Here is a 72,089-nt window from a genome sequence, read left to right as displayed (position 1 = left end):
TAAGTGGGTTAAATTCCTGGAGGTGTTATATATTTAAATCATAGATTTTTCACGGTTGGATTATGTTGATTATGTGATTCAATTTAATTAATTTGAGTCGTTAACTTGTTATTCTATATAGAACATTTTACTTCATAACGGGAGCACAAAAAAGGCAGGAATCAGTCGATTTCAGGCAAGCTTATAACCCTCTCCTCGTGTTCTTTAACTCTCGTAAAAGTCTCTATGGTTTCTAGTATTTTATTCCCTCCCTCCCCGTGACTCGGTTCCATGCATTAATAATAATAATCCGCATGGTAACCACCCTATGACTTATATTTTATTAATGAGTTAATGGAATGAGCTAAGCAACGACATCTTGGTGTCTTTCATTTCGACCATCACGGAGCTTCGTATCGCTCTGCTTTCCTTGGAAATGATGCCAAACCCGTTGGGGTTAGGTTCTTAGAAAATGAATGTGGTCAAGATTATGGGGTTATGTTAATAATTTAATATGAATGTGGAGATGGTTTCCTGGGTATCAGAAGAGATGAGAACGTGAATGACATAATGGTGTCTATGTTGTCATAAATAAAGTGTGTAATGATGGGTTTAAATGACTAAATCTACTGTGTGTCTTAAGGGTATGGGATACAAAGCCACTGACTGTCGACCGTAGGTCATGGCAGTTGATGGTTAGATGTATGGGCGCCAGTCATCGACTGTTACGATAAGCGCTAGACGGGCCAGAAGAGCTGGTACTACCAGATTTCTGCCTTGGCTTATGCATATCATGATGTGTGTGTTGCATAGGGCTTGGGTTGCATTCACTTGGGGACATGCTTTGTGTGTGATGGGATGTGTGAGCATTTGCAAGATCCGATTGGTCTAAGAGCCAATTAGGGTCCTTTAGGTGAGCTGATGCATTTAGAGCATATCGCATGTGTGAATTCTTATGTGGGCGTAGCATGGCCTGATGCTTGGTTTATGGGGGCCTTGTCATTACGTTTATGCTACAAAAGCCATTGCATTTCCTATTTGTTGTACTACATGGCGAGAATGTGCGGTTTTAAGTAATGAGTATGGGTGGCGGCGTGGCCCACAGTAAGACCTTGGGAGTGAGACTCACGATAGCGTGGCCCACGGTAAGACCCTAAGGTGAGACCCACGGCAACAGATTATGTTGATAGTGACAGAAATGGACGTGTAAGGGAAATGGTATGATAGCCTACAAGAGGCTGATTTCAGGTTTGTATGTGGGACTTGGGTGCCAATGTTGTTAGAACGGGTAGGAGCTATGGCACACACCAAGAGGGGGGTGAATTGGTTATTTTAAAAAACTTGATTTAAAACTTTGAAATCCTTTTCATTGAAAATAAAAATTCAATGCAAGTTAGGATATTAAAATGCTAGCAATGATAAACAAATCAAAAAACATAAGAGAGAACACAAAGATTTATAGTGGTTCGGCTTAACCCAAGCCTAATCCACTACCTTAGCTCCTCACTAATGATTTTTCAAACCATCCACTATTAACCCCCTACTCAACCCGAGTAGGTCCTCTAGTCCGAGACTAGGAATTACAACCTCCCACTCAAATGGGCCCTCTACCTACACAAGCTAGGCAAATAACAACGATACAAATCAAATAACAACGATACAAATGAAAGAGATAAGCTAAGAGTTAACACTCTTAGTTACAAGTTCTCTCACAATGAAAACAAGGCTTAATAATAAATTTACAATGATAGAACAACAAAGCCTTGGAGAGAAAATACAACAGTGAAGGCGCAAATATTATAAGTTCGAGTAAAAATGATTTGAACTCTTTAAATCAACTCGTTCCCATCCATTAGCCTTCTCTTGATCATCCATGACTTGTATTTATAAGCTTCCCAAGAGATTGAAGAGAAATGTAGCCGTTTGTGACCGTTGGGATTGAAAAACTAGCCGTTTGAAGCTTTCTGTAAAAGATATAGTCGACAGAAGAAAATGCATAGTTGACTATTTTTACAAGTAAAACAAGACATAGTCGACAGACAAAAAAGCATAGTCGACTATCTTCTAACACAAATTTTTCATAGTCGACAGATGCAAAAATATGAAAAGGATTTTGAATTTTATGAACAAAAATAGTCGACATATGAAAAGTCATAGTCGACTATCCTTACATGATAGTCGACAGATGCAAAAATAGTCGACAGAAGTCTTAAATAGTCGACAGATCAAATCAGCATAGTCGACTATTCTTATGCATAGTCGACTATCCTTAAAACATAGTCGATTATATTTAGGCATAGTCAACAGCATTAAATCACATAGTCGACTATCCATTTTGAAAAAATGAAAACTAAACAAATCCTCATTTCGAATCTTTTGAAAGAAAGTTGAGATTATTAAAAACATATTTATTTTGAATCTAAATACACTCAACCACACTTCAACATTTCTCCTATATAAATTTTCATAACTTTGCTCAAGGAGATTTAAAGATTGTTTTTCTCATAACTTATCCATAAATATTTACTCATAAAGATTTAGAGATTGATTTTCATATAGTCATTATCAAAACTATTTTATTACCAAGAGTAAAATATCAATCTCCCCCTTTTTGATGATGACAAAAACAAATATGAAAATCAATTCATTCTCCCTCTTTTTGTCAAAATCAAAAAGATGAAAACTCCTCTTTTTTGAAACACACTGAGGCTCCCCCTTAAGATGACATTATTAATATCAAACATAATTTTTGAGCACATGTCATATATATATATATATATATCTAAAAAACCTTTTTCATGAGATGCCAAAAAAAAATTTCATACCATATTGCATACTCATGATCATATCAGAGCCAATCTATATCTTTCAAAATAATCACTCATATTTAAACAATAAAAGCATTAGATCAAATCCATAGCCATTCATCATATAAGAGGCATATACATTAAATGATTAATATAGGAGTGAAATAAATTATTTCAAGTAAATAGAAAGACTCTCTTTGAAAAACTCCCCTTAAACTCACACGGGAGGTCTTAGCCATAGAAACATTTTTCATAAAAAATAGTAATTGACTCAATTCAATAATTTTCACAAAAATATCAATAGCCATAAATTTGAGGAATGAACCACATGAACTTACTTTCCATATATTCAAAAAAATAAGTGGTCATCCAAGAATATAAATCTAAACAAATTATGGCATATTTTATGCAAGAGACATTAAAGATAGGCTTTAAGATCATACGTTCAATTTTTGATAATCATAGCCATACTTGTAATCACAAAACAGTAGCAAAATATTCCATTTTTAATTTACAGTACCCAAAAGTATGACATTCAATATATTTAATGCTTTTATAAGAGATCAAGCCATAGGTACCATATCCTAAACTTAGGATTATAACATAGGATCATTACATATAAATGTATAGAAGAGGCAAGATGATCCTTTAATTTTTAAAGACACATCATGAATTAGAATAATTTCTTACTCAAGCAATACACAAGAGTAAATACCAATTAGCTCAATAAGCATACATTATGATTCATATCACATAATCGGTAACACTAATCAAGTTATGTTTAAGGCCATTTACCACAAACACATTTTTCAGCACATATCAACAAATGTTATTCTCCCCCTTAATCAATGCATATATCAAAACACTATAACTCTCCCTTAATTTTAGAAATCAATATAAGTTTTCAACAAAATCATAAAGTCACACTTATAACTCAAGATCATCAAAACTTATAAACAGAGAGTTTAGGGAAAGAAATATACCACCAAGATTTTAATTAATAAAATCTTTCTTATACTTGGTTGGCAATACATCATTTGGGGTTGAATTTCTTTTTCATCCCCTTTTTCTCTTCATGCTTGATACATCCATACAAATTTTACTTTGAGTCCCATTTGGATGACAAGCAACCTGCAAAAGTAACTATCCACAAGCCTTTGGTGCCCAAACCACTTTGGGTTCACCATTGTTAGCATAGAGCTCCTCCTTAGGAACCCAAATTTGTTTGAACTTATGTAGATTATTTCTTTCAAAGCCTTTGCTTCTAAAATGATACCAATAGCTAGGATGTGAAGCAGAGAATTTTTTTTCCTTTTTATGATGATTGTTTGCTTCTTATCCTTATGCACATTTCTCTTAAAATAAGAGTTTTTAGGTATCAAAACATGTTTGGATCCTTGAGGATTAAAATCAGAAACATTGGATACCTTAGTTCCCTTAGGAATCCATTTCAAATTAGGACCACTGGATGATTTCCTTTTAAAAGAATAACAAAATACGATGTGGCCTTTCTTGCAATAGTAAAAACATTTAATATCATGAGAGGTGTGTGAAGATGAGCTTTTGACATTAGCTCTTTGACTATTAAAATTTTGAACACCTAGTTCATGATCACATGAATTTGTAATATCCTCTTTGAAAATGAATTTCTCATTTAATGCACTGTTTGAGGATTTCATTTCAAATTCTTCCAAAACTTTTTCTTTTAAAAATTCTTTATTAGAAGCAATCAAATATTCATTCTTTAATCTTAAAACTTCCAATTCATTCGATAGAAAGTCTAATTGCTTTTGAAGAGTTTTATTTTTCAAACACAACTTTTCAAAATTTACATATAAATCATTAAAAGCATTCAATAACACTTCCTTTGAAACAGTATTGTGATTATCATTTTTAGAATTCAAAGAACTAAACTCATGGACATTTTCAATATCAACACTGTCATCAAAATCATAAGTAGAAGTAGAGGTTACCTCCTCTTCTTCTTGAGATATGAAGCACGAGATGGGATTTGAGCTTTCTTCTTCCTCTCTTTGTTGATGATTCAAGTGATTTTCAACCTGTAAATTTTCATCAACATGCTCACAACATTTCTTAGAAAGATATAATGAATCAAGAGTGTTTAGAATATCTTTAGCATTGGAGCATTTAGAAACTTTAACATAAATATCATCACTTAGGGCATGCTGTAAAATATGCATAGCTCTAATATTTAAAGAAAAATTCATTTTATCACGATCATCTCATTCCATCTTTAGTTTTAAAACAAAACCCTTTTCCACAATATACCACAGATAACAATCAATGGATGTCATGAATACACAAATTCTTTTTCTTCAAAAATCATAATAAGAGCCATCAAAATACGGTGCCACATTTATAGGATAATCTTCCTTTAGAGCCATGGATCTCTCCTCAGGTTGTTAGACCTTGAATTAAGGAGTTAGGCTCTGATACCAATTGTTAGAACGGGTAGGAGCTATGGCACACACCAAGAGGGGGGTGAATTGGTTATTTTAAAAAACTTGATTTAAAACTTTGAAATCCTTTTGATTGAAAATAAAAATTCAATGCAAATGAGGATAATGAAATGCTAGCAATGATAAACAAATCAAAAAACATAAACAAGAGAGAACACAAAGATTTATAGTGGTTCGGCTTAACCCAAGTCTAATCCACTACCTTAGCTCCTCACTAAGGATTTTTCAAACCATCCATTATCAACCCCCTACTCAACCCGAGTAGGTCCTCCAATCCGAGACTAAGAATTACAACCTCCCACTCAAATGGGCCCTCTAGCTACACAAGCTAGGCAAATAACAACGATACAAATGAAAGAGATAAGCTAAGAGTTAACACTCTTAGTTACAAGTTCTCTCACAATGAAAACAAGGCTTAATAATAAATTTACAATGATAGAACAACAAAGCCTTGGAGAGAAAATACAACAGTGAAGGCGCAAATATTATAAGTTCGAGTAAAAATGATTTGAACTCTTTAGATCAACTCGTTCCCATCCATTAGCCTTTTCTTGATCATCCATGACTTGTATTTATAAGCTTCCCAAGAGATTGAAGAGAAATGTAGCCGTTTGTGATTGTTGGGATTGAAAAACTAGTCGTTAGAAGCTTTCTGTAAAAGATATAGTCGACAGAAGAAAATGCATAGTTGACTATTTTTACAAGTAAAACAAGCCATAGTCGACAGACAAAAAAGCATAGTCAACTATCTTTTAACACAAATTTTTCATAGTCGACAGACACAAAGACATAGTCGACAGATGCAAAAATATGAAGAGGATTTTGAATTTTATGAACAAAAATAGTCGACAGATGAAAAGTCATAGTAGACTATCCTTACATGATAGTTGACAGATGCAAAAATAGTCGACAGAAGCCTTAAATAGTCGAAAAATCAAATCAGCATAGTCGACTATCCTTATACATAGTCGACTATCCTTAAAACATAGTCGACTATATTTAGGCATAGTCAACAGCATTAAATCACATAGTCGACTATCCATTTTGAAAAAATGAAAACTAAACAAATCCTCATTTCGAATCTTTTGAAAACAAGTTGAGATTATTAAAAGCATATTTATTTTGAATCTAAATACACTCAACCACACTTCAACATTTCTCCTATATAAATTTTCATAACTTTGCTCAATGAGATTTAAAGATTGTTTTTCTCATAACTTATCCATAAATATTTACTCATAAAGATTTAGAGATTGATTTTCATATAATCATTATCAAAACTATTTTATTACCAAGAGTAAATTATCAAATGTGTGTTTGATGTGGACCCCAATGACCGTTTATGTGAAGTTTATTATATGTTTATGCATCTAAAAATAAGGCAGGTATTGGGCATGGCATGACATGACGTTGCATTGGCATGAATTGCATAGGGTGTTATGGGAAGAGTTTTATCTGTACCCTACATCCTTCTTTCATGAGCTTGCTGAGTCTCGCAACTCACGTTTGCTTTCCATCATTCCAGGTTAGGGTTTCGTTTGTGGTATCAAGTTCGCTCAACGGGGTTGAGTCCCGGTCGTTGAGTCAGGATAGCAAGTGTAGAGTCCTCCCGAGACTAGGTCCTGGGTGTCGTTGTGCTTGTGTTAAAGTAATGTTTTATTTGTTGAGATGAGTGTATTCTATGAAGCTAAATGGGCTCATGTTGTGAGTGATTATGTAAGGATGATTACTTAATGTTTTATGATAAAGATTTATGGTTTCTAAAAGGGTTGGGTGTGAGTCTTAGTTTGTATTATTGTTCGGTATCATTTAAGTAATGACCCTCTCACGAATCCTCTTTGTGCACGGGGAGGCGGGTCGTTACACATACATTCACGTATATGCATTAAATACCAAGCTGAGACTCTGATACTACTAAAGGGAATCACTAGTACGACAGTACAGGTAAAAATAAAATTTTTACCATCTATCAGATACATACAGCGGAATATAATATACACATCATACATAGCTTGTGTATTTAAGTAACACACATATTTAACAATTGAATACATAAATAAATGCATACCTACTGTTTGATGAAAGGATGAAATACATAACCAATTTCTGTATTGAGACAAAGTCCACCTCAAGATGTGGCGATCCTAGTCGGTCCACACCTAGTATGCAACAAGGTACCGTTCTGGTCACCTCTTCTTATGTTAGACACAGAGGATCTACGTATCATTAGTGCTTGTGTCTCAAAATTATATGTGTAACAATTACACGTATAATTTCTATGATTTTTTAGAAGAAGTAGAAAAAAAAAAAGAAGAAGAAAGCAGTATGGGGAGAGGGAGTCAAAAGAAAAGAGAGGGCATCTGCCTCTTTAAACAATTTCTCCAAATCCAATTCAAATTAGATTCTACCGCTACTCCCATCTCAACTATGTATGAAATAATTTAATATACTATACACTACGGACTATACATTATTACTATGCATTATGTATTATTATTATGCATTGTCCACTATACATTATGCCCTATTTTGTAATCCGTCGTCTGGGATCAATAATTGATTTCACAATATACACTGTGTATTATTACTATGCACTATGCATTATTAGCAAGGGGGGCCAAGGGTTAACTTTTGACCAACCATTTCCAAAGACATACTGGGCACACGATATCAGTACCAAATGCAATACTATATGGTGTGTGACTTTCTAGATTCACTACCTGCTAGCAATCAAATAACACCAAAACTTTTTTTGATATCGGTCAACCCTTTAACCCATTGGAACTTATCCAAATCCTGACAACGTCTTGAGAGTTCTTGAATAACACCTAGTAGCGATTTAGGACAGTATATGTGGCAATGAAGTCTCACTTCAAGTGAACCTATTACACTTGACGATTATCGTGTACTATAATCCTTCCATCACCTAATATCCCGACTGAGTGAGAGCCATGGAGTGACAAACTCAGTAACTATGTCTCAGACCCCATTAACGTGACTAGATGACACCTCAGGAAATACCTTTCCTAACTTTCAATCTACCTTGGACAAGGACTGTCCCATCACATTAATAGTAGATCATATAGGACGTTCACTCCATCAAATATTAACAAGGGTGATAGATCTTATTCCTAACACATGTCTTCATATACCAGCAATATAGAACCATATAGATGAGCGTTTTCACCTCTCAATTGGATGGTTTGACTCATTAGCAAATCCTACACACCAATACACAAAATAATTATGTCGATTCAAGTCTAAAGAACAACACACCATCACAACTAATGACACCACCATTATCCACCAAGCCATGTGCTCAGTTATCGGTATCACATTTGGCTGATCGTTCCCCAACGACCACCCACAGGTTAACTAACAATATCTCATGTCATATGACACATGACACACCATCCTCCCATTAGTATCCCCATACCAAACAAGGTAATAACCACTGTGCTAGTCCATACTCAATTAATTAGAGTACCAATCTAAAGATCAAATGACTAGGAATAGTTTAAAAAGTTCTATTGCCAGATAATCCTATCACACAGTCTCAACACCCTGAGAATAAGATTCTCACACAAAAGATCTAGGGACTTATTCATATAAATGATTAGAGAAAATATGAATGAAGAAAATCTTTCATTTTATAGATTTGTACAAAAATAAAATTAATGCATTAAAACAAACCTGATAGATGTCATCCAAATCTAGCATCAGGGCACACACTACTAACAATTTTGTTTCTTGTTAGTTTAATTTGAAGTTACTCATTTTTGTTGTATTCTTGTCTTCCAAGTTAATTGTTTATTATACTCTGATTTTGTTTTGATGTTTGACCACCATTAAAATATGTCTGTGATTTATATTACTTTTGAGAGATTCAATATGAAATTAGGACAAGGTAATAAACGACATAAGGTTCTAAATAGATAGAGATACTATTATGCCTTGTGAAATCATATTGGGATGATCATTGAGAGTGAATGGATGTTTATATATTCGTAGGTTGATTAGAGATAATTAATCTCATATATATGCATAGAATCGAATGACCATCGAGAGAGGCTTTCGGTTGACATACTGTAGCATTCGAAATTTTGGAAATAAATAATAATTATTAATTTCAACGTTTTAGAGTGATTGGTGACTTATGGAATACTTGTGAGTTAAAGAAATTTAAATGAGGATATTAAATTTATTGTATTTTTAAATAGGGAAGTGATCGAAAGTTTGTAGAATTCTTAGGACTTAGATTATTAAGTGATTAAGGTAAATAAAACATTATATTAATTAATATGTTTATATATAATATAAAATAATTAAATAATTAAATGAAGGAATGAAAGCAATTTGGAAGGGGGCACACGTAATTGTATGTGAGGTAATAGGTAATCTCAAGTTAATGTATTATATAACATAAAATATATATATATACTAATGTAATATGGTGTGTGTGTGTGTATGGGACACATGGCGCGCACTAGTGACATGCGCTGCCCTTCCTTCCTTCTCTTTTCCAGCTTCATTTTTTCTCCGTTTTCAATGAAAATTTGATCAGACAATTGGGATAGCTTTTGTTAACTTTTGTGGGGGCAAGTATGGCCAAGAATTAGCCAGATAATTGGGACGCTTTGAAGTTAAATAAATTAGACTTGATGGCTTAAATCATAACTTATTGGGGAACGTGAATTGCCTGGTTGCCAAAGAAATATCAAGGCTATAAATACGAGTAAATGGGGCATTTCGAGTAGCAGAATAGTTTTGGGAGAGAAGTTTCGGAGAAGAAGAAGACACGTAAGTGAAAAAATTTGGGAGAAAATTCAAGATTAAACGCTGTTTAATTGAGGTTTAATTAGCTAGGTGAGTAAAGAAAGATGTATTAATTATTTTGTATGGTCGAAATTAATTAAGTGGGGCTCAAGAACTCATTATCTACTTTAATTGTATTACTTCATAGCGGGAGTGCGTAAAAGTCAAGAATCAACCATTTTCAGGCAAGCTCCTAACTCTCTCCTCGTGTTCTTTAATTCCCGTGAAAGTCTTCGAGGTTTCTTGTATTTTATTCCCTCCCTCACCGTGACTCGGTTCCACGCATTAATAACGCTAATCCGCGTGGCAACCATTCCATAACTTGTATGTTAATAATGGGTCTATTGGTGATTAAATAAGTTAAGTAAATGATGTTTTGGTGTCATTCATTCCGTCCGTCACTAAGCTTCGTATCGCTTCGCTTTCCTTGGGAATGATGTTGTACTCATTGGGCTAGGTTCTTAGAAAAGTTGATTATGGTTTAATGGGGTTATATTAATAATTTATTATGTATGTTGAGATGGTTTTATGTGAATGAGAAGGAATGATAATGGTATCATAATGTTATGCAGTTATGTATATGAAGAGTTGTGGAGAAATATTGTGTAAAGTTAAACTGGGAAGATATAAAGTTAATAGTGTCTATGTGTGTCTTAAGGGTATGGGGTACAAAGCCACTGAGTGTCGACCGTTGGTCGTGGCAGTTGATGGCTGAATGTATGGGCGTCAGTCATCGGTTGTTACGATAAGCGCTAGACAGGCCAAAAAAGCTGGTACTGCCAGATTCCTACCTTGATTGTGTGCATATCATGATGTGTGTGTTACATAGGGACTAGGTTGCATTCACCTTAGGACATGCATTGTGTGTGATGGGATGTGTGGGCATCTGCATGACCCGGTTGGTCTAAGAGCTAACTTGGGTTCTTTAGGTGAGCCGGTGCATTTAGAGTATATCGCATGTGTGAATTCCTATGTGGGCGTAGCATGGCCTGATACTTGGTTTATAAGGGCCTTGTCATCACGTTTAAGCTACAAAAGCCATTGCATTTTCTATTTGTTACACTGCATGGTGAGAATGTGCGATTTTAAGTAATGAGTATGGGTGGCAGCGTGGCCCACGGTAAGACCTTGGGAGTGAGACCCAAGGTGGCGTGGCCCACAGTAAGACCTTAGAAATTAGCTCAGGGGAAGCCTGAGGGAAGACAGGAAAAGCCAAACGTTGAATGTCAGGAAAAGCCAAACGTTAAATGTCAGGAAAAGCCGACCATAGTCAAGAAAATGTGAGTCCTATTGAATGATGAAATGGTAGCCTATGTTAGGCTGCAACAAGTATGTGGGACTTGGGTGCCAATGTGTGTTTGATGTGGGCCCTAAGGACTGTCTATGTAAAGTTTATTATATGTTTATGCATCTAAAAATAAGACAGGTATTGGGCATGGCATGGCATGACATGACGTTGCATTGGCATGAATTGCATGGGGTGTTATGGGTAGAGTTTTATCTGTACCCTATAGCCTTTCTTTCTAAAGCTTGTTGAGTCTTGCGACTCACCTTTGTTTTCCATCATTCCAGGTAAGAGTATCCTGAGACCGCAGGTGCATTTAACTGAGTTGGGTCCAGATCGTTGAGTCATGATAGCAAGTGCAGAGCTCTCCCAAACCTAGGTCCTGGGTGTCATTGTGCTTATGTTAAGATTAATGTTTATGTTTTTGAGATTGATGTATGTTGTGTAAGCCAGGTGGGCCCAAGTGGTGAATGGTTATGTAAAAATGATTATGAGATGTTAAATGATAAAAAGATTATGATTTTAGTAAGAGTTGCAGTTGTGATATTGTTCGGTATCATTTAGGTAATAAGCCTCTCACGGATCCTCTATGCACGCGGAGACTTCGGGTGGCGGGCCATTACACATACAATCATTGATTTTCAACTCAGGGCAAGCAGTAGCAAATTTGAGTAATAAAGGATTAAGTCATATTAAGAATGATGGTGGATTCATGAACCCTAGTGCCATAGATTATTGAGTTTGAAATTTGAAGAATTGTTTTTGTGTGTCCATAGTTCGTTAATCAGTTCTAGTTAGTATAGAATCAACTGTTAATTATCCTATAATTGTGTGTGTCTTGTTGAAGTTAAGAGTGGTTAAAGTAGGAATCAATAGCTAATTCTCGTGGGTACGACACTTTACTCATCATTATATTACTTGTTACGATCCATCTACTTGCGGGATAGATTAAGCGGACAAAAGCAAGGGGCATAATTCAAGGTGAGAAAAGCAATGAAGGAACAAAAGGTTTTGTTGGCAAATTCGAGAAATATTTTTTATCACTCAAAGGTCAAAAGTTCGTAAAAGAATTGAGAATCCATATACTTGCCTCAGAAAAAGTATCATAGGTAGAATTTAATGTCTTAACATGTCATTCAATGATGCATGAATAAAGTAATTTTCATCTTGTCGTAGTTCTCTCTTGTGTATTATGTTTTCCAGGACAATGAATGCATTAAAAGGGGCCAAAACTCTAGTAAACAAAATAAAGCCTAGTATCGAAGTGAAGAATACGTGAGAATGATCTAAGGCTCATCAATCAAAGCCTAGTATCAAAGCATAGAAACGAGAACGATTCAAAGCTTATTAATCAAAGTCTAGTATTGAAGCATATAATACACGAGAATGATCTAAGGCTCATTAATCAAATCCTAGTATCAAAGCGTGGAATATGTGAGAATGATCTAGGGCTTATTATCTAAAAATCGAAGCGCAGAGGCGCGAGAACGATCCAAAAACTGAAGCGCTAAAGCATGAGAACAATCTAAAAATCGAAGCATGAAAGTGCAAGAACGGTTTAAAAAATCAAAACCAAAATTTAAGAATCGCCAAAATGATAAAAGGGCAACCTAGCATCAGGGGTGCAAAACTCATGAGATCAGATCGAAAACACTAAAGCACAAAAATGATCTAGGATAACCTAGAATCAAATGCAATAAATGTGCAAGAACGATCAAGTATAACCTAAAGTTGAAAAGTGCAAAATGAATGAGACTGGATTAAAATTGAAAATGCAAAAATACAAGTGTATCATCAACAAAGAACTATGGAGCGAGCATAATGACCATCCCACATTCATAAAAGATTGGGGATAGAGCTCGACACCCTTCCTAGCGAAAGCAAAGTGTAATATTCATGATTCAAAAGCTAAATTACAAAATTTTATATACTATGTGAGCTACTAACATGTTAAATAGAGAAACAAGCACAAACTTAGAATCAGAAGTGCATAAAGTGTGAGAATGACATAGAAAGCCGAAATGCGAAAGCATGAGAATGATCTAAGGTAAACCCAGCGTAAAAAAGTGCGAGGATACACAAACATGATTTAGGGACATTGTCCAAGGAAAAAATGAAGTCAAAAGTACTGACAGGTTACAAAAAAAAAAAAAAAAAGACTATTAAGATGTTTGGGGATCACTTGCATCGATGGACGAATGGCTTGCTCCAAACACACGCAAATAATAAGATGCCCACAAGCCCTCATGGAATTTAAACACAAACGAATGCCTCGTCAAAGCCAAAGAACTAGGGAGCGATGATGCAATCCTATCCAATGAGAGGTTCAATCAATAAACCAGTTCACTTAAAGGACTAGGGAGTGGCGATGCAATCTCCCTCGACTTAGAGTCTTATCAATAAACCAGTTCACTTAAAGGACTGGGGAGCAACTACACAATCTCAAAGTCCTATCCATAAACTAGTCCACTTAAAGGATTGGGGAGTGGTGATGCTATCTCCCTTAACATATAATTCTATAAATAAACTAGTCCATCCAAAGGACTGGAGAGTGATGAAGGAATCTTCCTAAATTCATGAACATCATCAATAAAATCCCACAAAACAAATAATCCACTCGAATGACTGGGGAACGACAAAGAAGTCTTTCGAACAACGTCCTTTGACAACACCAGTTTTCCCCAAAGAGTTGGGGAGATAATTTACATAAATGAGCATCGCAAGAAAAGTGAAGCAATCAAAGCGAAGAGATAGCAATGTCACCAAATGATAAAGTCAATACAAAAGGAAAGTCTTACAAAGAAGAAATCATTACACCAAAAGATAAAAATGTGCTTGTACAACACAACACAAAACAAAATCAAAGGGGAATAAGGACAACTCAAGGGATAATTATACCATTGAAAAGATCAACAATCGGGAATGGAGAAAGAGCCAAAGAAGTGGAGGAATGAGTTGGCCCGCTTTCTTACGACTCTTAATAACCTGTCATATTCCTTTAAATAAGAAATATTACTCAATGAAATACCTTATAGCGGATTAAAACGTCAAAGGAAATTAGAAACAACTCCAACAAAGAGCTATGGAAGCCAAGTCTCATCTCCAGGAGAGCAACGGATAAACTTCCAAAAAAATGGCAAAGACAGTGATAAATTAGGAAAAAGAAGGGCAACCCATAACATAATTTACTCTTCCATTCAAGAAACTCAAATGAAAGAATGGAGAGCAATTGTTGGGTCATAAGCGCCCAAAAAAGTCTAAAAGCTCAAAATAACATTTTGGGTTAAAAATGTGTAAATTTTCCCTTAATTGAGGAGATCTCACACAACACACAAACTTGATAATTCCAACATTTACAAATCTCCTCCAGGGTCCCATAAAAAGAATAGACATTTTTCTTTAGAAATCCTAATAAAACCTTAGTACGAAAGGGATAAATATTATCTATTAAAAATCTTAATTCTTATAAGATATTAAAACATTATGATAAATATCATCTATAAAAAATTCCAAACCAAGGAGATTTAGAATTGCCTCATTCTTCTCTATAAATAAGCAGGCATTCATTCAAAAAAAAAAAATATACGTCTATGATACTAGTGGAAACTCTGCTCTATAATTTTCAACATTTCAGTTTCTGACTTAAATATCAGACTATTCACCCGAAGACTTTCCTGCACCCTCTGATTATTTTCTCTTTTGCAATCTTAGAATAACATCAGGTCTTGAGACGAAGGTCTCAAGACAACATCAAGTCTTAGGACGAAAGTCTAGTGAAAAAGATCTCAAGGCGACGTTAGGTCTCGGGATGAAGACCTTAGGACAACATTAGGTTTTTGGACAAAGGTCTCAGGGCAACATTAAGTCTCAGGGCAACATTAGATCTCGAGACAAAGGTCTCAGGGCAACATCAGGTCTCAGGACAAATGTCTCATAACAATATTAGGTTTTGGACAAAGGTTTCAAGACAACATCAAGTTTTAAAATGAAGGTCTCAAGACGACGTCAAGTCTTAGAACAAATGTCTCAAGATGAAGGACTCAAGATGACATTACATCTCGAGATGAAGAAGGTCTCAGGTTGACGACAATTTTAAACGAACTCAAGAACTATCAAGTTTGGCCTCAACAAATTAAAATTTACAAAACGTCAACTCGAGAACTTGGCCTCAACGACTCTATCACTTATTATTAAACTATAAATCTTTTATTTCTCTTGATACTATATTATACAGTCCCAGTAATATATAAACATAATATAACTTATTGTACATTATTTGTTGTATATATGAGAGCGGTGAGTGGGGAAGGGGGACAGATTCTTGTAGTTGGAATGAGTGGCCGATATTGCTCACCTCATAATGTCCATTCTCGCGAGATATATATCCTTATCTCTAAATCAAACTGCCAACCAAGAAACCAAACCTATCTGTTATTTGATTGGTTATTTATTAATTGCGGCTTATTGTCCCATCTCTCTCTCTCTCTCTCTCTCTCTCTCTATGTATGTACGTATAATCATCCCATATAGCTTAGCTTCTACCTCTAGTAGCTTTCCCTATCATCAAATTGCAAAGAACCCCATAAATAGCCTCCTAAAGTTAGAAGCATGACAGCGTGACATTCTCTGGCACATTATTTGCTGATTCTGTTACAATTTATAATTATATTTTTTTAAATCCACGTCTCCAAGTGACTTATCAAATGGATCCTTGCGGCTTTGCCCACTAATCCTACATTATTTGTTCATAATTTTATATCCTTTCATTGTGCCTCAATGCATGACTTTGCTTAATCAAACTTTTTTCAACCTAAGTAACCTATTGATACATAGTGGTTGTTTGGTTAGTTACCTATTATATGGTTCCATTTAATATTTAAAAAAATCAACTTTAACTAGAAAGAGATTACGTACTATAAGATCTAATTATAAATATTATATTTTTTTTAATTAATGAACCATCACGAACACTCCTACTACTCGACCTCATAATTTCAGTAAGAGATATAAATTAGGGTACCTAGTAACTAATTCGACCCTTAGTCTTTCTCCGCAAACGTGAGAACAGTCTGGCGATTTTTCAATTTTTAAGATCGCTCTAACTGTTGAGTTTTTTTTTTTTTTATCAGAGTTTGAACACAGAATCTAAGAGCGCAAAAAGCAACACCTCAACGCATTTTTCCTTTGCCAATTAATCTATACCCTAAGGGCAATATATATAATATCTCATTTTTGACATTCTACTAAGTTAGAAAGAAAATCTTTTCGACCTTAACAAGAATAAAAGTTACACCAATTATACGGTAACGTGAACTATTGTGGGTTTTTATAGTTTTAATTTGAGAAAGAAGCAAGAAAAAAACTTGACACTCAAGGGAAGACAAAGACTACCCTAGTAGTTTGCATCTCCATGATTGAGGCATGAAAATGAATGGATGATCGCCCAATCTGCAAGTTTCTCTGTGAGTGTGAGGGAGGTTGGAGGGTAAAGCGTCCCCTTCACTTGACAAACCCCCCTTTATTATTTTAGGGATAGTTCCTTTTCAATGATAAATAAATAACTTGCAGAGTCGCTACCTGCAGTTGATTACTTTCTACTTCCAGTGTGTCCAGTAGTGCAGTATACGGCTCACTGTATTTGCTTCTCTATTAGTCTCTTCGTGATAATATATTTGTAGTGATATTTATGTATATTAATATATTATATTTTATATTTTATTAATATAAATATACTATATAAATATTATATATTTATAGGCTCCCTGCAAGAAAGGACAAAAAGATAGCTGTACTGAAACAATTTTCAAGCATGTTATTATATATCAGAAGATCACATCACAAATATAGGCCCCCTTTCTGGAGAAGACGACGTCGTTTTTTTTATCATTTTTAGATGGGCCCAGGCTGTTTTTGTCATTAGGGATGGCATTTTTCTTCTCAAGGCATGAGAAAAGGGGTGAATGTCGCCCTTCCAGACATTGAGGATGTTTTTTTATTTTAAAGAAATGTTAAAGTTGAAATGAAGAGAATAAAATTATATTAAAATAAAATTAAAATATTTTTAAATAAAAATATAAAATAATCAAAATAACATTAAAAGTATTCTAAATCTTTATCAAACTGTTTATTAAATTTTTTAAAATATATTAAAGAAGATACGTGTTATTTTTTTTATCTGTAAAGTTTAAGATAAATTTATTCAAAAGAAAAAAAATAAATATATCAAAAAAATCTCAAATAAGAAGTCACGTAATTTCTTTTTCAAAGATCATCAAATAAATTTAACTAATATAATAAAAAATATTTTTGTCTGAAATATTTTTTATATTTTACTTTTTTCGGTCTATATCTTGTTTAATAAACACTGTATAAAAAAAAATTTCAGGAGATTAAGACTTCATTTGTTTACAAAAAAGTATTTTTTTAAGAGAAAATAATTTTTTACAATGTATTTTCGGTTGTTTGGTTGTAACGTGAAAATTGAGGAGATTGAGCCTTTTCTATAACTTTTTTTTGGGTACCTTTTAAGCATAATATTTTTTTATTTCAATTTTTCAAGAAAAACGACTTTTGTTAAGCAATTTTGCTTTTAAGAAAAACAGTTTAAGCCATTATTTTGATTAAACAAAAATAAGAAATTATTATTTTTTTAAGAATAATATTAAGAGTCATGATTGATTACAGTCATATAACGTCTTTTCATTAGAGGAGAATAAAGAGATCATGTGTCATTATCTTCTCTACCTAATATCTCCTTCAATAAAATGCGACACATAATTGATGACATCGTAAGTCATCAATTATGATTCCTATTATTACTCTTTTTAAAATAAAAAAAAATCAAAAGGGTAACTTTTATTCAAACTTGTGATGATTAAAAGATTATTTAATTTTATAATTATATTCTCTCTATTCATAATTATGCCTTTTTCCATAATAATTATTTAAGATACAAGTATTTTTTTAATTTACATAATTATCGCATAATAGTAAAATATTAACCAAACACTTGTTAGTTGTCTTTAATACTAATGAATGCAACATTATGTTTAATTACTAAATACTATTTTTACAATATAACATAATAATAAAAAAACAACATAATTAATTTCATGGGACATTTAAGCTAATTTATGTTAGGGATTTTTTAAGAGCATTAAATACACTTATTTTTAAGATAATTTATACTCATTATATTTTATTTTTATGTCTAAACATTTTTAGTGGTTGGCTTTTATTGTAATAAATGCATTTTTTTTAACACCAAATAATAAAAAATGTTTAAACATAAAATGAGATATAATAAATACATGTTACCTAAAAATGAGTGGTGGTTGTGAAAGGTTTGCAAAGATTCGATAGATTTTTGTAGGAGAGGCAAAATCATTCAAATAATGCAAAAACTTAATCTCACAAGATCGGATTATATAATATCTAGAGGTGGTCCCATAAAATAACCTCGTTTTGGTAGGATAAAATTATGCTTGAATTAGTTTATTTCACCTCAATTGAGATCCTAAACATGATTAATGTATTTGATACTTAAATTAAGTTGTGATCTTGAATCAAAAAAAGATCATTGTAAATGTTTGATCATAACTTTCAAAAAAAATTAAAACTAATAGATTAAAATATCAAGCGAAGTTTGAAAAGCAAATGTAGATTCGAGAAGGAATTGAACCACTATAAATCTTTGAGTTTGCTTATCTCTTTACATTTCAAATCTTGTTTTATATTTGCTCATATTCAATTAGAATTAAGGAATTAATTTATATTTTGAGTCGTTCTACAGGGCCCGACGGGCCTACCGAGCGGCTCACGAAAAGGGGGTAAAAAGACGATTTTGCCCCCAGCCCACTTTACAAATTTGCAAAGCGGGCCACTGTCCTTTCCAGCTCTGTGCGTCTCCCCTGCCATGGCCGTCGTCTTGCCTCGTAGTTGCGTTTCGCTGCCATCGCTTCACCTCGTCTTTGTTGCCTCTTTGCCATCGCCGCCTTGTCTCGCCTCGCCTTATCGACTATCGACGAGGCGAGGCAATAGCAGTGAGGCACGGTAGCGGTTATGGCAGGGGAGACGCATAGAACAGAGGAGAAATCAGTGGGAGGAGAAGAGAGAGAGCAAGCGTGGGGTAAAATAGTCTTTTTGCCCCCTTTTGGTAATTCCGTTAGTAAACTGTCGGGCTTTCTAATATTTTTCTTATATGTTTATTCACACACATAATTTACACAATGAGTAAGAGTAATAAAATTATTATTTTTTTTTATGGTATAATGTAAAACGTGTATAGGAGTAGGTGTAGTAGAGTGTAATAGTCCGAGAATATAGCCTGCAAAGATTCACGGGGGCGGCGCAAAGAGAGCCGAAGCTCAACGGAAAAGCCTAACCGCACGGATTTTGAGCCCTGCAGTTGCGACCAGCCAAGAGAGAGAGAGAGAGAGAGAGAGCAATTTGGATTTCACTGCCTTTGTCGTTTCGTTTCGCTCGCACTACTTACCCCCCCCCTCTCCCTCTCTCTCCTAGCTGATTATTCTGTTTTCACTCTTGAGTGAGTCAAGGCCTGGCCTTCTTCCAAAGATAAGGATGCCCCATCCGTGATTCTTCTCTCTCTCTCTCTCTCTCTCTCTGTAACTGTGTATATCTATCCATTTACTTCCTATTTATATGCTGATCAACATATCTTATGTTTCTGTTTATTCCTCTCCAAACCATTGTTTCTTTCTTCAAATTCCCTTTCGGCTGCTTAATTCCACACTTCTTCATTGATTCCGTCTATAATAAGCATTGAAATGCCATTTTAGCTGAAAATTCAAGCTTCTGCTTGATTCTTCAGAGCGGATTTCAGCTTGACACGCACTGTCTCGCTTTATAGATCTACTGCGTATACGTACGTATATTACTGTACACGTGAACATTAATCTTTCGCTTGAATTCGTCTTCGGATAAGTTTGCTTCGTAAGAAACAATTCGTACCTTCTACGGGACTGTTTAGGTTTTACGCTCAATTGTCGCTTTCTCTGATTGATTGCTATAAGTTGGGGGGTGGGGCAGTGTTGCTTGTTCTTCAGTATAGATTTTTTTGTTGTATTTTCAGGCTAAAGAATGCGTGTTTTCAGGTCTGTTCCTCTTCTCAGGTGAATTCAAATTAAGGGGGTTCTCTCTGGTTCTTCATTTCTAACCTTGATTGAATATGGGGACTTGGCTGGTGCTTTCTGAGCTGCTTCTTCTTTTGTCTGTGTTTCTATCTGGAGTTGTATTCAGTAAGGAGTGTACTAACGTTCCAACTGCATTATCGTCACATACGGTTAGATATGAGCTCTCTATTTCAAATAATGAGACTTGGAAAAAGGAGATGTATTCACATTACCATTTGATTCACACGGATGACTCTGCATGGTCAAATTTGCTTCCCAGAAAGATTTTGAGGGAGGAAGAGGAATTCAATTGGATGTTGATGTATAGAAAAATGAAGAATTCGGGGGGTTTCAATGTCCAGGGGGATTTTCTCAAGGAAGTCTCCCTGCATGATGTGAGATTGGACCCGGAATCAAAGCATGGACAGGCTCAGCAGACCAACTTGGAATACCTGTTGTTGTTGGATGTGGATAGCTTGGTTTGGAGCTTTAGGAAGACAGCTGGCTTGGAGACCCCTGGCAAGCCATATGGAGGTTGGGAGGATCCAACTTGTGAGCTTCGAGGTCACTTTGTAGGTTGGTTTAGCTCATTAATTGCATCTATTTACTGGTTTGGTTTATGCTCATCTCTTTGGTCTACTGATTCTTGTTGTGTTTTTATCATGAGACCTATGGATTACAGAGATAATAACTCAGTTTTTATAATTCCTTGTGTGAATGAAATTTTATTCTTTTGTCATGGATGAACTTGGCATTCAACTTTTACTGCATCAATGCTTATGATTAAGAACACTGTTGTTAGAATCTTACGATTCACGATTCAAATCGTACGATTCGACTCGATTCATATAGAAATCGAGTCGAATCTATAGGGTGAATCTAAAATCCCTTAGAATCGTACGATTCACGATTCGAATCGTACGATTCGGCTCGATTCATATAGAAATCGAGTCGAATTTATAGGGTGAATCGAAAATCCCTTAAAATCATCTATGAATCGGACAAATCGACCGTGAATTGCATGAATAGCACGATTCATCCAATTTGTAAGAGTTCATCTGCATGTGCGCTTTAATCAAATATTTGTTCTATTTGGCTATCTTTGAAAACAAAGAAGATGATGAAAATTATGAAAATGATGAAGATGGTGATGCTCTTGAACTTGAAGATGAAGATTATTGATAACTAGTGAAGATTATGGACAATGGAGTTTATTAGTAACCTTATAATTGTAGTTTTTTTTTTTTTTTTTTTTCTAACTTGTTATTTTGAAAGTGGTTTGGTTTGGTGTAATTTGAATTTAAAGTCAACATGAATATACTTTTGCCTTTTGGTATAATTTTAAACTTAGCAAATATATTTAGAAGTTTATTTATCTATTTATATTTAAAAGAATTGATCATGGTGGGTACATTATTTATTTTCTATAGATATATATTATTTATAGTTGAAATTGAGAATGTGTACCGAATCTTACGATTCGATTCGATTCTCGATTCACGATTCATAAAATAAGAATTTCGATTCTCGATTCGAATCTCGATTTAACAACTATGATTAAGAATTGATGATCCCCTTTTGGCTGTGACAACTAGATAGTTTTTTGTGAATGCTCTCCTTGAGGAAGTTACTGTGCTATAGTTACATGTTCATTGACTGTAATATCTGATTTTTGTTTTGTGACCATGATAAGGTTGTCTAGTATTCATTATCAAGCAACCTTTGTGTTGAACATCAAGTAATCCTACATTTGGAAGGGATTCCTAAATCTGTGGCTGGAATGTATTGGAAATAGTTTTAAGAATAATTAATACTTCACAATATTATGTAATATTTATATTTATGATGGTATTGGAATTGAAATCGCCTTGTGACCTTTCACTACCAGAGATACCTTTTGTTATCTTAAGCCTATAAATAGTTCTTGTGGTCTATCATAGAAGCGAGTTCCTCTCTCGTATTTATACATAAATTCTGCTTCCCTTTCTTGGTATTTAAACTGAATACAGTAGTTCATCCAACCTCTTTTGGCCCTATGATTGAGGGTTTCTCTGTGAACCACTGAAACTATCTTGGTTTCATTTGCTCTTGCCAAATCATGTGCTATGGTGGAACAATGGCTTCGGGATAGTATAATGCAATCCTAAATGTCACAGGCTTGTTTTCACACTCAATATATGCTTCACATATTTATCATGCAATGTTTTTGAGTTCTGTGATTATTTTTAATTTACAATACTTTCAAAACATTATGTAATGTTTATATTCAATATGGTATTGTAATTGAAATAGGACTAATGTCCTTTCACTACCAGAGGTACCTTTTATTATCTTAAGCCTATAAATAGACTTCTTGTGCCCTATCATGAGGTGAGTTCCTCCCTTTTCTTTATACAAAAATTCTGCTTGTGTTTCTTGGCATTTAAAATGAAAACAGTAGTTCATCAAACCTCTTTTGACCCTGTCATTGAGGGTTTCTCTGTGAAGAACTGAATTGTATCATGGACTCATGCATTCTTGCCAAATCATGTGCTATGATGGATCAATGGCTTTGGGATCGTATAATGCACCCCTAAATGTCCCAGGGTTGTTTTTCATAATTGATCTACTTTTCACATATTGTTATTCAAGTTTTGCATTGAGTAGAAGATCTCGGGCATCTTAGTGAGAATATCCGGCAGTGGTAAATTAGGAATAAAAGGGCTAATTGCTTGTATTTAAGTGAGGGGTAGTTAGGGTATTGTCTCTGGTTATTTTCTCCCCTTGTAACTAATGCCTCTTATGTCTATAAATAAGAGGCAATAGGCGGTATGTTGGGTACTGAAAACTGATTGATCTCATTGAGGCTTGAGTGCTGAACTGTTAGAGAAAAATGTTAGAAATCTTTGTAATCTGCAGTGAGAGTTCTTGAGGGAATCAGTGAGTGTTGTGGGGTGTGCGAGAGTTATTGCTTGTACTGTTCTTCATCAAGATTTATAGTGGATTGCTCTCTCTGAAGGCTGGACGTAAGACTGGTGAAAACTGGTTCGAACCAGGATAAACTCTCGGCGTTCTTTGTGTGGTTTGATCTTTCTATCTCTGTTTTTGTCAATTCTTTTATTTACTGTTTCTGTTGCATGTTTAATCGGTGAGTTAGAGAGTGAACGAGTGAATTCTTTCTTGGATTATTGGGTGATTTGGTGGACCGTCAGTGCTCCCAATTATAACACATATTTATCATACAATGTTTTTTAAATTATGTTATTATTATTATTATTATTATTAAACCTGATGAATATCATTTATTAATAGAAAAGACGAATTTCTGTATTGTTTTTCAAACTGAACAATCCATTGGTTTCTTGGCATTCATGATGAAGTCTCCTTTTCTTAGCTTGCTTTTGCAGTTCACAGCAATTGTATTATTCCAATCCCTGATCTCTTTTCTGTAAACAGAATTTGGAGTTTCTATGTGAGTTTTAACCTCAACTTACCTTTTATGTATTAAAGGGCATTACTTGAGTGCCTCAGCACAAATGTGGGCTAGCACTCACAATGATACTCTCAAAAAGAAAATGACAGCAGTTGTTTCTGCTTTATCCGCCTGTCAAGACAAAATGGGTACAGGATATCTTTCTGCCTTCCCTTCTGAGCTATTTGACCGTTTTGAGGCTATAAAACCTGTTTGGGCACCATATTACACTATTCACAAGGTAAAGCTGATTTTGCATTTCTAGTAATATTAACTCATTTTTTCAGAGAATGTAAGTGACCTTAATCCTCTTTCCATTCCCAGATACTGGCAGGTCTATTGGACCAGCACTTATTAGCTGGTAATCCTCAAGCATTAAAGATGCAGAAATGGATGGTTGAATACTTTTATAACCGTGTGCAGAATGTGATAGCGAAATACAGTATTGAAAGGCACTGGCTTTCTTTAAATGAAGAGACTGGTGGCATGAATGATGTCCTTTATAGGTTGTTTGCAATAACGGTGAGTAAAACACATATATCTCCTGAGTTGTTCTTCTTGGCTCTTCACCATGTTAATGTGGTACGATCTTCTCTTTGGTCATACCAAGTATCAACTGAAATGACTGGGTTAAGAGGCATTTTGAAAATTCCACTTTTTGTGTTATTTCTAGGAATTTTATTTTAACCATAGAGGTCATATATTAGCTTCTTTTATAAAATTTGGGCAATCTGCCAAATAAATTTCAACAAACCTGCAATTCTGTAATAATAATAATAATAATAATAATAATAATAATAAACAAGAAAAAGATGACTATTCATTTTAACGTGTGTAATGTAAGAATGCCTTCAACGCCAGCATGGCATTTAGCAATCTATGTCATTTTTATCCAAAAATAGAAAGCTAAGTTTAATGAATAACAACACATATTAGGAGGATTGAGTAAATTTTAGATGGTAGAAGATTTTGCATTAATTTGCCTTTTGGGTTTTGGGAAGTTGGGCTTGGGGAGAGGTCTTATTAGTCCTTTTTTGGAGCTTATATGGTCGGTCAACAACTGCAAATTGTCTTATATGTTTAGATTTATTAATTTTATTTGGGTATTTATTTCTACCTATGTGCAGGGAGACCCGAAACATTTATTGTTGGCTCACCTTTTTGATAAACCCTGCTTCCTAGGATTGCTTGCAGTAAAGGTAACTATACTTTTTCCAATTTGCCAACTCTATGCTCGCTCTCTCTCTCTATTTTATTTCTCTGGTTTCCTTAGTCCCTTGCTAGAGGGTTGCGTTAGAGAGGGCATTCAGTGTAAAATTTTGCCACTTTGTTCTTTTGCATGGATTTATTTTGTCAACCTGACTTTTGAAAGTCAATTGATGTTATGAGTGCTGTGCCACCACCCTTAGGATAAGCTGTAGTAAATGATGATGATTATTTTTTCTTTGGTTTCCTTGCTAAAATGTCTATAGAAGAGTACATGTTTTCCTTTGGGGGACAAGATGTTATTCTGATTCTTGAACTATTCCTCCTGCACATAAAGGGATACTTTTGGATTCCAACTGCAACCATACTAGATGTTTGAACTCATGTTCTGTTATGGTGTAACTAGATGGGTTTTGTTCTGGTAATCTTGGATGGGATTGTGATAATATGCAGTCATCCCAAAGCTTGTCTGGTAAATTAGGAAATTTGTCTCTGTACAAATGTGCTTTGGTTTGCTGAAGACACAAAAAGTGGTGAACACAGGTCCGTAGGTCTGTCCTAAGATGCCAGTAGAACTTTTAAAGTATCTCTCTATTATCTTACTTAAAATTGGTCATGTGGAACAGTAGCTTAGCTTGTCATGCAAAAGTGATACTTTGTAATACAGAAATAAGCAACATAGAATATTGACTTTGCACCTTTGGTGTTAAGAGCATTGCAAATTCCAACTTTCTTGAAGAGGTGCTGCAACAAGACCACCTACCCTTAAGTGCTAAGATCTCACTTCTTGAACAATTCTGACGTGGAAAATTGATAGGGGCTTGAGGATATATGTAGTAACAATTTACCTTTACTTCAAGGAGTTATTTGACAGCCTTATCTCCAGCTGTATTTCAACAGTTTCAAGCTTCACTGAGCCTTTACCAAAGATTCTGTGACAATCATCATGATCCCTTAATCTATTTCTAGGAACTCAATTTATTGAGCTTTGATTCCAGTCTCCAGGTGACAACTACATCAATCAGTTTTATCTTGCCACTTCTATGTAAAGCTATATCTTTTGCTGAAATTCCTTGCAATTAAATCATACTCACAACTTATTGGTTACCTATTTTACATTTTGCCTTCTCTTGTCCTTTGCACTTTCAATTTGGATGGATTTCTTATTGGTATGTATACATTACTTGGTCTAAATCCTCACACTGCTTAGCCAACCAACTCACCCACAAGAAGTGTTAGCACACCCCCCAAGAAGTAAGCATGAAGCAAACATGAAAAGAAAGCACCCTCACTATTTTTGGAGATTGAAAATTGAACCATCGGATTGAAATTCCAAGGATCCAATTTGGGACTGTGGTAAATTGCTGCATAGGCTACATCTATGGAAAAGGGGCGAGGGCCTTAAAGACCTGGAGCCTGGGAAAGCACGACCCTTAGCAAGCTAGGACTAGTCGGCCACTGGCCTAAGGTCTCCCCAGCCCAGCATGGCCTGCTTCTGGTCATCTAGTCTGCTCTCTAGACACAATTAATAGTTTCTATGGGTTAGATAACTGCAATTAATTGAACCTATCTTCTACCTAAATGCACAAACAGGAAAAAGTAAGTATACATGGATTACCATTCTACTCTAGGAGGGATAATTATATGCAGAAAGCTCTCTCTCTCTCTCCCTCTCTGATTGGCTTGTCTTTTGGCACCACGACAACTGCTTCACTTTTTGAAGTATCTTATTGAACCTAGATGTTTTTCTGGGTAGTGAAAACTGAAATCACTATTTTATAGATCTTGAAGTCTGGTTTCTACCCATTATTTTAGTTATTTCCTTTTTTCTCTACTTCTGAACACCAACAGATTTCAGCTTGTTAATTACACTTCTTGCCTATCAGAGACAGGGAGAGAGTGGTACATGTTAACTAAAATTCTTGATAAGACTGATCTCTGCTTCAAAGCAAAAGTCTGGCAGGAACCATATTTTTTAACATACTTTGTACTTGAACGTTAATAGCAATAGAGTTTGATTGACTGTTTAAGAAGAACTTCACCCTCTTCATCAGCAGAATAGGGGTATCAAACTTATAGATAATCTTTTTCAATATACACTTTTAAGTAAATGTGTTTTGTTTTTTTCCTTTTTGTTACACATATTCCATTATGCTGTTATTTAACATATTTTAATGTTTATATTTCTCACTTGCCTTGTAGGCTGATGATATTTCTGGATTTCATGCCAATACTCATATTCCAGTTGTTATTGGATCTCAAATGCGATATGAAGTCACAGGTGATTCACTCTATAAGGTAAACAACAAATAGTATAATTATTTTTGTCATCTATTTTAACATAATCTGCACTGCAATATTTAGTCAATTTGATGCTTAATGGAGCTTTTAGCCAGTAGAATAGTTTTACCCCTTGTATAAAATCTTCTGGTTATTACATTTTCTAATTTTTTCAAGGCAACTAAAACAAATCTACTGTTATTTATTTTCTTAATTTTTCTGTCCGTCCTTAACTTTTCCCTTCTTTTTCCCTGTACTTATCTGAAATTGGATAAAACAAGAAATAAGAACATTTATTATTGAAGGTTACAGAAGGATACAAAAGGAGAAGGATGAGAAGCCTTCTCAAGCAAAAATGATAGAAATATGACTCTTCAGTCCTTGACAGAAGAAACAAGGTCTGGGAGGAATAGGATAATGGCTAAACTAGTCAGTATTTGGTAGCCTGTCCCTTGCTAAGTTGTATTTTGTACTAATTGGGATGCGGGAATCCAAGTAACATGCGCATCAGAGGAAAGAAATAAGATCCAAAATCAGTCTCATCATAGGAGTGCAAGAGCAAGGACCAAGCTTTAATTTTTCAACTCATCCCACCAGGAACAATCAAAATAATGCTAAAACCCTAAGGAAGTTATCTTCTAGGTGTTTGATGCAGGGGAAAATCCATGTCACCATGTTTTGACAGATGGCAAGAGTTGCGGTCCCAGTCATGCCCATGTCACCAGTTTGCATGGTGTCACAGTTAGCAGCAGTTGATCATTATCTCGCCAAATGGGAAAATTCAAATGCTTGTGATCTTGAGGGATTCAATCATTATCTCAGCATATTGGATCATCATCCAAATCTTAACTGATATGCTTCCAAATAATTTGGGATTACCATCAATCTAGCCAGATCAAGTGGATGGATTGTGTCAGATCATGAGATGATCAGCATCCAGAATCCTAGTTGATCACAAACCCCCTATGGTGTATCACGGCATCTTCGGATCTTCTTCTCCAACCTTTCAATCTATTGATCTCTCTGCCTATGAGCCCCTACGTTTTATGCTCCCACCATTAGACACACTTCTAAACCTTCCCCAACTTTCTAACTTGAACATCAGAGGATCTTGTCTCTACTCTCTTAAATCTATTGTTTTACTTTCATGATTTGTCTATGCCCATTTTAAAGATTGCAAGTTTTAATTGCTAGGCATTGGTCGTTTGACGCATTTCTTGTCTTTACTCTCTTAAGAGTCCTCTGTTTCACCTGAAACCAACATAGGGTTGTTACTCATACCTCACTAGGTCCCCTTTCAGGTACTGCAGTTTTTCTTGAAGTCTCTTCTGGTCAGTTGGCTGTTGAGTCAATGTTTTTGTTGTATGGGTCCTATTCCCATTTCTCGATCCAATTTCATCCTTGAGATTGTCTTGGAATCCACATTGTCCATAATTTTTCTTTTGGACATCCAAGTCTCAGGGTGTTCTCTGCAAGTGATTTGGTAGTTTCGCAACTCACTGGTCGCTTAGTGGTTGTTTAATTTTGGAAAACAGTCCTAATTTTCTGGAAAATTACTCCACATAAAATGGAAAGCTAGAAAACTTGTTCATGTACAAAATTTTTCCAAATGGAAAATGGAGATGAACTAAACTTGGAAAACTATTAAAATGAGTTTTCTAAGTTTTCCTTGTAAATTTGGAGATTTGGAAAATGCAGTTTTTCAAAAATTTTCCACAAATCATCTTCATCTCCTTTAAGACAAGTTACAAAAAAGAAATTAAAACATCTCTCTCTTTTTTTTTTTTTTTTTAACATATGTTCTAATTTCTACATTAGAAATTGGTCTGTATTTCTAACATTTGAACATGTTATTCAAATTTTCTATAAAAAATGAAAACTAGAGATCTTATAGAAAATTAGAGATAGAAAATTGGAAATCATATTCCACAACTAAACACCTTAACTTCCCGAAATAAAACCTTTTAGTCTTCTTAGATCACCTGTCATCCATTGAAACCATTTAGGATTTATTTTTAATCATCTTTAAACACTATGTAATATTAGGTTATTACATGTGGTGTTTATAGGTTCCTAGAGAAGTTCCAGGGAGGGCTTTAGAGAAAAAAAGGAGTTTGAATTGCTTATAGGTTACTAAAGACATGTATCATGGAGTAAAAACGTGTCAGAACATGTGGAGAAGATATTGAGACTTTTCCAATTACAATGGGATTACATCTAGATCTACAATAGGCCTTTTCCTGTTTGCCCTACTATATATATCCATGGAAAGGTGCCATAATGTATGTTATTTGAAGATGACATTGTATTGGTGGGTGAGACAAAAGAATGCGTGAATACTGAATTTGAGATATGGAGGAATACTTTAGAATCTAAAGGTTTTAAGTTAAGGTGAGTGAAAACTAAATAAAATGCAATGTAAGTTTAATAAAAATATAAGTGCTGGATTAGTTAGATATCTTGGATCGATCCTCCAAAAAGATGTGGAGATTAATGAGAATGTTACACATATAACTAAGGCTGGTTGGTTGCATCCACCATTCTTTGTGATAGGAAGATTCCATTAAAGTGGAAACAAAAATTTTATAAGACAATTTATGACCAACTTTGTTGTATGTCAAGGAATGTTGGGCAGTGAAGCACCAACATGTTCAAATATGGGAATAACAGAGATTATGATGTTAAGATGGATGTTCAACCATATAAGAAAAGGTAAAATTAGAAATGATGTTATAAATAATGAGGTTGGAGTGGCTCAGATTGATGATAAGATGCTTCAAGCATGATTAAGATTGTTTTGGTCATTTCTGTTGGTTTTTGACAGAAACAAAGAGAAAAACAACAAAGAGAGGGTCTTCAATTGCAAAAGTAATTTTTATTCAATCATAAACTTCAATTTATACAGCAAAAATGTAAACTGAAATGAGCATAAATTGAAGAATATTATGGCATAGCATCCAGTCTAAACAACTAGAAACTGAAATAACAAATTCCTGGAAACTAGGTCTTCACCATATTTTATTAACTGTTTTTTTTTAAATTTAAATTTAAATTTATTTGCAAGCTACCAGCAGACTTTCAGCCACATCAGCATCCTTATCAACGACATACTAGCAACTCCTGAGGTATTGCATTCAACACTCCTCCTTGGACCTAGAGCTGCAAATGCAAATTTTTAATTTTGGCATGTCTTAGATATAGGTATATGGGCATTTTATGGTTTATGGTTATGAGGCATAGGTATGGTTATGGGACATAGGCATTTTTTTTTTTGGGGGGGGGGAGGGGGCATAGGCATGAATATGATTTTGAGTAGAGTTAAAATAACTCCTCCTCCTCCGGTTGGCTATTCATTGCTACTTTGGCTTCATTTTGTTCTTGATTTTTGCATACCCTCTCCACTTGACCCAAATGATTATATTTATTGCATTTGACATCTGGTCTCCACCAACACTTGTTCTTTGGATGATTTGTCTTTTTACAATAAGGACAAGTAGGATGATTTCCCTCATTGTTCTTCATTAACTTTGCTTGAAAAGCCCCTTCAACAAATCCTTTTTCCCTCATAAGCCTTCTTTGTTCTTGTGCCTGTAAAGCATTTAGCAATTCTGCCAAATTAATACTTGACAAATCTTCCATAAAGTGGAGAATAAATTATCAAGGTTGGGCTGTTCGTATGGAAGCCTATCTTGAAGCAAGTGATCTTTGGGAAGCTGTTGAAAATGAATATGAGGTTCCTCCTTTGCTAGCCAATCCAACAATCGCACAAATGAAGAGTCACAAAGAAAAGAAGTAGAGAAAGTCAAAAGAAAAAGCAGACCTGTTTGCAGCTGTCTCCTTTACTATCTTCACCAGAATTATGACGCTGAAAACAGGTAAGGAAATATTGGATTTCTTGAAGCAAGAATATGAAGGTAATGAAAGGGTCAAATGTATGCAAGTGCTAAATCTGGTCCAAGAGTTTGAGATACAAAGGATGAAGGATTCAGAGACAATCAAGGATTATTTTGATAGACTTCTTAGCATTGCTAATAAAGTAAGGCTTCTTGGTACTGCATTTGATGATTCTCGAATTGTGCAAAAAATTCTTGTTACTATTCCAAAAAGGTTTGAAGCTACAATCTCATCTCTGGAAAACACTAAAGATTTGTCAAGTATTACTTTGGCATAATTGCTAAATGCTTTACAGGCACAAGAACAAAGGAGGCTTATGAGGCAAGAAGGATCTGTTGAAGGGGCTTTTCAAGCAAAGTCAATGAAGAACAATGAGGGAAATCATCCTACTTGTCCTCATTGTAAAAAGACAAATCATCCAAAGAACAAGTGTTGGTGGAGACAAGATGTCAAATACAATAAATATGGTCAATTGGGTCATGTGGAGAGGGTATGCAAAAATCAACAACAAAATGAAGCCAAAGCAGCAATGAATAGCCAACTAGAGGAGGAGTTATTTTAACTCTACTCAAAATTATATTCATGCCTATGCCCCCTTCCCCTCCCCCCCCCCCCCCCAAAAAAAAAAAAAAAAAAAATGCCTATGCCCCATAACCATACCTATGTCTCATAACCATAAACCATAAAATGCCCATATGCCTATATCTAAGACATGCTAAAATTAAAAATTTGCATTTGTAGCTCCAGAGCCAAGGAGAAGTGTTGAATACAATACCTCAGGAGCTGCTGGTATGTCATTGAAAAGGATGCTAATGTGGCTAAAAGTCTATTGGTAGCTTGCAAATAAATTTAAATTTAAATTTAAAAAAACAGCTAATAAAATATGGTGAAGACTTGGTTTCCAGGAATTTGTTATTTCAATTTCTAGCTGTTTTGACTAGATTTTATGCCATAATATTCTCCACTTCATGCTCATTTCAATTTACATTTTTGCTGTATAAATTGAAGTTTACGATTGAAGAAAAATTACAAAAACAAAGAGAAAAACAACAAAGCAACGAGAGGGTCTTCAATTGCAAAAGTAATTTTTATTCAATCGTAAACTTCAATTTATACAGCAAAAATATAAACTGAAATGAGCATAAAGTGGAGAATATTATGGTGTAACATCTAGTCAAAATAGCTAGAAACAGAAATAACAAATTCTTGGAAACCAGGTCTTTATCATATTTTATTAATTTTTTTTTAAAATTTAAATTTAAATTTATTTGCAAGTTACCAGTAGACTTTTAGCCACATCAACATCCTTATCAACGACATATCAGCAGTTCCTGAGATATTGCATTCAACACTCCTCCTTGGCTATGGAGCTGCAAATGCAAATTTTTAATTTTGGCATGTCTTAGATACAAGCATATGGGCATTTTATGGTTTATGGTAATGAGGTATAGGTATGGTTATGGGGCATAGGCATTTTTTTTTTTTTTGGGAGGGGGGGGGGGGGGCATAGGCATGAATATGATTTTGAGTAGAGTTAAAATAACTCCTCCTCCTCCGGTTGGCTATTCATTGCTGCTTTGGCTTCATTTTGTTGTTGATTTTTGCATACCTTCTCCACATGACCCAATTGACCACATTTACTGCATTTAACAACTGGTCTCCACCAACACTTGTTCTTTGGATGATTTGTCTTTTTACAATAAGGACAAGTAGGATGATTTTCCTCATTGTTCTTCATTGACTTTGTTTAAAAAGCCCCTTTAATAGATCCTTCTTGCCTCATAAGCCTCTTTTGTTTTTGTGCCTGTAAAGCATTTAGCAATTCTGCCAAAGTAATACTTGACAGATCTTTAGTGTTTTCCAGAGATGAGATTGTAGTTTCAAACTTTTTTGGAATAGTAACAAGAACTTTTTGCACAATTCGAGAATCATCAAATGTAGTACCAAGAAGCCTTACTTTATTAGTAATGCTGATAAGTCTATCAAAATAATCCTTGATTGTCTCTAAATCCTTCATCCTTTGTATCTCAAACTCTCGAACCAGATTGAGCACTTGCATACCTTTTACCCTTTCATTACCTTCATATTCTTGCTTCAGGAAATCCCAGATTTCCTTGCTTGTTTTCAGCATCATAATTCTGGTTAAGATAGTAAAGGAGACAACTGTAAATAGGCCTGCTTTTACTTTTGACTTTCTCTGCTTCTTTTCTTTGTGACTCTTCATTTGTGCGATTGTTGGATTGGTTGGCAAAAGAGGAACCTCATATTCATTTTCAACCGCTTCCCAAAGATCATTTGCTTCAAGATAGGCTTCCATACGAACAACCCAACTTTGATAATTTATTCCATCAAACACTGGTGGTGCAAGAGCAGTGAATGAAGATTCTGAATCCATTTAAAATGGTTTGTAGGGTTTTGTGTATTGTGTAGGATAGGTGAAAGCTGTTTTGGGTTATATTTTGGCTCACTCAATGTCACAGGTCCCTCAAGAAGAAGGGCTCTGATACCATTCTGTTGGTTTTTGACAGAAACAAAGAGAAAAACAGCAAAGCAACGAGAGGGTCTTCAATTGCAAAAGTAATTTTTATTCAATTGTAAACTTTAATTTATATAGCTAAAATGTAAACTGAAATGAGCATAAAGTGGAGAATATTATGGCATAACATCTAGTCAAAACAGTTAGAAACTGAAATAACAAATTCCTAGAAACCAGGTCTTCACCATATTTTATTAATTATTTTTTTTAAATTTAAATTTAAATTTAAATGTATTTGCAAACTACCAACAGACTTTCAGCCACATCAACATCCTTATCAACGACATACCAATGACTCTTGAGGTATTGCATTCAACAATGTGAGAAAAAGACCAATAGAGGCTTTTGATTGCCGATGTAATAAAATAAGTATCTAGCAAAAGATGTGAGGAAGACTAAGAAAAATTTGGTGTCACTTAGTATGATATTGGTTACAAGGGTCTGATAGAAAATAAGACATAAATAGAAATGAATGGTGAAGTAGAATTCGTGTAGTGGACCCCACATAGTGTGATAAAGTCTTGATATGTTGTTATTGTTACTTCTAATTTTTGAAACATCTAGGACAAAGTATTGACATGCTTGTTCTAATTTACTGGAAAAAAGCATGTTTTTTCTAAGCCATCCAAGGACATGGTGGGCATTTCAATAAAGTTGTTAGAATTTGTCGCAAGTAAAACGTATAGATACACCAAGTTTTTCTGAAAAAAATCAAAAGAAAATTTGGGATCTGTTACAACTTTGACAGAATAATTTCTCCTTTATCCTTCTTTTCTAAGTGATGTTTATATTATTATTATTATTATGGATTTAATGGTATATTTATCTTGGATTGGTATTACTTCCTTAATATTTTTGTATAATTTAATTATAATAGAGTGAATGGTACTGTCATATGAGCGGTGATAATTTTTTAATATTTTGAGCTTTTTTTTGGTTAAGAAAATAGCATCAGAATTTATGTTACAGGTACAGATGCCCCTACTTAACTTGAAAGTTCCCCAAAGGTAACAGTTTTTCCTCATGAAATGTGTTCCAACTAGGGAGTTAAAGAAATTAAATCTCATTGTAACTCCTTTGGCTAATGCATGACTGCATAAGATGTAGTTTTGTTGCTCAAGTTTTCAAATTTTGCTGAAAGGCTATCCTCATAGGAATATTAAAATATTGTTTTCTTTGTTCAGGAAATAGGGATTTTCTTCATGGATATTGTTAACTCATCTCACAGCTATGTAACTGGAGGTACATCAGTCAGTGAATTCTGGTACGAATTCGATTCCACTTCTAGCTTGTCTGTAAATAAGCTCTAATCCTCCCCTTACCTTAATCTTCCTTTTGTTGGCAACATGGGTATAAATAGTGAAAATTCTATATGCCAACCAAATTTCTTCCTTCCTTTAATGCTGAATTTTTCCTAAATTGTGTTGTTTTCCCATCTCAATCTAAGTGCAGGTCAGACCCAAAGCGACTAGCAAGCACTCTACAAACTGAGAATGAAGAATCATGTACAACATATAATATGCTAAAGGTCCACTCCATAGCTTATTTTGCTGCTCTGAATGTTATTTTATATGATGCAGCAAATGGGTGCAAATTTTTTCATCTAAATATGCAATAACTGAGAGGGCTGGTTGGAAGTTTCTTAGACATTGAGAATCGAGTTAATTCTTATTTCAATCCTAGTTCAGGAATATTGTGCATTTTTTTTGGGAATGGCAGGGCAGTGCCTTAGCCATTGACCTATGTGTAAAATTTCAACCTTGCTTTACCAGGCATCATTGATGTTTTTTATTATAGGTGTCTCGCCACTTGTTTAGATGGACCAAAGAGATGGAATATGCAGATTATTATGAGAGGGCCCTGACGAATGGTGTGCTGAGTATCCAAAGAGGAAGAGAGCCTGGAGTGATGATCTACATGCTCCCACTAGGCCGTGGACAATCCAAGGCCAGAAGCTACCATAAGTGGGGAACAAAATTTGATTCTTTTTGGTGCTGCTATGGTACAGGTCTGGGCTTGAATCCTCAATATTTGATTTTTTTTTTTTGGTTTTGATTGAGAAATCAAGGAAGGTGCTGTTAAGCATGTATATTCATCTGAAACGGATAATTTGATTTCTTGTTTGTCTGTATTTTTAATGGACAAAAATAGATTATGCTGCTCTACTCACTTTTCATGTTAACAGATGATTTCTTTCTTAGTTATGCTGTGGATTCTTTCATCCAGTCTTCCATTCCCTTTATATCTATTGCTAACTTTTACTTGGGGTTTCTTTTTCCTCCTCTGTTCAATTTTCCTGGCTAATTTAGGCATTGAGTCATTCTCGAAGTTGGGAGATTCAATATACTTTGAAGATGTGGGAAAGAATCCAGGGCTTTACATCATCCAATACATATCAAGTTCACTAAATTGGAAATCTGCACAGATATTACTAAATCAGAAAGTGGAGCCTGCCGTTGCATGGGACCCTCGCCTTCAAGTGACATTGACAGTGTCATTAACGGTGAATACTTTTGTCAACTATCTATTAATCAAGTGTAGGTTATTTTATTTTATGTGTGGTTTTTTGATGTTTTAAACCGTTGTTTATTAGAATATAATGAAAGAGCAAGTTTGGTTTGGCAATGCTCACACGGGGGCATTTCTTGCTCGCATAATATTGAAGTGTGAAAATAATGTGTTGCCTGAATATATTAAATCAAACTCTTAACACAACATACTGCCACCAAATTGGGGAGTATGTTAAATGAAACAGTCTTTATGGAAAGGAATTGAGGTGACTTGTGGCCAGGAAGTTTTAGTTATCTCTAGAAAGAAGATTTATATATCGTTGGAGTACAATATACTACTTCGAAATGAAGAAGTTGATAAGCTGATTCTAAGCTGAGAATAAATTGAAAACTCATACGTCCTTTTATATGTGTAAGCATGTCCTTCAGCACTTCCTTGCGTTACAGGCTTCTATCAAAATATAGAAAAAAATTGGTGTCGGGATGATGAACTTTATTTTTGTTTTATTTGTTGAGGCCCAGAACTAAGAGGAGAGTGAAAGCAAATATCAGAATACAGCCTCATAATGAAGTTATTTATGTTGTATATGCAGGATGGTCTGACATCTACCTTGTATTTGCGTATACCACTGTGGACACACTCAAATGGCGCAAAGGCAGCCTATAATGGTGAGGATCTGTCACTGCCAACTCCAGGTTTGAATTCTCTCTCTTCTTTTTGAATATTCCTCTACCTATTTAAATTTCCTCTTTGTCCTTTGTTATTCATCTATTTTCAGAGCAATTATGCCAACTATACCACTGCGATGAAGTCAATATTTAGTTGATAGTGGCCCAATTCCAATTCAACTTCACTAGTGATTTTCATTCATAACTTTTGGCCATATTTTCCTACTTCTGGGGCAGGTAGCTTCCTATCAGTCACAAGAAAATGGAGCCCTGGTGACACAATTACTCTTGAATTGCCAATAATCCTAAGGACTGAGGCTATCAAAGGTAATTGCTCAAAATATTATGATGGCCTATGGTTCTCCTAGACTACAGCATGTGTTAGATTAGATTTCACTTATACTTTCATATAAACAGTTGTACATGGCACTAATTGAAGATATCTTTTCACAAACTGCAGATGATCGCCCGGACTATTCTTCTCTTCAGGCAATTCTCTACGGCCCTTACCTGCTGGCTGGTCTGACCAGCGGAGACTGGGACATCAATACAGGGTCAGCTAGTTCTCTTTCAGACTGGATAACTCCGATTCCTGCCAATTACAATTCTCACGTCGTCTCAATTTCCCAAAAGCTTGGCAAATCAACATATGTCCTCACAAACTCAAACCGTTCAATTACAATGGAGAACTTTCCTGAACCTGGAACTGACTCTTCGGTGCATGCCACTTTTAGACTCATCTTAAAAGACACAGCATCTTCAGAATCTTTTGAACGAAAGGATCCCATCGGGAACTCTGTCATGCTTGAACCAATTGATTTGCCGGGTATGGTTGTGGTGCAACAAGGAAGAGAAGAAAGCCTTGCTGTGGTGGATTCTGCTGATGCCAAGGGCTCTGTTTTTCGTGTGGTTGCCGGGCTGGATGGGAGCGCTAGTTCAGTTTCGCTAGAGTCCGAAAGCTGGAAGGGTTGCTTCATATATGGTGGTTTGAACTACCAACCAGGATCAAGCATCAAGTTGAGCTGCAGGTCTGGATTTTCTGATGGAGCATTTGAACAAGCAACCAGCTTTACACTGGAAGATGGAATTGCTCACTATCATCCTATGAGCTTCATTGCAAAGGGGATGAAAAGACATTTTCTTCTTGCTCCATTGTTTAGCTTGAGGGATGAATCTTATACTGTATATTTCAACGTACAGTCTTGAAGACTTGGAAGTTGGGGAAGTGAAGAGTTAAGAGTTATGGAATAATGGAAGGGTAGTGGTCTTATATTTTTCTACATCTTATACAGACTTTATGGTTCTTGTTTTTCTTGCCATGAGATTAAAATTTTCTTTTTAAGTCCTGTTTAGATATATCGTTTAACATTTTTAATGTTATTGACTAGAAGCAATGATTTGAGAATGTTTTCAAAAAGCGTTGAGCGCATGCACCTAGGTCCGGGGGGGGGGGGGGGGGCTCCGCTAAAGAACCACTCTCTTGACGTCATCCTACTTAAGCTCAGAGAAGACACGTGGTAGATATGCCTCAACACACTGGCTAACCTGTTACTCAGCGAAGATCTTCTAGAATCCTCAGCATCAATCATCGCTTCGAGTTTCATGGTGATAAAGACTATCCCGAACTCTTCGGGAACGATTATCAATATCCATATTGGTAAGATCATAGCTCCGCAAGGTAGGGGATAGAGATCTTGGCGATTCGAAAGAGAATCCTTATCTTGGCAAAAGGATAAAAGGAAAGCAACAGGGACGGGTAAACTTTCTCTACTCTTTCTCTAAATTCTGAACTGTATGTTTTGAGCTTAAGATAACCCAGTGATCTGACTTGAGCGTCGGAGTGATTCCGGGGGAGCAAGTCCCCGACTTCATTGTTCGAGACAAGGGCAGGTGATCGGCCACCGCATCATCAATTGACACCCATCGTGAGGCCAAGGCATTTTTCTTTCTGTCTCTCTAGTACGCTTTATCTCGACATTCAGGATCTCACTCTATCCTAATGGCCACCAGAAGGCATCAATATCAGGTTGCTGGTGCAAACCCCACCCCGGAGCTGAGTCAGAACAATCCTTCGAGAGGACCCAGCAAGGGAGAGACCGTAGCCCAGATAATCCTCCTCTCCCTCCTGATCGGATCACACTTTTGGAGAATTAGGTCCAGCGCCTGACGGAGCTACTCATTGACTTCCTGGACCACCAGCACCAGCAAGCCCATCATTCTCAAGCGGGGGGGGGGGGGGGGGGAGCCAGGAGACCCCGCTGGAGGAAGGATCTTGCCCGCGCAAGGTAGACCCTCGAGGGCAGGGATAAGAGGATGGACATGGGGAGGCCGACGAGTCTTTCAGCATGTCGTATGCGCAGCAACGGCCTTGAAATCGAAGCCAAGAGAGTCTTGGGGGACGGTCGTGAACTAACCCCTCGACCTAGAGATTATGGCTGCAGTGCCACCCAAACATCTTTGCATTCCGACTATCAAGCCTTATGCAGGAACTATTGACCCGATGGATCACCTGGATCTTTTTACTTCCCACATGATGGTGCAGGATGCATCCGATGTGATGTGGTGCAGAGTCTTCTTGGCCACATTGGAAGGGAACGCGCGCACCTGGTATTCAAATCTGGCCCATCACTTAATAGCCAACTTTGCGCAGCTTCAGAGTAGCTTTCTGGCTCACTTTGCGCCTCTTCAGAGGCATCGAAGGTCCACTATGGCCCTCGTCAACCTAAAGCAGAAGCAAGGCGAATCCTTGAAGGATTTTGTCTCGAGGTTTAATATGGAAGCATTGAGCATTGAAAACTTTGTTTATAGTGTCGCTATGGTGGCATTCTAAAATGCCCTAAAGCCCAGACCATTCACTCAGTCGTTGGCCAAAACTCCCCCGCTTAAGTTCACGGATATCTTGGGCCAGGCAACAAAGTATATTAATGTTGAGGAGGTGATGCAGGCGAAAAGAGCCAAATACACTGAGAAGAAAGAGAAAAAGAAGCATTCCGAAGAAAATAAGAGTGAAGGTAGAAGGGAGGATCGAAGTGAGAAGTGCCGCCCTCGGTGGGAATCGAGTAGTTTCACTCCCCTGAATGCTCCTAGGGCAGAGATCCTTGTCACTATTGAGGGAAAGGACTATTTGAAGAAGCCATTGCCCATGTGGGCACAGTTCAATAAGAGGAATCGAAATAAGTATTGTCGCTTCCACCGAGATTATTGTCATGATATAGAGGAATGCCATCAGTTGAAGGAGGAGATCAAGGAGATCCAGGAGCTCATCAATCGGGGTTTCCTCAAGAGTTTTATGGCCAGGGAGGCGGATCCCCGAAAGGGGCGAGAGCCTAGATTGCACGGAAACGAAAACGGGAGACGTTTCTGATAGGAAACGGAAACGCGGAAACGACATTTTTCTATAAAGGTAGGAAACGAAAACGCGGGGTAAACTGTAAATTTAAAAAATATAAGGACTTTTTTATAAATATAATTTTTAATATAAAAAATAAAATAAATAAATATAAACAATAGACAAAAACGAGAGGCTCAAGGTACTTATTCCAACTTTCAGCACACTAAAACATGTTTCAGCACACTAAAACAGGGTCAAAATCATGCATGCTTATATGCACAGGGGCAAATGTACTCATTCCAGCGTTCAACATACTTGTCCAGCTACATCAAGGTACTGGACGGCAATTAATCTCTGACAAAGAGCAGAAACTGCATCACGCCGAACAAGAGAACCCGAAGACCGAGGATTCATATCGCATAAGTAAGTTATAGCCCTTATAGCTAGAAGCATTATATCAGGAAAACGTGCTGCAGAAATGCGCGAAGGCGATCGAACTGGAAGAAGAAACGTGCTGCAGAAGCGCGCGAAGGCGATCGAATTGGAAGAAGAAGAAGAAGAAGAGAGGAAAAAATGAGGAGTTTAGATCAGGGCCGAACTGGACGAAGAAAAAGAGAGGAAAAGATGAGGAGTTTAGACCAAGGCTTCATCAAATCGTGCGGCTGAAACGCGTCCGGCTGGAAACGTGTTTCTAACAAATTTTGGTAAATTCTGAAACGGCCCAGAATTTTCTAAAAATTACACAAACGGCCCGAAAAACATTTCGGGCCGTTTTTCCCGTTTTCGAAACGGGAAACGGTTCGGAAACGCCAAAACGGCATCTCCGAGCCGTTTTCGTGCTTCATAGGCGAGAACGACGTTCACAAAGTCCTCACCCCAGGCGGGATTGATGTGAGGAGCGAGAACGCGTTCGGAATTCACCCCGGAGGGAGAGACCACCGCAAGCAGGAGAAGATCATCCTCAGCCCCCAGTGTTCCATACCCTTACCGCGAAAGAAGTCCCGGGTGCGAAGGGTGAGGAGGATTTAGGGCGTAGCCGAACCCCGGGAGTGAAGAGGTCGAGGGGAGGGGAGGCGATCTCCTTTTTAGATAACGAACTCCCTGGGTATCAGAACCGAACTTGGAAAGTGGGAGCTTTGGCGGATCCTAGTAGATCTGGGTAGTTCTTCGAAGATCTTATACAAGTAAGCCTTTTAGGGCATTGGATACCGATTGGAGCAGCTAAGACTGGCTTGTGTCCTCTTGGTTGGATTTGATGGGGAAGCAATGTATTCGGATGGAGTCATTCAGCTTCCGTTGATCTTGGGAAAGGGTTCTTAAACCTCCCGGGTTATGCTGGATGTTTTGGTGGTAGATGTGCCTGCAGCTTATAACATGATTTTGGGGAGGTCGGGCCTCAACGCTCTTCAGGTTATTCCTAGCACATATCTTATGATAATAAAGTTCCCCACAACCAATGGGGTAGGAGAAGTGCGAGGAGATCTGTGTTCGGCCTAGGAATGTTACATGGCCTCCATAGGCATGGCAAGGAATGTAGAGACCCCGCGAGGACAGATGGAGGAGAAACCGCTGCAAGGAGAAACTTCTAGTCATAGAAAGGGCTTAGAAGGAGAAAATAAGGAAAGACCCCCACCAATCGTCAGTTTTCTATTGGAGGGGTCGGGAGATCCGAAGATGGCAGAACCCGTGGACAAGCTTGAGGAGGTACCTTTAAGGGAAGATTGCCCTGATCCCTGTATAAAGATAAGTGCCGAGTTAAAAGACCTTCTAAGGGGTCAAATCTTAGCCCTCATTCGACAATACGTAGATGTCTTCGCATGGACAGCCCAAGACATGCCCGAGGTCGATCTGGAGGTCATAACGCACAGGCTAGGAATATGTTCAGGTTTTCGACATGTGAAGTAGAAGAAGCGAAGTTTTGCCCAAGAAAGAGCCAGAGCGATTGAAGTGGAAGTAGAGGAGCTGATGGGGGCACAATACATTCGGGAGGTTGATTATCCCGAATGGTTAGCAAACGTGGTGTTGGTGCCCAAAATAGAGGGCAAGTGAAGACTTTGTATCAACTTCACTGACCTTAACAAGGCTTTCCAGAAGTATAGCTATCCTTTTCCTCGGATAAATACCCTGATTGATAGGACGATTGGCTGTTTATTAATGAGTTTTCTAGATGCTTTTCAGGGATACCACCAGATTCCACTGCATCCCGAAGATCAGGAAAGGATGACATTCATCACTAATAAAGCAACCTACTGTTACACAGTAATTCCATTCGGGTTGAAGAATGCGGAGGCCACCTACCAGCGTCTGGTGAACAAGCTTTTTCAAAATCAACTAGGCCGAAACATGGAAGCTTATGTAGATGGCATGTTGGTGAAAAGCCTCATTGATGAGCATCATCCTGTAGATTTGGAAAAATACTTCCAAACTCTTCGTAAGTTTCATGTAAAACTTAATCCTGTTAAATGTGCTTTTGGGGTTTCTGCAGGAAAGTTCCTGGGTTATATAGTTCATCACTGAGGAATTGAGGTGAACCCAATGAAGGTTAAAGCCATCCTGGACATGCCAGCCTCGAGGAACATCAAGGAAGTGCAAAGCCTAACAGGAAGAATGACGGCTTTAGGGAGATTCCTCTCTTGGTTGGCAGAAAAGGTTCTTCCTTTCTATAAGGTCCTGTTGAAGGCCAAGAACTTTGTCTGGGATGATAAATGTCAGGAAGCTTTTAGTAAGTTGAAGGAACATCTGGCCTCGCCTCCAGTTCTCACCAAGCCTTAGCAAGGAGAACCGATGTATCTTTATTTAGCAGTAGCTGAAAAAGCCATGAGTTCAGTGCTGGTTTGAGAATAAGACAAAAGGCAGAGGCCGGTTTACTATGCCAGTAAGCGATTGACAGGGGCTGAAGTTCGGTATTCTCTCATGGAGAAGTTGGACTTTGCCTTGGTGATCTCGGCGAGAAAACTTTAGCCCTATTTTCAAGCTCATACCATTATCGTACTTACTAACCAACCTTTGAGGCAGGAGCTTAGCAAACCAGAGCTCTCAGGGAGGATGTTGAAATGGGCGATGGAGCTTACAGCTTTTGATATTGAGTACAGGCCTCGGCCAGTTATCAAGGCCTAGGCATTGGCAAATTTTATCGTCGAAGGGATTGGATCGCAGGAAGCTTCGGAGCAATATTACAGGCCATGGATGGAAGCTCAACCTCGAGCGGTGGTGAAGCAGGGTTGATGATCTGAAGCCTTGATGGGCAGACTTGGCCCTATGCTTTGCATTTTGAGTTCCAAGCATCTAATAATGAGGCTGAATACGAGGCCTTGTTAGTAGAATTGAGATTAGTTGAATAGTTGGGAGCATAGCGAATCGAGGTGAGTTCGAACTCCAACTTGGTAGTATAGCAAGTGAACAGAGAGTATGAGGCTCGAGAAGGTCACATGGAAAAATATTTGGCTATGGTCAAGGAGCTAATGTCATGCTTTCAGTCAATGAAGGTGGAGTATGTTTCTCCGGCCATGAACACGGAAGCAAATCTGTTGTCCAGGATTGCTTCGTCCTCTTTTCCTATGAGTTCCAGAGAAATTCGAATTGAATCTTTGCCACAGAAGAGCATCAAGGAATTGGCTGAACAAATGTGTGTTGAGACTGAGCCCAGCGAGGTAGATCCCTTGCTCTTATACTTAAAGGAGGGAAAACTTCCCGACAGTGACTCAGAAGCCCGAGAAATTAAAAGAAAGGCCTGAAGTTTCATAATAGTCGACGAGGAGCTTTATAAGAGGTCATTCTCGCAGCCTTTACTCAAGTGTATCCGACCCCGTGAAGCGGACTACATTCTAAGGGAGATCCATGAAGGTGTATGTGAAAGCCACATTGGGGCCCGAACCCTTAGCTAGAAGGCTCTTCAACAAGGGTATTATTGGCCCACGATGGCGAATGATTCAAAGCAGCTGGTTAGAACCTGCGATAGATGCCAATGGACCTCTAACCTGGTTCATGTACCAACTGTCACTTTAACTCATTTGGTTGCACCTTGCCCCTTTGCTCAATGGGGCATCGACATCTTAGGTTCGTTCCCTCCGGCAGCTGGCCAGGTAAAATACATTATTGCTGCCATAGATTATTTCACGAAGTGGGTCGAGGCGGAACTAGTGGCCTCCATTACTGCCCGACGAGTGAAGCAATTTTTATGGAAGAATATAGGGTGTCGGTTCAGAATCCCTCGGATCCTAGTTTTAGATAATGGCACTCAGTTCACTGACCGATCAATGCAGGAATGGTGTCAGGAGCTGAAGATACGACAACATTTCACTTCGGTGGCTCATCCACAAGCTAATGGCCAAATTGAGCTCGTTAACCGAACTTTATTGCATGGCCTGAAAGCCTACGTGGACAAAACAAATGGGGGCTGGGTGGATGAGCTACCAAGTATTCTATGGTCTTACCGAACCACGGTAAGGTATCTACAGGCGAGACTTCATTCAACCTATGTTATGGTTCAGAAGCTTTGATCCCAGTTGAAATAGGCGTGCCAACCCTCAGAGTGGAACTCTTCAGCCTGGAGTCTAATGAACAAAATCTAAGAGACAACTTAGATCTCCTCGATGAACTTCGTGATCAGGTGAAGATTTAACAAACAACGTACAATCGGCGTATTGAAAGGTACTATAACCGAAAGGTAAAAACTCGGGGTTTTCTTCTGGGAGATTGGGTATTGCAGTGAGCTGATGTTCGAAGTGGCCGAGAAGCGAACAAATTGTTACCTAATTGGGACAGCCCCTTTAGAGTAGTGGAAGACCACAGTCCCGGCGCTTATAAACTCAAGACCCCAGAGGGTGTGCCCGTTAAAAACACTTGGAATGTACAAAATTTGAGGAAATTTTATCAATAATGTTCTTTATTGATTATAACTTCTAAAATAAATTTATCCTTTTTCTCCCAAAAGTTGGAACACTCCATAACAAAAAATCCTAGGGGACCACCCCTGACCAAAGAATAAGGCTAACCTTGGGGGATTAAAACCCCAAAAAGAAAAGAAAGATCAGATGTGATCCTCGAGGGACCCCGAGCCCTTAACCAAAAGAAAAGAAGGATCAGATGTGATCCTTAAGGGACCACGAGCCCTCAACCAAAAGAAAAGAAAGATTAGCTATGATTCTCAAGAGGCCCCAAACCCTCGACTAAAAGAAAAGAAAGACCAGATCTGATCCTTAGGGGGCACCTACCTACCGAGTCAAAGTCGAAAGAGTTGTTCTAGACAATGATAAAACGCGTTGCATGTTCAGGTGCGGTAAAGACACCTAGCTCTCTCGAAGAATGGTTAAATTAGCATTCAATCCTCACCGAAGAAAGGCAAAAATTTTGTAAGTCTAAAAAAAAAAAAAAAAAGGCAAGAAGAAGAAGATGTCAATATCAAATTTTATTGCGATATCATGGTTACAAAATATAGAGGCATCTACTCTAAAGAAGATAAAGCAGCCAAAACATCAAAAACAATGGAGTCATGTCCAGATTCCGAAAGCGCTCCTTCACAAGCCTCTTTATATACTCGAACCCATCCCGAAGAACCTCTCTAGCTCTGTAGCATAAGCCTCGGAATTTCAAAATTCCTTGCGACCTTTTTGAAAAGCTACGTGGGTATCTTCAAGGGCAGATCGGAGCTTCGCGTTAGCTACGTGAAGAGTTTCCTTGTACTGGGTGTAGGACTCCAGGGTTTCAGCTTGGCTCATTTTGCTCTCTTTCAGCTCTGTGGATAGTTTCTTGGTAGTCTCCCTGAGCTTCTCATTAGCGGCCTTCATGACATCCAGCTCTTCCCCGAGATTGGAGTTGGCTTGACGGGCTTTTAGCATCCCATTCTGCGCCAGCTCCAACTCCTGGCGAGCCTAGGCCTCGGCCTCACTGGCAAGCTTTGCCTCCTCTCGAGCTAGCTCGGTGGATTTATCGAGAACGCGCACGTGATGCTCGAGGTCAGCTACCTTGGAAGATAGGGCCTCGAACCCCCGAAGTCTCCAGACCTCAGAATCCAAAACCGATAGGTGAGCCAAATAATCAGACTCTCATTAGATTACGGAATTCCTGAAGGCCGAAAGACATTGCCTAAAAAGATAAGAAAGGCGTTATTATCAAGCCTGTTAAGGGAAAGAAAGCCTGAAGAGAAAAATCAGACTATTAATATTACCTTCAAGGCTTCGGCATAGTAGTCTATGTCACTAGGGATTGGTAGAAGTGTGGAAACAGCTAAGTCAAAAGGGTTTGCACATAACTTGGGAGCGGGAGTTGGAGAGGAAGCTGGAGTCGTCAGAGTGTTGAGGGAAGCTTCAGCCGCCTCGGGGTCTTTGTTTATTTCAGCCGAAGAGAAGGTGGAGGCACTTTCGACTCTTCGATGCTTTGCTCTCCGGGCTAGAATTTCCTTGGGAGATAGCACCGAAGTCTCCTCTAATGAAGCCTTTCCTGTCAGTTATGGGTTGTCCTCTGGCGATAGAGATGTTAATATGCGCCTAAAAATAGAAGAGGTTGGGATGGCGAGGTGCGTTATGGTTGACTCCATACCTGCAGGCGGCTGACTTCCTTAAGCCTCCGCCCTAGCCACCTTTAGCGCCTAGGCGATAGTTTCATTATCACATTCGGATGGATCTTGAGAGGAGGTAGGCACTATTGTTGGTTGCTGAGTAGGTTGGGAGTCCCTCTTGCTCTTCGGGGCTCAGGATCCTAAGGAAGGACTCTTAGGCAAGCCTTAGGGCCATTCTTGGAGGCCTCCTAGAAGGTCTGGAGGTACCCCTTCACCGTTTTCTTTAATCTAGAAGAAGCAGGGGGTCCCTTATTCCTGGAGTTCTTCGGAGTGTTCTCGGGTGGCATTGAGAGTCCTTTGCCTTGGGAAGGCTTGGGGGCTTTCTCAGATATTTTCTTAGTTTTGGCCGGGGTCGAAGGTCCTTTGCTCTCGGGGAAGTCCAAGATCATCCCCTCGGTGATAGGAGAATAAGTTATCTCCTAGAGATTTTTGACTGCGCAAGAAAAATAATGAAGATCAATATTTAGTAAAAATGAGGAGATAAGGAAGAAGGTAGAGGGCTAACACTTACAAGACTCACCATCTAAACCTGCCTTGCTAAGTATCGGATTGGAAAGCCATCCCTCTTCCCAGTTTCGACTGATACCCATGATCCTACCAACTGATTCTTTGATAGCCTCTACGTTCAGAAGTTTGTGTTTGGTATCCAAAGTCCACCCGTTGCACACAGGCCAAATCTCTTGTGCAAAACTGGATAATCTGGGGAGGACGAAGACGAAACGCTCATTCCAGTCATCTGAGTCTTTAGACCCCCCCGGAGAGCATGAGCATCGAGGCCTTGATATCAAGTTCAAGACGCTCCTTGGACGCAAAGAGGCAGCTATCCTTCACGATTTTGGGGGAGATAGAAATCCATCATCCTAGATTGCGGTTGGTGGTAAAGAAGTAATCGAAAAGATCCCCCGAAGGCTCTACTCAACCAAAACTGCAGATAATAATGAAGCCCATTAGGTACCTCTACCCGAAGAGGGATAGTTGGGCTGGAACGTGAAGGATCATGAACGAGGATCAAAAGCATGCAACGGAAGCGTTTTAAAAAATAAAACGATCCTCGTATTGGTTAGAGTCTAGGAGACTTACTTTTTCGGCGGATTACCGGACGGAATGGAGCGATGGGTGCTTCTTCGTGTGGAGGAGACGACGGCTGCCCTGCTAGCCTTCGGCTCCGTCGCATCAGAACACACACGCCCCCTTTCGATCTTCCGGAGTATGACTCGAACTCGTGGCCTCTCTTCGGTGAAGAAGAATGAAAAACGACTTGGGATTAAAAAACAACTAAAGAGAGATATATATAGGGAGAACCCTAGGGTTAAAAACCCTAGTGGGCCAAACCCTAATGGGCCAAATCTTTTAATTAATTTCCTAATTGGGTTAGCCCAATTAATTAATTAAAACCCTTATGAACTATTATTTTATTTTAGCCCAATGGACCATTCTAAATAAAATAATTCTCTCTTAATGTAATTCATCCAACAAGCCAAATGTATTAAAAATACATGAGTTACATCGAGCTACCCCGGGGACCAAAAGACAAATTATTCACGGCTACTAAAATGACCAAAATATCCCTGCTACCTAGTAGCTATATTTTGTCATTCTAAGTGTTCCAACTATCACCATATGGTAACACTGACCCCACGAATAATTTTGCATATGCCATGTCTTTGACCTACTAGTGTAATGACGAAAATACCCCTCTGTGTAACACCCATCATTTAGAAAGGAATAATGTACTAACACCTTTCTAAATGACTTCTACCATCCTTAGATCACTAGTCCAATAATCCGTGACTACTCGAATGTACTTGCTTATCATTGGGAGCTACCCAGAAGCACACACTCATAAGTCACGTTCCCAGGGCCCTGGATTATTCGATTATTCTTGGACAATCACAAGGGGGTGAATCACAGAAACTATCTTGTATTAGTCTGTCTTAGCTAATTAGAAACCATACTCCCAACTCAAAAGGATATTGATCTTTGATAGACCTCACCTACAATGAATCTAAGAATATAGCTCTAGGTTCACCAGACCACCAACTAATACTCAAGTATTAGAGTACTCGTCCACGTAGTAGCAGTGATAGACTAGCTCCATGATAATTAGTACTTTGTCATTAGCTTCTATCACAGGTCCACTCTACGCATTCCAAATGCGCTTGTACAATTAGAGTAAACGGACTGTTTACTGGCTAAGGCAAGCCATCCTCCATTAGGATCTATTGCACAATGATCTTATCATGATAGAATGCCCAGTTCTATCAAAAGATCAAGAGTTATATTTTCTTGCTTATTAAGTACCCATGATTCATGCCTAACTGTGAAGAACGACCCATCACATGAATCACTTACTTAATAGCATGGACACCTTTCCAACAATTAAATGCAAATAATATATGTGCCATAAACTGAATAAAAGAAACATCATTACCATAAATGAAACAAAACGTGTCTTTAGGGCATACATTTCCAACAGAACGATGGTGAGATGTTGGAGGAGCGACATGACCCTTCCTCGTGCGGGTAGGCAATAGCCCCTGTTGAAGGCACACTTGTAGACACAGAGACTACCGATAACATGGTGACATGCTCGCAAATTAGTGTTGAACTCAACCTCCCATTCTTCGGGAATCTTATACTTTTCCATGAACCGTTGACACTTTGATTCACTCATCCATTGGTAGGGAATGGAGGAGGCAAGGTGGTTCTCCCAGTTAATAAGCTCCACGCCGGTCGAGTTAAGCCTTCCAGATCCGGTAATAGCCATCGCAGAAAGTCAAGAGAAAGAACAAGGAAGGTGCAGAAAGGGAAGAAAATGCTTGCTAACACGGCAATAGGCTTGGCAGGAAAAGGGCTGGAAGAAGAAATAAACAAAAGAATGAGGGTCGCCTATTAAAGCCTTGAAGGTGGAGGACCAAAGGGCAGGTAATGATAAGCATTAATTGCCTAGAGATTGGGCGGCTTGAGAGGAGAAAGGTTTGGACAGTGTTTGGGGAACCGATATTGACATCAGAACAAATCGATAACCACGTCGTAGGAGCATATGCAAGGAAAAGAAACTCCCTAGCTCCTCGGACCTGACAGATCTCAACCCTCGGGGTAAAAAGGGGGTGCAGACCTTCGGAGACTTCGACATTCCTTGAGTCGTCCAAGCTAGGGGGCTCGAGGAGTGGGGGGGCAAGTGATAAGGGAAAATACCCTCGGGTCCATACCAATGGCAGCGATGACACGTGTCCGCTAAAGAACCACTCCCTTGACATCATCCTACTTAAGCCCAGAGAGGACACGTGGCAAATACGTCTCAGCACACCGGTTAGCCTGTTACTTAGTGAAGATCCTCCGGAATCCTCGGCATCAATCATTGCTCCGAGGATCATGGTGATAAAGACTATCCCAAACTCTTCGGGAACGATTATCAATATCCATATTGGTAAGATCACAGCTCCGCAAGGTACGGGATGGGGATCCCGACGATTTGAAAGAGAATCCTTATCTTGGCAAAAGGATAAAAGAAAAGCAACAGGGATGGGTAAACTCTCTCCACTCTTTCTCTAAATTCTGAACTGTATGTTTTGAGCTTAAGATAACCCAATGATTTGACTAGAGCATCGGAGTGATTAGGGGGGAGCAAGTCCCCGACTTCATTGCAGGTACCTAGTTCGAGACAGGGGCAGGTGATCGGTCATCGCATCATCAAGTGTAGTCATGGATAACTACTCTATTCAATATTTAAGTTAAAGAGGGAATAAGAAAAAATAATGCAAGCGCATGGTTGAAAGAAGTGGCGCGGCTATAACCACGTTAGAAAATGAGATACCGTTTTTCATTTATATCCATTTCTAATAAATTGTTCGATAATGAAAATTTAATTAAAAAGATAAGAAGTTTGAACTCTTAATCTTCCATGAGAAGTCTTGACATTTATGGAAATGTGAAGTCTTCATTTTTTTTAAAAAAATATTATATATGATTTTATTAAGAACTTTTTAAAATCAAATAGCAATTGTTTATGACAAGGTTCTTTCTTTTTTTTAATATTTAAATTCTATGCTTTCTATTTAAAACACAAAATAAAAAGGGTGTTAGAACAAAAGAAAAAAGATAAATCTTATGGACCTTAATAAATATTTTTAAATTATAGGGAGTCTAAGGGCAATTTTGTTAGGGTTTACATATGAGATTCATGTGATTTTAAAATATACATAAACATGTAATCTAAAAATATTGTTACCTCTTGATGAATCAACTATTAGTGTTTGTTTTACAAGCTTGAACAATTCCTCCTCAATTAAAGGGGGCCTAGGCTATCCACACCAAGAGAGTTAACAAAATCCTTTGATGCTTCCTTGTGCTAGTTGAAGACATCAAAGGAGAATAGGCTTGATTTCTATTCTTAATTGAAGAAGAATAGGCTCAACTCATGAGCAAGGAAAGAGAAGAAAAGAAAATAAGAAGCTATCAAGAGCAATTGAAAGAGTTGAGAGAGATCTTCTTTTCTTTCATTTTCTCTATTTATATGCAAAAACTTGAGATAATTTAGTGAAATTATCTAATAATCCATTGAATTAAGCAAGTAGTGGATTATTCCACATACCAGTTACCACATTTAGTTGAGAATCTATCCAACTTTAGAAAGCAGTTGGCAGTTTTTTTTAACTTTGAAAAAATTAGTTGACTATTTTATATTTTATGTTGCAAGCCATGGTTAATTGCAATAGTTCATCCATTAACTTTTAATGGAATTTAAGTCCTTCATTAACTCTTAATGTCACTTAAGAACATAATACAAGCCTAATATTATTTATTTTGTTGCTTTACTTATAGGTGTGTGACTTTCTAAGTTCAATGTCAAATAACAATTAGGAAACATTAAACTCCTTTGATGTTAATTGAACTCTTTAATTTATTTCTAGAATCTCTCCATATTCTCAAAACACCCTAAAGATCTTAAGTGAAGTCTAACAACATATCAAGATAATATAAATGGTAATGAAGTCAATTTCGAGTGAACTTATTTCGTTGACGATTACGGTAACATCCCGCATCGAGCGATAGGAAGGATTGAAACAACTTACCCTGATGGGCCTACGCGAACTTCCTAAGAGGTTACCCATCCTTGAACTTCCCCAACTCAAGCATGCTTAACTCCGGAGTTCTTTGCCAATATTCAGCCCAAAAGGTATCCAGCTGGTGTTGTTTCCTTCCTTAGTTATCCTCGATTCTGGGCTCTTGGGGTATTACATTCCCCCCCCTGAGCACATAACGTTTGTGTCATGCAACCTTACAACTGGTCCTAGAACTTCTCCCCTTTTTGGGGGTGCCATCCTAAAAGCCTGCCAGAAACTACTTCTTATACAGGCCTTCGAGCCCCGGCGCCACTCCCCGCCATCATCGAACCGCCTTTACCAAGGGTCCGCTCTGATACCACCTGTAACATCCCACATCCAGCGATAGGGAGGACCGGAACAACTTACCTTGATAGGCCTAAGCGAACTTCCCAGGGGGTCACCCTTCCTTGAACTTCCCCAGCTCAAGCACGCTTAACCCCAGAATTCTTCGCCTACATTCAGCCCAAAAGGTATCCAACTGGTGTTCCTTCCTCACTTATCCTCGATATTTACTACCCTTCTCTGAACTCTTGGGGTATTACAATTACTGTATAATTAAATCCTTGCATTACTAACGTCCCAACTGAGTGGGAGTCGTGAGCTGATTAAACTCACTAACTTAATTATATGAGATAGATCTTATTTGATGTGATGTGAGATAACACATTAAAAACTCATTTTCAATCATTCATGCCTTAGCTGAGGAATTCTCTTATCATATTCCAATATAAAATCGCATAGGACATTCGCCTCACATCGAGGGTAATGAATCCTATCTGGTAAACACATGCATTCATATACTAGTTGAAAGAAACTACTAGAGAACATTCCCACCCATTTAGGGTAAGTCCTCATACTCTAGTATATTTCAAACACCAATATTTTAACGACCCGATAATGGGTCTAGATAATTTTGGCATTTTGGTATTATTTCTGTGTGCTATATTTTGGGCATAAATTGATTTAGATGATTAAAGAATTGCATGTGTTGTGCAAGTTGAAAATTAAATGAAATTTGGGTGTATTGAATATTCTAAGTCAAAATTTATGGGCTTGAGATCGGAAGAGAATGGGGCTGCTGATTGGGCTCTTTGTGTGTGGAAATATATATGTATTTTGCATTTAATTAAATGAATGAAAAAGGAAAGAAGGGATGTGTGGGGAATTTATTTATTTGTGTGAGGGAAAAATGTGAAAGAAAGAGAAGTATATAAGGGTGCCTTAGTATGAGTCCTCTTCATTTTCTTCTTCTTTCATTCTTCTCTTCTCTTTGTTTTCTTAAATCCTTAATTTCTTCTTCTTCAAATTGGTGCTTCAAGAGGGGATTCGGTGGATGATTTTAAAGGGCTTTTGATTGGAATTGGAGGCTTGGTTTGTGACTTCCTTCCTTCTCTCAAATCATCCCTTAATCAAGGCAAATTCTTACTTCTCTTCTCTATTTTAACAATAGATTCTTGAATTCTAACTGTAATATCCCAAAAATAATATAAGTGTAAATTAAATTTATTTAAATTAAATTTATTTAATTAATTAAATTAATTAGTTTGTTTAAAAATTTTGTGGCTGTGCGTGTGTGCGTAGGGGTCAAGCAACTGGCCATTTTGTCAAAGGGAAAACAGAGAAGAACAGAGGAGCAGAGAGTGAGAGATAGAGATCGGGGGGAGCAGAGAGTGAGCAGGGAGTGAGAGGGCTCGGCTGAGGGAGAGATTGAGGGGGAGAGATCGAGACCGAGAGAGTGAGAAAGAGAGATCGAACGAGGGAGAGAGAAGGAGATGGCGACCATGGGAGGCTGGCCGAGCTTTGCTCGGCCATGGCAGCTACGAGGAGCAGCTGCGGCTTGAAGAAACCGCAGCCATGGGCGACGCAAGCAACGGCGGTGACGCAGGGCAGCGACAGAGCAGCAACAGGCCGCGGTGGCGCATGCGGTCGTGGGTGGCGGCACCAGCAGCGAGGTGGCCATCGAAGCCGCTGGCAGGGGGCGGCGACGGTTGGTGGGGTTGGGCAGCGACGGTGGCCGCTGGTGCATGCGAGGAAGAAGGCGCAGGGAAGAGGAAGAAAGGAAGAAGAAGAAGAAGAAGAAAAGGAAAAGAAAAGAAAGGAAGAAAAGGAAAATAAGGAAAAAATAATAAAATTTTGGGATTTTGTCGGTATGGGAAGTGATCAGGTACGTGGGTAAAAATTAGTAGAAGCATTATGTGTTTAAATTATAAATTTTACGCGATTAAAATTAATTAATTTGAGTCTCGGTTGTATTATTTGCTAGGAAATGATTTAATTTGCCTCGGGAGCTTGAGAGAGGTCGGAATCAGCTGATTTCAGGCAAGTTCCTAATGCTTTCCTCGTATTCTTCAATTCCCGTGAGAAACCCTGTGATTTCTCGTATTTTATACACTCTCTTCATCTGTTTTGGCTCGTTTATTAATTATGGAATTTGGAGTCGTTTGATTTAAATTTAATTTATTAAGCTGGTTTCGAGAATTTTATTAGCGTGATTTAATTTAAAATAAATATGAGACTCGTTGAGATTTTAATTGTGGTGCGCTTAGGTGGAATTTTAGACGGCTAAATTAATTATATTGCACGGTAGATTTATTTAATTAAAGCCGCGATTTTATTTATTGCCAGTGAACGTTTTATTTCGCAACGGGTGCACAAGAAAAGCAAGGAACGGTCGTGTAAAGGCAAGCTCTCAACCCTCTCTTCTCGATCTTTAATTCCCGTGAAAGACCCCGTGATTTCTTGTATTGTATCACCTCCCTTACTTTAATTCGGCACCTAACCTTATTTGTTAAATTATTATTCATTTGTTTTAATTTAAATTAAATCTGAGGCTTCTATAATTTTATTCGTTGTGAGCCTACAGGGGTTTGTACCACCCCCATTCCTTTCGGAATGATGCTGAACCCAGTTGGGGAACTAGGTTCCTAGTCGTGCGGGTTTTATTTACGGTTTTTCTCGGATTTACTTATGATTTGGTTAGAGCTATTGAGCAGTGGGGCAGGGGTCAACCGTTTGGTGACGTTAGGGTAGACTACGGTACAGCCCTGAAGTGGACCGTCGGGTGGACACCCGTAGTCACTGGCCGTTGACCGGTGCCGGGCATTGCTGACTAGCTCTGCCGGTATGTGATTTACTGCATGATTAGATACATCGTATTACTGTTCATGATTTGATATGCACATGGGTACGGGATGCATGTTGGGATATTCATTTATTGAGTATGCTTGGACACGGACATTCTAGCTTGATTAGGTTGCATCCAGCGCGGCATATGCATGGCGTGTGGTTTACTATGTGGGCGGAGCATGGCCTGATGCCTGGATGTATGGGCGCCTTGTATCACGTTGATGCTCACTATGCCATTGCATTTCTATGTGCATTGCATGGATACTGGTAGTATTTAGTTCTCGGACGGGAGTACCGTTCCGAGGGAGCCTATGGCTCGGTTGTCGGGAGTACCGACGGATACAAGTGACGGGAGTACCGGCCTGGGACAGCGCGCGCAGGTTTGTGGAGACATTTGTTGCCTTTCAGGGCAGCGGCAGGTTGGTATGGGACTTGGGTGCCAAGTGTCTTATGTGGGCCCCAAGGACCGGTATGTGCTTTTATTTTGTTATGCTATTGAGCTGTTGTGTTGTAGCGTCTCATGGCTTGCGTGTACCTGGGGGTTTATTCTGGGGTGAGATTTCTGGTTTTGTGTAGCCTTCAGCCTTTTCTTCCTTATGCTTGCTGAGTCTCTCGACTCACCTTGCTTTCCATCATTCCAGGTAGTGGCGGCGTGGGCCATAGCAAAGGAGTCAGCTTTAACGACAGAGTCGGTGTGGTGTACAGGCAGTCTCGTCAATCCCTATCAACTCTGATGTCTGAGTAGGGTTTACTCTATTATTTCGTACTGTGCCAGGTCTTTTCTCGAGTCTCGTGTGTGTCGGCACAGGAGTTTGTATTATTTTACTTATGTTGTGACCGCTGTGTTAGCGGGGTTACCCGTAGTGCATGCATGTCTTAAGCTTTGCTTCCGCTGTTCTTATTTTTGTGTATGCATGCCGGGGTGGTCTTTGTCTGGTGTTTATTACTTTTCTCCTCCCGTAGGCGCTCCCGTTCGGGTAGTCCGGGCAGCTGGGATATCCGGGCGGGGGTGCTTACACTAACCTTGTTGTACTCCTTGGGCCATAACTTCTTGTGGTTATATTCAAATCAAAATCCGCTTTTTAATCCAGAAACTAGGCATCATAAGATTCATTTTAGAAATATGAATCAAATTATTTGACTAAGATTTGAGACTATAATAGCCCCATGAATCACTGCATAAAATCTAAATTTTTCTACTCTATTTTTTAATAATTTGACCTTGCTTTAGTCTTTAAGGTATAACTTTTTTTGGTTATATCCAATTCGAGATCCGTTTATTTTTGTGAAACTAGACTTGATAAGCTTTGTTTTGATATATGACTTGAATCATTTGGCTTCAAATTGAACCTGTAGTGGCCTTGTTAAACTCTGTCATAAAATTATGTAAGTCACTGTAGCACGCAATCTATCATGCTTCAATTTTTGGGGCATAACCTTCTATGATTATATTCAATTTGTAATCCATTTGTTGCTCTATAAACTAGACATCATAGACTTCGATTCAATATATGAATTGAATTAATTGGTTATGATTTGAGTTAGTTACAACCTCATTAATTTCGGTCTAAAATTTGAAATGCTCTATTATGATTGAGATGATAATTTTGACCTACATTACCATGTTTAATCTTGTTGATGTACTTAAATACTTAATATATTTTATTCAAAAGCTTCAATAGGGTTTTGATTCACCCTATATTTCCTAAAGAATGGTGCATTTCTTGATTAGGGTGTAGTTTATGTAAGATATTAGTGTTGTTTTGCTTATAACTTTGATTGTCTTAAGGTGAAAATACCTAAGTGTTACAGATATATCTATATATATATATATATATTGGGGTGTCTACTATTTTGCACTATGACTTTACTGTGTGGGGAAAAAGATATCCAAAAGCAATCTCGGAAGGCATTTGCCTGTCCGTGGGAACCTTGGCTCATAATACTCATCTGGTTTAAAGCGAGGGTGGACATTGGTTCGCATTATACTTGTTTATATATAAATAATATGGTTGGACACAAAAATTCATAATTGTCTAATGTTGCATAGAATGATACGATGTATTATGAGATAATGAATGATAAACAGGAAATTACGTGTTCAATTCAAGGAATTTATTTCCTTCCATATTTAATGCTCATATTTTCATTTCATATTTGATCAGTTATTCCTTTTGTATATATTTGATGGGCCTTGTGGCTCATTTTGTTTACTTCGCATCATTTTAGATAAAGGTAAAGCTAAAGAGGGAGTCAGGCTTAGTGGTGTATGAGTTTATGGAATAGGTTGTGTACAAAGTATTTCTAGCTAGAAGATATCTGGGAGTTGGTTTTGAGGGCTTGCGGAATAGAGTTTGTTTTGTTGTTACATATTTATGTTACTATTTTTATTTCGTTGTATAGACAGTTAAGCCCTAACGAGATTTATATAGTGAGTATTGTGGTATGTATATACCATGTGAGTCTGGTTAAAATAAATAAGATGTGTATGGTTGTTTACGTTTTAATTGTTCTATATCATTCATTTCATGACCTCTTTACGGATCTCTTATGCTAGCGGGTGCTCCGGGTGGTGGATCGTGACAAATATACAAGACAATCTCATGTTGCTTCAAGTTAGAGGATCACTTACACAATCTCAACTAATAACAAATCATTAATCTTTTTAGCCAAATGATTTGTTATTAATGTCAGGTTTGGTGCATTGTTCAACTAACAACCACCTACATTTACTCCATGCATCTCATGTTTTATGGCATGTGACTAACTATAATTTATCATTAATATCTCTTACTAATCAAAGATAGTAAACTTATGTGTTAGTCCATACTTGATCAATTAAAGTCCTTATTTAAGGAATCTAAGGATTATGAACAATTTAAGAAATCTTATATTAAATAATCTCGTCCACATATATTCTTAATAACTTAATAATCAAATTTTTAACAAGAAATCTAGGAACTCATTCATAATATTACAAAGAGATATGAATGAAGATACCATGTCATGTTATAAAATATGATATGCAAGACTACATTAAAATGTTTTTTTAGATGTCATGCAGATCTAATATTAGACCATATCACTAATGAATTTATTTCAATTTTATTTATATAAAATTGATCAAAAATGTAAATTCATGTCTTCAATTAACCATAAAAATGTTAACGTACGAAATTGACCAAAATGCGTAAGTTCATGAGCCAAAAGAGATTTTTGACTAAAAAAAATATATAAGATCTCATGTGAAGGTTCATAGGTTGGTGTTTGGTAGTTGCAATTTAGTTTTTATTTTGTTTAAGTAAATTTTAAATTAAATTAATTGTGGTTCATTGGTAAAAAATAAAAGATTTTATATAAATGCTAATGGTGTTTGATAATTACATTTCAATTTTTAGTTAAAATTTTAATAATAAAGGGTTTTGGTGTGGTAGTAAAGGTATTTTCAAATTTATTGTAATTGTGTAGGTTATTAGTTTAAATCTTCTTAGCACCTTGGTATAACAATTTTTAGTTTCTTTTAAACAAAATAGATAAAGGATATTTTGAGAATTCAATTAATTGACAAAGCTTTATAACAATAAAATGATGTTTGTTTATATAATAGAAAAAATAAATGAACCCGAGACTATGAGTTCAATTCTAAATAATGTCGTGTTTTTAGTTTTCTAAAGCAAAATATTAAGCGTATTTTAAAAAAATCACTTTATGGATTAATTTTTAAATAACTAAAAAGACATTTAGTTAGAATTGGACAATGTAGTTGCAAAAGTTGTTTCAACAAGCTAATGGAATGTTTAAATTAATGTTATTTTTTTATATCAAATCAAGAGATATTATTATGTTCTTTGATAATTACAACAACCTCTCTTGAGGTTAGGTGAAATTACACTTGATGCTTTGTGTTTTTAAAATAAGAGCAATCTCTCTTAAGCTTTCAAAACACATTACATCTTATCTCTTACCATTAGTTAATCACAATTAATTTTTTTAAACGACCAAAAATATCTCTAATCCCCTGCACTCTAAGCCCAATCTCTCTTATCCATCTTCTCTAATAGAGGCAACCTTCCATCATTTTCATGTCAATTCTATACGGATATGTATTGTTTATTACTTTACATTCTACAGTTCTTGATAATTTTGATGACTTAACAAAACAATTCATGGAAATATGAATGTTTTTAGGTTTAGAAGAAAAATAATGAGTATAAAATGAAGAAAACCAAGTTTTAGATTTCTAGAGTTAGATAATCGAGCATTGAAATGTATTGAAAAATGATACTCAAGTATTTATTTGAGAAATTGAGAGCAATCGGTAAAAAAATACTCGACTACAATACAAAGTAATACTTGAGTGTTTCCTTGAGAAATTGAGAAGAATTTTATATAATCTAAAAGTGTTCGAGTACAAGAAAATAATACTCAAGTATTGCATTGTGGCACATAGAGGATTCTTAAGAAACAACAAAAAAATACTCAAGTATTGAGAAAAAAAAAAAAAAACTTGAGTACCTGAAGCTTATAACTAAATTATAACTAAATTTGAAATAATACTCTGCATGGTACTCAACTACCATACTTACGATACTCGAGCATCTGACATCGTATATCTGAAAATTTGAACTTTTAGCGAGTGCGATTTTGTTCACCCCCTTTAACGGGGGTGAACATAACCCCCATCAGTGGGGTTAAAAAAATAATTCCTTAATTGAAAAAAATTACAAAATTGTTTAAAAACAAATTAATTATGTTTCAAAAAAAAATTATTTTTAGAATTTAACTGAAAATGTGACGAGATCAAAATTGTATGGATTAGAACTTATAAAAAAATGACAGACTTACAAAAATAATTGACAAGGTTAAAACTGAGTCAAAACTGAAAAGTGACTGTTTTCGACAATTAATTTGTTTGAGTGGCTGAAAATAATTTTTTTAAAAAATATACTAAAAATATTTTTTTTTTAAGACATAATTTTTTTTTAACCCCCACTGACGGGGGTTACGTTCACCCCCGTTAGAGGGGGTGAACAAAATCGCACTCACTTTTAGCTATTGGAATGAAATATTTTCAGTCTGATACATTTACTAATTATGTGTATCTAAGTTCTCTTTGATTGTTGCAAACTAGCTTTTACATACTTCAACTCGCTAATTTCATCTCAGAGAACAGGTTATGGTTATCAACAGCTATCATGGGCTTGACAACTGTTACTCTTTATAACAGTCACAAAGATAGCTGACTATTTGATCATTGGGTCTATATAAGGATGAAAAAAAAAAAAGAAAAAGATAAAGATGAGCTAGAGACAAACAATCTGAAAAAACAAGAGAGCTTCACGTTCATTTTTTTCTACAATTTTTGTACAACCTTTACCCTTCTAAACTAGTGTTAAACCCATACGATGCACAGTAAATGTAATTAAAATAGATTTATAAATTTAAAAATAAAAAATTAAACTTGTTATTTTAAATAATCATAATAGAATCGATAAATATAGTTTTTTTTTATTTTAATACTCAACCTTTTATCAAAATTTAATTTTAATTAATTATTCGCTATTTAATATGCTAATAGACAACGTTCTTAAATCAATATATCGTCATTCAATGTGCTAAAGAATAATTAACACATTAAGTAGATTGTCACATTTTTTCGCTTGTCATTTCACAAGATTCTTGGCACTTAATATTGTCTTTGTCAATAATCTCTCCAATTATATCTTTAATAAAAATAAAAAATAATTGTTAGTTATAAAGGTATAAATAATTGTATAATCAACTTTATACTTACCAAATAATTCATGTTCGTCAAGTTCAACTACACTCAAAATATTAGCAAATGACTTAAAATAAAATTTTATATTAAAAAACTTTCATCCATAGCATCTACAATAATAGTATTTGATATTAAGTTTAGTTTGTACTTGTGACTTGTAGTTTTATATTTCATATTATTGTATCTATGTATAAAATTGGATATAAAATATAGTTGTCTATCACAAATCAATATTTTGAAAGATCAAATCAACTAACGCTTGATTGTTGAATAAATCATTTCACCCTATAAATTTGATGGCAAAATCTATACAAATAATTAACAATAAATTTATTAGGGAAAAAAAATATGTTCATATATGAAAATCATCTCAATGGAAATGTTATAAGTTTTTGATCTATTTTCAAAGCATAAAATCTCCCAAAGTCTCACAACTCGAACATTTAACGTCCATATTTTGAAAAGTTATTTTAAAAAGGCTTTTATTGAATTGTACAGCATTATACAAAATGAAAAATCTTGACATAAACTTTCTATTTATACACAAAAGCTATTACATTTGAACAACAAATTATTAAATATTTACATTAAATTAAATGTAGTGATTAATTAATTATTAAAGTAAAATAATTTATTATATTATATATTTATTTATAAATTATAAATATAAATTAAAACTCCTAAATATAAGGAAGTATGAGTTTTTCAATGCTAATTAAAAGTTCTCTTAAAATTTTTAATTTATGCAATGATAACAAAACATTGAAAATATGGATTTTAACTTATTTTTCTTTCACAATGCATTAATTTTCTTCCATGGTGTTGAAAATATGTTATATTAAATCTTAATTAGTATTGAAAAACTCATGCATTAAATTAAAGGTAATGATTAATTAATTATTAAAGTAAAATTATTTATTACATTATATATTTATTTATAAATTTATAATAAATATAAATATAAATTAAAACTCCTAAATGTGAGGAAGCATGGGTTTTTCAATGCTAATTAAAAATTCTCTTAAAATTTTTAATTTTTTATCTTAAAATTTAATTTTTGCATTAGTATTGAAAATATGATATATGGATTTTGATTTCTTCTATAGTTTTGAAAATGTGATACCTTAAATATTAATTAATTAACATTAAAAAACCCAAGGTATCATATTTTTAAAACTATAATATAATTATTAAATTAAAATTAATAATTAATTAATCACTACATTTGATTTGATGCAAGTTTTTTAAGAAAAAAAATTCACTATTGATCGCCACTTAACAAAATACTTTCATTGACTATCCTACTTTAATATATTATATAAGATTTAAAGATAACATTTTATAAAAAATGAACGATTTTCTATGATTTAATTAATAGTTTAAGTTGTCTATTCATATTTCACATAAATAATATTTATTTTTGATTGATTGAGGGATTGATTGATGAGATGATATGACAGAAAATATTTATTTTTGATTAATTAATAGTATTGAAAAACCCTTGTAAATTTAATACAAATTTTAGAGACAAAAAATAGTTGTAAACTATTATAATTTATTTAATATATTATATAAAAAAGATAAGATTTTGTACAAATGGACGATTTTTTATGACTTAATTAATAGTTTAAATTGTCTATTCATATTTATCAAAAATAATATTTATTTTTTATTGATTAAGGGATTAATTGATGAGAATATATGATATAAAATATTTATTTTTGAATAATTAATAGTATTGGAAAACTCATGTAAATTTAATACAAATTTTATAGGCAACGTTTTGGAGGAAAACTGTATGTAGAAAGTCTGTTACTTTATATATTAAGATAATTGTAGGAATTTAAAATATTAATTATTAATTATCTAATTAATATTGATAGTGAATAATTAATGTAATTGTATAGAAGTTGCCCAGCTGATTATCCCAAAATGTGTGACTATTAGGAAATCTGAAAGTCACATTGAAAACTAAATGATATCTTATTTTAATAACAGTATAAATTTAAAATATTAATTATCTAATTATTCTAACTGATTAATAATGATAGTGAATAAGTAATGTAATGGCATAGAAGCTGCATCCAACTAATTAGTGATTATCCCAAAAAAATTACGTATACCTTTTAAATGAAGTTTTATTTTAAATAATAACAGTAAAAAATTTAAATATTAATTTATTTTTTGAAAAAAAAATTAAACCAATAAAAAAACAAAAGAGTAAAAAAAAAAAAAATCATGAAGCTACTGGACATGAGAGTTATTGCTGTGTTTACTTTTCTAGTGCTTTAGTTTCAAATGGAGCATACTTTTGTTATGTTTTCATTTTAATAACAATAGAAATTTAAAATATTAATTATTTAATTAATAATGAGAGTGAATAATTAATTTAATTGCATAAAAATTGTAACTAAATTAATTTTATTTGATTATTTCAAAATGTGTGACTGTTAGGAAGTGTGAATGTCATATTAAAAACTAAATGATGTCTCATTTTAATAACAACATAAATTTAAAATATTAATTGTCTAATTATTCTAGTTGATTAATAATGGTAGTGAATAATTAATGTAATAATGGCATAGACTGCAGCTGATTAGTGATTATCCCCAAAAAAATTGTGTATACCTTTTAAATATTAATTTATTTCCTAAAAAAAATAAAAACTAATTTTGAGCGAAAATTTTTTGTGCAACTACTCTTCTATTTTAATATATATTAAGATTTAGAGCTTTGATGCAGATTTGAGAATGCTCCTAGTGTGCCTATTGTAAGATAACTCGAGTGTTATCCTTTTTGAAATGATATTTGTATTTTGAGTATATCTCACAAATCTTCTTTCTTAACCTGTAAAAATGAGTATGTGGGTTATTGCTTTAGCCCTTTGAAAAGCATTTGTAAGCTTTGTGCTTAAGTGTTTGAAAAAAAACAAGGTTGGTTTGTAATACTCGGGAATAATTTGAGGATAAAAAGGATATTTGATAAAGGGTATAAATGAAATTTTGAAAAAAAATAAGGCTATAGGGTACACTAATGCAGCTTTGGATAATCGAATTAATTAGAGGGGATACCCTGGATCTTAGATAGCCAAGGAAAATGGTATAGTATCGACAAGTGATTTAAATTATGATTTTTAGTGATAAAAGAAATGAGATCAGAAATAGTTTTTGGTACAGCAAAAATACAGTTGCCAATTAGGTCGTATTACTGAATTGTTATAGACGATGTCTGAAAAAGCAACGGAGTGTGTTTAGGACTAATATTTGATGTATAGAACAACCCTTAAGTGGTTTCAGGTTGAATCGAGTGGATTTGAGGTTAAAACGATCAATCGGACCTAAGTGTAATTTACTAAAATTGCCCGAGGAAGGTCAAAACGGTAATTTTTCAGAAGTTTCAAAGGAGAAATGAGAAGTACTAGTCTTGAGGGTCTTAGTGATGGTGCTAGAAAGATCAGGGGCTTGAGGATAAGGGCCAAAATGTAAAAGAAAATTTCAAGAGGGCCAAACTGTAATTTTTGAAAAAAGCTCACGCACATGGCAAATCTGGCTGAGATTTTGGTTGGAAAATCCGGTGATTTGGCAGCCTATTTTCGTCAGGGCATGGGCAAGGACGGTTAAGGAGGCGTGTGGGAAGAGTTTTGGCCGGAAATCGGCCACGTGGGGGTCAGATTTGGCTTATATATAGCCAAGGGTTTCGGCCGATTTTGAAACACCAAATAGCTCGGGTTTGAGGGCGAATTGAGGGAAGCCAATAAGGGGCTTTTGATCCTTGAGGCGAGGGGAGAATTTCTGGTAAGTTTCGCGAATTTTTGAGGCATTTTGAGGGTAGTTCGAGGGCTGGCCGGAAAAGCAAGGCGGACCACTGCGTCGCGCCTGAAACAGCCCAATCAAGGGCCTTGCCGGTGGCCTTTGGGCCTGAAAGTGGTGGCATCGGGATCGAATCGAAGAGGGCTTCCAGGAGGTGTGATCGGGGCTGGATTTCAGTCACCGGCCGACGACCAGCTCGTTGGAGAAGAAAGGGCGCGTGCAGTGCACGCGCAGCTACCACGTGTAGTATCACTCTCCTACGCGTGAGGGTGCGTGAGGGCTGGGGTATTTTTGCAATTTTTTTATTATTTTAAGAAAAATAAATTAGGAATTATGGTGGAAGAAAATTTTGAAAAATGTTGGAGAAAATGGTCATTTTGTAATTTTCAAGGGAAATAAGGCTTATGAAAAATAGGAGGAAGTATAGAAAAATTTTCAGAAAATTCTAGAAGTTAGGAAATATTTATTTATGAATTGTTGTGAAGAAAAATCGAGGAAAAACCTTGAGTATGCATTTATTAGAATTTTTGAGGAGAAATATAGAGGAAATAGGAAGAAAATTATGAAAAATTAGAGAAAATAGATATTGATATGATTTTGAACAAACATGATGTCTAGGGTATCGTTGAAACTCGAGGTTAAACTATAGAGCGTTTGGCACGCAAATCGAGGCGTATCGCGCTTTTCGAGAAAAGTTTGAGTTACGTCAAAAAGTGAGTGGTTCTATCAAAAAACTCGTTTGTGGCATATGAATGGTTTACTGTGAGTGTTCATCCTCATGGCTAGGTTTATTGATGGTTTTACAAATGATTACTTACACCTGTGTTATATTTCGTACGATAAATTGCATATATTGAGATATTGATTTTATGCATGTTATGATTTTGCGGCTTGGCATGTTGTGTTGTCCATGTGGGACATGGGTTGTTAACCTGTGACGTAGCTCTCGAGTGTCAGCACTCGGAATGTGTGCTAAGGGTTAATGCTATGTGACCCACTTGGGACGGAATTGAGACGGACTTCACCCTACAGTACTCAAGTGGCAGGGCTAAGAGTGAACACCGCCTCGATTGTTGGCTCAAGTGGCAGGGTTGAGAGTGGATACCACCCCAGGTTCCTTTGAGCAATAGCATTAAGGCCGAGGTGTCGTTGATTCCGGGGATAGTGCTGATGTGACACTCTTGGGGCTAGGGTTGTGTTGGGTTTTGGAATGCTTTTGAGTAGGAGCGTAATACCTAACAATAACAATGGGGTGATTCCCAAGTTCATATGTCGAGGTTGTCCCTCTTAAGTAGGATTGTGTTTGCTAATGGGTCGATGTTGTCGTGTTGCCTTTAGAGAGATTGTATTTTCCCCAGTTAGGGCTAAGTACTACGTGGGATTCTCTTAAGGCTGGGGCATGTCGGGATTTATCGATTTTATATATAATTTTGCATATCTGCATAAAAATATTTTTGAACTCTCACTTAGATGATTCAGCATCTAATTTGGACTATGTCTCTGGAATATTCAAACGTTCCAGGTGAATGCAGTGATGCCAAGGGAAAGAATGTCATCGAGATGTAGCTGCTATGTTTAGTTTTCGTAGGTTTTTGTCTATGATTACGATATTCAGAGGTTATGTAATATTTTGATATCTTCATGTAAAACATCGATTTGGTTATTGTAAAAGGAATTGTCGGTTATATATCATTGAGGTTTCAATCTTGCTTCCGCTAATGTGATTGATAATGCCTGTCTTAGTCTATTAATTATTAAATTTTGATATGCTAAGGAGGTACGATTAGAAATGTCGAGAAATGATTATGATAAAGGTACGTGTATCGAGAGACTTATGTTGTGTGTTTGGTGTTGAAAAAATATATATATATATATGTATTCCCGAAATCTCGAAGTAATACTCGTTTTGAGAAAACGGGACGTTACATGGTTTGTGCTTGAGTTTGTGAAAATACACAAGATATAGATGATAGTGTTTGCCTTTTCAAAAAGCACTCATATAGGGGATTTGTAAATTTTTTTGGTAAGGAATCAAGATATTAAACGTAAACAAGTTATCGAACTCCTATAAATACTAGTGTCTTCTTTGTTTGCTCATTTTATTCTCATTCTTTTCTATTAGAAACTTCAAATTTGTAAAATTTTGTTAAGCTTAATTTATTCCTTTCTTAAACTTCACTTGGCTAATATTTTCAACAATTTGCATCTTACAGTATAAACGATAATTCATTTGTTGGCATGAAAGGTGTTGTGACTAATTTTGAAAACTTTAAGAATTGATTAAATCAATTTTAAAGTTGAGGTGGTATTTGAATCAAACTAAGGAGTGTTCAAGCTAAAGATTCAAAATTCAAAAGATATACGGTTATTTAATATTGCTAATAATAAAGAGGGTGTTATGGCTAATTTTAGAAAATTAAGAATTAAGTAAATTAATTTTAAAATAAAAAATTCAAAATTAATCAAAATTCAAATCAAATAATCAAAATTAAGAAAGTATATTACCCTTGTATTCTTATAGCCTGTTCTAAGGAACCAAAGGTGTTCTACTTATCTAAAATCAATAATTGATCATCATTAGACTTAACTTGCTACCAAAACCAAAGCTGTTAGACGTGATCTTTGGGCCTATCAAAAGCCCATTATGCGACAACGGGCCCAAATGTCAGGGATATACTCGTAATTGCATAGAAATAAAGAACGATTTGACGGCCAATCAACAACCCTACTCATACATCATGTCATCATATATGTATCTATATATATAAACATCACCGAGGTTGTGCTAGGGTTTTTCCTCGTGTGATCGATTAGGGTTTGCTTCTGTGCTTGGAGGCAGAATCTGAAGCGTAAAATGGTGGAGAAAGCCAGCAAAGGCAGAAAAGAAGAGGTGGTGACTAGAGAGTACACCATCAATCTCCACAAACGCCTCCATGGATGGTATGCTTCTTTTAATCTTTGTTACAATTTTCTCTTTCGGTTCTTTGCCAATTAATCAGATCTGTATATTGGTTTCCCTGAATTATCTTTAATCTCTGACTTTCGCGACTTTGGTTACTGAGAAAATTCAGCTGAGAAGGAAAGTTTGAGTTCTGTGTTTAGTGCTGTTCATGTTTATATAACTATAAGCCATGAATGAAAAATGATAGCCTCCTGAAATGAAACAAATCTTGCTGTTGAGGCGTTGAGATAGGAGATCTAGTATTTGGATCTGAGGTAACGCTATTGTTATGTTATTTATAGTGTTCTTCTTGGTTGTGTAATTAGAGAATTGACCCAGTTTTGCTCAAAATAAGTAGTTGAATCTTTTTGGCTCTAAGGTTGGTGAGTTGCTTTGTTACTGGAGTAATCACCCCGAGCCCACATTTTATTCATTTATTCGTTACAGAATCATACTGTATTTACTTAACCGGTGGCTTAAACTGTTTCTCATCATGTAGTAAAATGGATATGCGCCGCTGTTAGCAACCAAGAACAGCCAACTTTATCTGAAACAAACATTGGCACTACTATATGTCGTTGTGCGGACATTTTTAATTAACAATTTGCTCAGGTGTCATCCATTCCTGCTTAATTTTTATTGTCTTGATTTCTGTTTTCTTTTCTCACCATGTTTCCAGTTGAAGATCGGCTGTAATCATATATCTGGCTTAAATTTTGCTTTCTAGTTACAATCTAACTTTTGTGTATTAAAAAAAAGTCTGGTAGAAAATTTTAACCGAAAAGCTCCTCCATGTCCTGGTTTAGCATAGACACAATCTGAGCATACAGAAGTTTCATTTTGATGGAGAATGATATAAATGGCATTGCATCTCACAAGGAATTGAAAAGTGTTTTCATAAGAGCTGAGAGCAGCTAAGTGCATTGATTTTGAACTTTTATTGAATCATAGTTGGGTCTGTTTTAAATTAATTGTAAAATTGGTACAAAATGGTTCAGTTTGAATTTGTAAAAAGGGTATATATTGACCAGCTTCAGTTGGCAGCAGCTGTAGGATCACCACTAATTGAGACTCATTGGATGCATTTTAGCACTTGTCAATGTCAACACAAAATCTTCACTGCATGACTCAGACAACTCTGGGCATTCCATTGTCTTATTACTTTCTTCGGAATTGACCTATCATTGTGGGACACACCTTGCACATAAAATACACTGCACATTTGAAAATAACATGAGATCATATCATAAGTAAAAAGAATATGGATTAGGCCTATGCTGCGTTATCCTTTTTAACTTTTTGATTTTTGGAATTGTGCATGTTCTATTTCTGTGTGATCAAGGGGTCTAACATACACGCTGAAACTTTCATGTTTTGACTTATTTGCTATTATGTATAATGTGGCAAATGAATTCTTATATTTGAATATACAGCTAATGTAAAAATTGAAGATATAGTTATGTGCTTGTGTACTCGTATAGAAATACATGTTCTTTGTGTTCTGTTGTTGTGTCCTGAGTTTTCCGAAGATTGTCATAATTGGGGTGTTCATATGGATGCTTTTTGTCTGTGTCCAGCCAAATGTTTGATATATGATCTCTTTTTTATCTGCAATTATTTTCTGATGGTATATAGCCTTGTTTACTCTGGTAATTATGCTTGTGTTTTCTCCTTAAGTTGTCCTTTGAAAATCACATACACCTATTGTGTTTGATTTATTCTGTTCTTTTTCTTGTAAAAAAACTGGAACTTTCTACCTGAAATATTCAAGAAAAAAGAAAAAAATTGAGTTTGTTGAACTTGAAGTTCTTTTTGTATGCAAAATTTTGGTGTGTATAATATTGTGAACGCTAATGTTGGTTTAGAATTCAATAAACAAAGAAATAAGCCATGGCAACTAACCCTAGCTAAGACAAATTAGAAATTAAGAATGAACAATAGCCATCAGTTGACCCCGTTGAATTGTTCTTTAGGACATTAATTTACAGTTAGGATCTTGTGGAGAGAGAATCAAACTTGAATATGTTCGGAGTACCACCGGGTTTTTATGGCTTCTTTGATTATGTTGAATGCTTTCACTTTCAGCATTGTGATCCTGTAATTGACTCATATTGTGTGCTGTAGCTGTCAATCTGGTTGTATTTTTGTACTGTTAAAATACCGAGTTGGATTTTCGCTCATCTCCATCTCCCTGAATCGGTATCAGCCTGTCAATGTTGAATAACGAGTTGCTAATTGAAGTCAATTGTTTTACAAACGAGTTCCCAGAATGACCCTGTTTTGTTTGTTGTGATGTCTACCCATTTCTTCAAGTTCAGCTGTAGTAACACTTCCATTCTGTCATGTGTTATTGCTACAACTCTTCTGCCAAGAAAACATTAGAAATTATTGAAATTGGATTATCTTTATCAAATTTAGCTGATTCTATATTTGCTCCCATTTTTTGTAGCACATTCAAGAAAAAGGCACCAAAAGCCATAAAGGAAATTAGGAAATTTGCACAAAAGGCTATGGGAACCCCAGATGTTAGAGTGGATGTGAAGTTGAACAAACTAATTTGGAGCCGAGGCATCCGAAGTGTTCAAAGGAGAGTCCGCGTGCGTATTGCCCGAAAGAGAAATGAGGACGAAGATGCTAAGGAAGAGCTTTACTCGCTCGTTACTGTCGCTGAGATCCCAGCAGAGGGTCTGAAGGGATTGGGAACCAAAATCATTGAGGATGATGATTAAATCATATTTCAGAATTTTGGTAGCTTGTGTTCAATCTGATATTTGTTTCACTGCAAATCCTGTCATTCCTTTGATTGTTCAGATAATTGGATGCTTATATGGGGATGTTGAGTTGAGGATAATCCGGATTTAAGAGCAGACAGTTTTGTATTTGATCTTGTTATAGGGTTGCACTTGATTTTGGTGTTGATATTTGTTTGCCTTTTAACATATTTTCTATTTGCTGCTATATGTACAACTTTTATGGTAACTGCAAAGTCCAAGTAGGGGGTGCTTATTTGGTCTAAATCAAAATTGAACTGCTCTAAGTTGTTGTACTTAGCCTATTGGGTTGGACTTTTTTGTATTGGGCTATTGGGTTTAAAATATAATGAAACTTAAGTCTTCAGTCTAAAATTTGGATTGAAATGTATTTGGTAATTTCATTGTGGTCTTTTGATCCAAATCTAAATTTGAACATTTTTAAACTGAAGAGTTAAAACTCCTTACAAGTATAAGGAGTTTCATGGTCTAAAGCTTCTCCAAAGAGTTCATAAATTATGAGAGTTTAACTGGAATGTTGTGTTGGTATTTCCCTTGCTAACAATAGCCCGAAAAACTTGCAGGAAGAGTATTTAAGAGTTACATATATGTATTTTGCTGAGTCGGATAATTATAATTAGAATGAGAGCTCAGATAGATAGATGGATAGATAATGTTTTTTTAGTGGAATGGAAGGTAATGGGTCAAAATGTCCATGTCCCCCCTTGCCCCCTCTTGGTCCGAAGAGGATATAAGCCTTCCTCGTCCAAATTCGTCTCACCGTCCTCCACCTCAACTGTTCTTGTTACAAGCAGCCGCCACCCCACCTCCACCTCCATCCAGCCCACCCGCCAATTCTATTCCACATACTAACTACCCTTACACATTTCAAAAGAAACAAAGATTCTAAAAAAGCGTAACGCTCAACGTTAGTTATAATTTGATAAAATACGTTAATCTGATACTATTGTTATAAATTTGGGAACAAATACTTAATTCAATAAAAAAACAAAAAAGGCTCCAAATATTACCGATTGCTGAGAGGAGCCAAGGTGGGTTTTGAAAGGTAGCAGCTTGGAGGCGTAGAAACTTAGCTAAGTAGGGAAAATTCCTTCTCTACCTCTTTAATGCAATCATTCAATGCCCATAGCAGCGATGAGTCATAATCCGAGTTGTAAATGAGTTCACGTGTGTTGTCTTTCCAGGTTGTCCGTGGCCGCGCGCGGCCGTCGTGGTGGTGGTGGTTGCCATCCTCTTGCTCTTTGAAAGCTGCGTGCTACCTTCACAATCCATTGATCGTGATGTGCTCTTTTTCTCTTCATAGACAAACATGTAGCATTTATTCTCACCACTCTAAGAGGGTGTTTGGCTTAGCCGTTTGATCGCTTATAACATATTAATGAAGGTTAAACATTGCATTACTTATTTGTTACACATTTATTAAAAATTAAAGAGGTTAAACGTTGTTAAACTTAAATATTATTTGACAACATTTTAGAAAAGTTCTCTTAACTTTTCTTAAAACGTTGTTCATAACTTATTTAATTGACCAAGTATTTTACAATTTTACTTTCCAACAACTATCATATTTTCAACCTTATTCCTTCCCTTCATCCCTCTACTTTCTCTCTTTCATCTCTTTCCTC

At 36.3% G+C, this 72,089-nt stretch overlaps 3 protein-coding genes across 6 annotated transcripts; all 3 read left to right on the top strand.

Moving 5' to 3' along the window:
• Positions 1-19,689: 19,689 nt before the first annotated feature.
• LOC127806435 (uncharacterized) lies at positions 19,690-38,437 on the top strand. Of its 4 annotated transcripts, none has more exons than XM_052343741.1 (13): positions 19,690-20,250; positions 20,480-21,073; positions 23,987-24,189; positions 24,273-24,470; positions 25,076-25,147; positions 27,357-27,452; positions 35,049-35,128; positions 35,317-35,392; positions 35,662-35,872; positions 36,174-36,367; positions 36,968-37,070; positions 37,281-37,370; positions 37,504-38,437. In XM_052343741.1, the coding sequence occupies exons 2-13, from the start codon at positions 20,554-20,556 to the stop codon at positions 38,247-38,249; spliced, it is 2,589 nt and encodes an 862-aa protein (XP_052199701.1). In that variant the 5' UTR covers positions 19,690-20,250; positions 20,480-20,553; the 3' UTR covers positions 38,250-38,437. The 4 variants fall into 4 exon arrangements, with proteins under 4 accessions (XP_052199701.1, XP_052199710.1, XP_052199692.1 ...); XM_052343750.1 differs by having other exon boundaries at positions 20,458-21,073; XM_052343758.1 differs by having other exon boundaries at positions 19,691-20,667; positions 20,778-21,073.
• Positions 38,438-39,474: 1,037 nt separating this feature from the next.
• On the top strand, positions 39,475-40,407 carry LOC127805048 (uncharacterized). Its single transcript, XM_052342226.1, has 2 exons — positions 39,475-39,809; positions 39,891-40,407. The coding sequence occupies exons 1-2, from the start codon at positions 39,475-39,477 to the stop codon at positions 40,405-40,407; spliced, it is 852 nt and encodes a 283-aa protein (XP_052198186.1).
• Positions 40,408-67,524: 27,117 nt separating this feature from the next.
• LOC127787933 (60S ribosomal protein L31-like) lies at positions 67,525-70,612 on the top strand. The gene is made up of 2 exons (XM_052316273.1): positions 67,525-67,692; positions 70,143-70,612. The coding sequence occupies exons 1-2, from the start codon at positions 67,607-67,609 to the stop codon at positions 70,420-70,422; spliced, it is 366 nt and encodes a 121-aa protein (XP_052172233.1). The 5' UTR covers positions 67,525-67,606; the 3' UTR covers positions 70,423-70,612.
• Positions 70,613-72,089: the final 1,477 nt, after the last annotated feature.

The sequence above is a fragment of the Diospyros lotus genome, chromosome 1 (genome assembly GCF_014633365.1).
Source record: "Diospyros lotus cultivar Yz01 chromosome 1, ASM1463336v1, whole genome shotgun sequence".
NCBI classification, from domain to species: Eukaryota; Viridiplantae; Streptophyta; class Magnoliopsida; order Ericales; family Ebenaceae; genus Diospyros; species Diospyros lotus.
The sequence above is the reverse complement of the archived record's forward strand: the minus strand, read 5'-3'. Positions and strand labels throughout refer to the sequence as shown.

Bases quoted from the DNA above. Each gene is read 5' to 3' on its own strand.
- LOC127806435 (XM_052343741.1), top strand. From the start codon at position 20,554: ATGGGGACTTGGCTGGTGCTTTCTGAGCTGCTTCTTCTTTTGTCTGTG. The intron at 27,453-35,048 runs GTAAACAACAAA...TTCTTTGTTCAG, and splicing joins CAGGTGATTCACTCTATAAG to GAAATAGGGATTTTCTTCAT. The intron at 37,371-37,503 runs GTAATTGCTCAA...CACAAACTGCAG, and splicing joins AAGGACTGAGGCTATCAAAG to ATGATCGCCCGGACTATTCT.
- LOC127805048 (XM_052342226.1), top strand. From the start codon at position 39,475: ATGGCTGCAGTGCCACCCAAACATCTTTGCATTCCGACTATCAAGCCT. The intron at 39,810-39,890 runs GTTTAATATGGA...CCTAAAGCCCAG, and splicing joins TTGAAGGATTTTGTCTCGAG to ACCATTCACTCAGTCGTTGG.
- LOC127787933 (XM_052316273.1), top strand. From the start codon at position 67,607: ATGGTGGAGAAAGCCAGCAAAGGCAGAAAAGAAGAGGTGGTGACTAGA. The intron at 67,693-70,142 runs GTATGCTTCTTT...CATTTTTTGTAG, and splicing joins CACAAACGCCTCCATGGATG to CACATTCAAGAAAAAGGCAC.